This window comes from Salvelinus namaycush, chromosome 12 (genome assembly GCF_016432855.1).
Source record: "Salvelinus namaycush isolate Seneca chromosome 12, SaNama_1.0, whole genome shotgun sequence".
NCBI lineage: Eukaryota > Metazoa > Chordata > Actinopteri > Salmoniformes > Salmonidae > Salvelinus > Salvelinus namaycush.
In genome coordinates this window covers 1,859,506-1,931,594 of record NC_052318.1, presented here as the reverse complement: position 1 = coordinate 1,931,594, position 72,089 = coordinate 1,859,506, and the positions used below count along the sequence as shown (strand labels likewise).

General features: G+C 45.6%; 2 protein-coding genes across 2 annotated transcripts; one reads left to right on the top strand and one right to left on the bottom strand.

Annotated features, from left to right (window-relative positions):
* The first annotated feature begins 41,997 nt into the window (after nucleotides 1–41,997).
* pitx1 (paired-like homeodomain 1) lies at nucleotides 41,998–46,767 on the top strand. The gene is made up of 3 exons (XM_039004939.1): nucleotides 41,998–42,001; nucleotides 43,704–43,906; nucleotides 45,514–46,767. The coding sequence occupies exons 1-3, from the start codon at nucleotides 41,998–42,000 to the stop codon at nucleotides 46,060–46,062; spliced, it is 756 nt and encodes a 251-aa protein (XP_038860867.1). The 3' UTR covers nucleotides 46,063–46,767.
* A 2,189-nt stretch (nucleotides 46,768–48,956) lies between these two features.
* On the bottom strand, nucleotides 48,957–71,880 carry LOC120056732 (cation channel sperm-associated protein 3-like). The gene is made up of 13 exons (XM_039004938.1): nucleotides 71,791–71,880; nucleotides 71,374–71,613; nucleotides 71,027–71,209; nucleotides 70,352–70,492; nucleotides 70,102–70,152; nucleotides 69,362–69,412; nucleotides 69,166–69,216; nucleotides 68,796–68,846; nucleotides 68,600–68,650; nucleotides 68,432–68,512; nucleotides 52,679–52,798; nucleotides 51,325–51,470; nucleotides 48,957–49,071 (listed from the first exon to the last, which is right to left on the bottom strand). The coding sequence occupies exons 1-13, from the start codon at nucleotides 71,878–71,880 to the stop codon at nucleotides 48,957–48,959; spliced, it is 1,371 nt and encodes a 456-aa protein (XP_038860866.1).
* Between the last annotated feature and the right edge of the window lie 209 nt (nucleotides 71,881–72,089).

Genomic DNA, 72,089 nt, shown 5'->3' with positions numbered 1-72,089 from the left:
CCCTGAGCTCCGCCAGAGGAGGGAAACTCTGAGCTCCAGAGGAGGGGAAACTCTGAGCTTCACTAGCAGGAGGGGAAACTCTGAGTTCATGGGCCAGAGGAGGGGAAACTTTAACTGAGCTTCACTAGAGGAGGGAAACTCTGAGCTCCGCCAGAGGAGGGGAAACTTGAGACTTCACTAGAGGAGGGGAAACTCTTGATGCTTCACCTACGAGGAGGGGCGAAACTCTGGAGCTTCACTAGAGGAGGGAAACTCTGAGCTTCACTAGAGGAGGGGAAACTCTGAGCTTCACTAGAGGAGGGAAAACTCTGAGCTTCACTAGAGGAGGGGATAAAGTCTGAGCTCCACTAGAGGAGGGGAAACTCTGATCATCGCTAGAGGGGAAACTCTCTGAGCATCGCTAGAGGAGGGAAACTCTGAGCATCGCTGAGGAGGGAAAACTCTGAGCATCGCTAGAGGGAAACAGATTCACTAGAGGGATCGAGGGAGAGGAAACTCTAGCTCTGCCAGAGGAGGGTAAACTCTGACCCTTCACTAGAGGAGGGTAAACTCTGATCTTCACTAAAGGGAAACTCTGAGCTCACTAGAGGAGGGAAACTTGAGCATCACTAGAGGGAAACGATTCACTAGAAGGAGGGTAAACTCTGAGCTTCACTAGAGAGGGGAAACTGAGTTCACTAGAGAGGGGAAACTCTGAGCTCGCCAGAGGAGGGGAAACTCTGAAGCTCAGCCAGAGGGAGGAAACTTGAGCTCGCCAGAGGAGGAGAAACTTGAGCTCCGCCAGAGGAGGGGAAACTCTGAGCTCGCCAGAGGAGGGAAACTCTTAGCTCCGCAGAGGAGGGAAACTCTGGACTTCGCCAGGGAGGTAAACTTGAGTTCACTAGCGGAGGGAACTCTGAGCTTCACTAGAGGAGGGGAAACTTGAGCTTCACTAGAGAGGGAAACTCTGGCTTCACTGAGGGCGAACGAGTACTAGAGGGAAACTCTGAGCTTCACTAGAGAGGAAACTGGATTACTAGAGGAGGGAAACTCTGAGCATCACTAGGGAGGGGAAACTGAGTTCACTAAGAGGGAACTTGAGCATCATAGAGGGGAAACTCTGAGCTTCACTAGAGGAGGGGAACTCTGAGCTTCACTAGAGAGGGGAAGCTCTGAGCTCCGCCGAGGGGAAACTCTGAGCTCCGCCAGAGGAGGGAGGAAACTCTGAGCTCCGCCAGAGGAGGGAAAACTTGACTTCGCTAGGGAGGGTAAACTCTGAGCTCCGCCAGAGGAGGGTGGTAAAGCTCTGAGCTCCACCAGAGGAGGTAAACTCTGAGCATCTAGAAGGAGGGGAAACTGAGCTCACGAGAGGAGTGAAACTCTGAGCTCACTAGAGGAGGGGAAACTCTGAGCTTCACTAGAGGAGGGGAAACTCTGAGTCACCAGAGGAGGGGAAACTCTGAGCTTCACTAGAGGAGGGGAACTCTGATCTTCACTAGAGGAGGGGAAACTCTGAGCTTCACTAGAGGGGGGGGATCTGAGCTTCACTAGAGGAGGGGAAAACTCTGAGCATCACTAGAGGAGGGAAATCTGAGCTCATAGAGGAGGGGAAACTCTGAGCTTCCATAGAGGAGGGAAACTCTGAGCTTCAATAGAGGAGGGGAAACTCTGAGCTTCACAGAGGGGGAAACTCTGAGCTTCACTAGAGGAAGGGAAACTTGAGCTTCACAGAGGAGGGGAAAACTGACTCAACTAGAGGAGGGGGAACTCTGAGCTTCACTAGAGGAGGGAAACTCTGAGGCTCACTAGAAGGAGGGGAGGAAACTCTGAGCTTCACTCAGAGAGGGGGGAAACTCTAGCATCCTGCAGAGGAGGGTAAACTCGGCTTCACTAGAGGAGGGAAACTCTGATCTTCACTAAAGGGGTGAAACTCTGAGCTTCACTAGAGGAGGGGTAAACTCTGAGATCACTAGAGGGAGATCTGAGCCTCACTAGAGGAGGGGAAACTCTAAGCTCTGCCTAGAGGAGGGTTAAAACTCGACTTCACTAGAGGAGGGAAACTCTGACTTCACTAAGGGTAAACTCTGAGCTTCACTAGAGGAGGGGAAACTCTGAGCATCACTAGAGGGAAAATGAGTCTCACTAGAGGAGGGGTAAACTCTGATCATCACTAGAGGAGGGGAAACTGAGTTCACTAGAGGAGGGAAACTCTGAGCATCACTGAGGAGGGAGGGGAGGGAACTCTGAGCTTCACTAGAGGAGGGTGAAGCTCTGAGCATCACTAAGGAGGGGAAGACTCTGAGCTCCGCCAGAGGGGAAACTCTGAGCTCCGCCAGAGGGGAAACTCTGATCCCCAGGGAGGGACAAAACTCTGAGCTCCGCCAGAGGAGGGGAAACTCTAAGCTCCTCCAGAGGGGGAAACTCTGAGCTCCGCCAGAGGGGAAAACTCTGAGCTCCGCCAGAGGAGGGTGGAAAACTCTGAGCTCCGCCAGAGGAGGGCAAACTCTGAGCTCCGCAGAGGAGGAACCGGGAGGAACTCTAGAGCTCCGCAGAAGGGGAAACTCTGAGCTCGCCAGAGGAGGGGAACTACTGAGCTTCACTAGCGGAGGGGAAACTCTGAGCTTCACTAGAGGAGGGGAAACTCGAGCTTCACTAGAGGAGGGTAACTCTGAGCATCATAGTGGGGAAAACTGAGCTTCACTAGAGGAGGGAAAACTCCTGAGCTTCAATAGAGGAGGGAACTCTGATCATACAGAGTGAGGGGAAACTCTGAGCTCACTAGCGGAAGGGGTAAACTCTGAGCTCACTAGAGGAGGGGAAACTGAGCTCACAGAGGAGGGGAAACTCTGAGCTCGCCAGAGGAGGGGTAAAGTCTGAGCTTCTAGAGGAGGTAAACTCTGAGATCACTAGAGGAGGGGAAACTGAGCTTCACTAGAGGAGTGGAAACTCTGAGCCTCACTAGAGGAGGGGAAACTCTGAGCTTCACTAGAGGAGGGGAAACTGAGCATCACTAGAGGAGGGGAAACTCTGAGCTTCACTAGAGGAGGGGAAACTCTGAGCTTCACTAGAGGAGGGAAAACTCTGAGCATCACTAGAGGAGGGTAAAGTCTGAGCTCCACTAGAGGAGGGGAAACTCTGAGCTTCACTAGGGAGGGGAAAAACTGAGCTTCACTAGAGGAGGGGAAACTCTGAGCTTCACTAGAGGAGGGGAAACTCTGAGCTTCACTAGAGGAGGGGAAACTCTGAGCTTCACTAGAGGAGGGGAAACTCTGAGCTTCACTAGAGGAGGGGGAAACTCTGAGCTTCACTAGAGGAGGGGAAACTCTGAGCTTCACTAGAGGAGGGGAAACTCTGAGCTTCACTAGAGGAGGGGAACCTGAGCTTCATAGAGGGGAAACTCTGAGCTTCACTAGAGGAGGGGAAACTCTGAGCTTCACTAGAGGAGGGGAAACTCTGAGCTTCACTAGAGGAGGGGAAACTCTGAGCTTCACTAGAGGAGGGGAAACTCTGAGCATCGCTAGAGGGGAAACTCTGAGCATCGCTAGAGGAGGGGAAACTCTGAGCATCGCTAGAGGAGGGGAAACTCTGAGCATCGCTAGAGGGGAAACAGATTCACTAGAGGAGGGGAAACTCTAAGCTCTGCCAGAGGAGGGTAAACTCTGACCTTCACTAGAGGAGGGTAAACTCTGATCTTCACTAAAGGGTAAACTCTGAGCTTCACTAGAGGAGGGGTAAACTCTGAGCATCACTAGAGGGGAAACAGATTCACTAGAGGAGGGTAAACTCTGAGCTTCACTAGAGCAGGGGAAACTGAGGTTCACTAGAGAAGGGGAAACTCTGAGCTCCGCCAGAGGAGGGGAAACTCTGAGCTCGGCCAGAGGAGGGGAAACTCTGAGCTCCGCCAGAGGAGGGGAAACTCTGAGCTCCGCCAGAGGGGAAACTCTGAGCTCCGCCAGAGGAGGGAAAACTCTTAGCTCCGCCAGAGGAGGGGAAACTCTGGACTTCGCCAGAGGAGGGTAAACTCTGAGCTTCACTAGCGGAAAGGGAAACTCTGAGCTTCACTAGAGGAGGGGAAACTCTGAGCTTCACTAGAGGAGGGGAAACTCTGAGCTTCACTAGAGGGGAAACTGAGCTTCACTAGAGGGGAAACTCTGAGCTTCACTAGAGGAGGGGAAACTGAGATTCACTAGAGGAGGGGAAACTCTGAGCATCACTAGGGAGGGGGAAACTGAGGTTCACTAGAGGAGGGGAAACTCTGAGCTTCACTAGAGGAGGGAAACTCTGAGCTTCACTAGAGGAGGGGAAGCTCTGAGCATCACTAGAGGAGGGGAAGCTCTGAGCTCCGCCAGAGGGGAAACTCTGAGCTCCGCCAGAGGAGGGGAAACTCTGAGCTCCGCCAGAGGAGGGGAAACTCTGGACTTCGCTAGAGGAGGGTAAACTCTGAGCTCCGCCAGAGGAGGGTAAAGTCTGAGCTCCACTAGAGGAGGGTAAACTCTGAGCATCACTAGAGGAGGGGAAACTGAGCTTCACTAGAGGAGTGGAAACTCTGAGCCTCACTAGAGGAGGGGAAACTCTGAGCTTCACTAGAGAGGGAAAACTGAGCACACTAGAGGAGGGGGAAACTCTGATCTCATGAGGAGGGAAACTCTGAGCTTCACTAGAGGAGGGGAAACTCTGAGCTTCACTAGAGGAGGGGAAAACTCTGAGCTTCCACTAGAGGAGGGAAATTGAGCTCACTAGAGAGAGGGAAACTCTGAGCTCCACTAGAGGAGGGGAAACTCTGAGCTTCACTAGAGGAGGGGAAACTCTGAGCTTCACTAGAGGAGGGGAAACTCTGAGCTTCACTAGAGGAGGGGAAAACTCTGAGCTTCACTAGAGGAGGGGTAAACTCTGAGCATCACTAGAGGGAAAACTGAGCTTCACTAGAGGAGGGGGAACTCTGATCATCACTAGAGGAGGGGAAACTGAGGTTCACTAGAGGAGGGGAAACTCTGAGCATCACTAGAGGAGGGGAAACTCTGAGCTTCACTAGAGGAGGGGAAGCTCTGAGCATCACTAGAGGAGGGGAAGCTCTGAGCTCCGCCAGAGGGGAAACTCTGAGCTCCGCCAGAGGGGAAACTCTGAGCTCCGCCAGAGGAGGGGAAACTCTGAGCTCCGCCAGAGGAGGGGAAACTCTGAGCTCCGCCAGAGGAGGGGAAACTCTGAGCTCCGCCAGAGGAGGGGAAAACTTGAGCTCGCCAGAAGAGGGGAAACTCTGAGCTCCGCCAGAGGAGGGAAAATCTGAGCTCCGCCAGAGGAGGGGAAACTCGAGCTCGCAGGGAGGGAAACTCGGACTCGCCAGAGGAGGGGTAAACTCTGAGCTTCACTAGCGGAGGGGTAAACTCTGAGCTTCACTAGAGGGGAAACTCTGAGCTTCACTAGCGGAGGGTAAACTCTGAGCTTCACTAGAGGAGGGGAAACTCTGAGCTTCACTAGAGGAGGGGTAAACTCTGAGCATCACTAGAGGGGAAACTGAGCTTCACTAGAGGAGGGTAAACTCTGAGCTCCGCCAGAGGAGGGTAAAGTCTGAGCTTCACTAGAGGAGGGTAAAGTCTGAGCTTCACTAGAGGAGGGTAAACTCTGAGCATCACTAGAGGAGGGGAAACTGAGCTTCACTAGAGGAGTGGAAACTCTGAGCCTCACTAGAGGAGGGGAAACTCTGAGCTTCACTAGAGGAGGGGAAACTGAGCATCACTAGAGGGGAAACTCTGAGCTTCACTAGAGGAGGGAAAACTCTGAGCTTCACTAGAGGAGGGTAAAGTCTGAGCTCCACAGAGGAGGGGAAACTCTGAGCTTCACTAGAGGAGGGGGGAAACTCTGAGCTTCACTAGAGGAGGGGAAACTCTGAGCTTCACTAGAGGAGGGGGAAACTCTGAGCTTCACTAGAGGAGGGGAAACTCTGAGCTTCACTAGAGGAGGAGGGGAAACTCTGAGCTCACTAGAGGAGGGAAACTCTGAGCTTCGCTAGAGGAGGGGAAACTCTGAGCATCGCTAGAGGGGAAACTCTGAGCATCGCTAGAGGGGAAACTCTGAGCATCGCTAGAGGGGAAACTCTGAGCTTCACTAGAGGAGGGGAAACTCTGAGCTTCACTAGAGGAGGGGAAACTCTAAGCTCTGCCAGAGGAGGGTAAACTCTGACCTTCACTAGAGGAGGGTAAACTCTGATCTTCACTAAAGGGTAAACTCTGAGCTTCACTAGAGGAGGGGTAAACTCTGAGCATCACTAGAGGGGAAACAGATTCACTAGAGGAGGGTAAACTCTGAGCATCAATAGAGGAGGGGAAACTCTGAGCATCACTAGAGGAGGTGAAACTCTGAGCTCCGCCAGAGGAGGGGAAACTCTGAGCTCCGCCAGAGGGGGAAACTCTGAGCTCCGCCAGAGGAGGGGAAACTCTGAGCTCCGCCAGAGGAGGGGAAACTCTGAGCTCCGCCAGAGGAGGGGAAACTCTGAGCTCCGCCAGAGGAGGGGAAACTCTTAGCTCCGCCAGAGGAGGGGAAACTCTGGACTTCGCCAGAGGAGGGTAAACTCTGAGCTTCACTAGCGGAAAGGGAAACTCTGAGCTTCACTAGAGGAGGGGAAACTCTGAGCTTCACTAGAGGAGGGGAAACTCTGAGCTTCACTAGAGGGGAAACTGAGCTTCACTAGAGGGGAAACTCTGAGCTTCACTAGAGGAGGGGAAACTGAGCATCACTAGAGGAGGGGAAAACTGAGGTTCACTAGAGGAGGGAAACTCTGAGCATCACTAGAGGGGAAACTTGAGCTTCACTAGAGGAGGGGAAGCTCTGAGCATCACTAGAGGAGGGAAGCTCTGAGCTCCGCCAGAGGGGAAACTCTGAGCTCCGCAGAGGGGAAACTCTGAGCTTCCGCCAGGAGGGGAAACTCTGATCAGCAGAGGAGGGGAAACTCTGAGCTCCGCCAGAGGAGGGGAAACTCTGAGCTCCGCCAGAGGAGGGGAAACTCTGAGCTCCGCCAGAGGAGGGGAAACTCTGGACTTCGCCAGAGGAGGGTAAACTCTGAGCTTCCCTAGCGGAGGGGTAAACTCTGAGCTCACTAGAGGAGGGGAAACTCTGAGCTTCACTGAGGAGGGGAAACTCTGAGCTTCACTAGAGGGGAAACTCTGAGCTTCACTAGAGGGGAAAACCTGAGCTCACTAGAGGGGAAACTCTGAGCTGCCAGAGAGGGGAAAACTCTGAGCTCGCCAGAGGAGGGGAAACTTGAGCTCCGCCAGAGGAGGGGAAAACTCTGAGCTCCCGCCAGAGGAGGGGAAACTCTGAGCTCGCAAGAGGAGGGGAAAACTCTGAGATCCGCCAGAGGAGGGGAAAACTCTGAGCTCCGCCAGAGGAGGGAAACTCTGAGCTCCGCCAGAGGAGGGGGAAACTCTGAGCTTCCCTGCAGAGGAGGGGAAATCTGATCGCCAGAGGGGAAAACTCTGAGCTTCCATAGCGAGGGGTAAACTCTGAGCTTCACTAGAGGGAAACTCTGAGCTTCACTAGAGGAGGGGAACTCTTGAGCTCATAGAGGAGGGGTAAACTCTGAGCATCACTAGAGGGGAAACTGAGCTTCACTAGAGGAGGGGAAACTCTGAGCTTCACTAGAGGAGGGGGAACTCTGATCATCACTAGAGGAGGGGAAACTCTGAGCATCACTAGAGGAGGGGAAACTCTGAGCATCACTAGAGGAGGGGAAACTCTGAGCATCACTAGAGGAGGGGAAGCTCTGAGCTCACTAGAGGGAGGGAAGCTCTGAGCTCGCCAGAGGGACTAGATCCGCAGAGGGGAAACTCTGAGCTTCCGCCAGAGGAGGGGAAACTCTGAGCTCCGCCAGAGGAGGGGAAACTCTGAGCTCCGCCAGAGGAGGGGTAAACTCTGAGCTCCGCCAGAGGAGGGAAACTCTGAGCTTCGCCAGAGGAGGGGAAACTCTGAGCTCCGCCAGAGGGGAAACTCTGAGCTCGGCCAGAGGAGGGGAAACTCTGAGCTCCGCCAGAGGAGGGAAACTCTGAGCTCCGCCAGAGGAGGGGAAACTCTGAGCTCCGCCAGGAGGAGGGGAAACTCTGAGCTCCGCAGAGGGGGAAACTCTGAGCTCGCCAGAGGAGGGGAAACTCTGAGCTCCGCCAGAGGAGGGGAAACTCTGAGCTCCGCCAGAGGAGGGGAAACTCTGGACTTCGCCAGAGGAGGGGAAACTCTGGACTTCGCCAGAGGAGGGTAAACTCTGAGCTTCACTAGCGGAGGGGTAAACTCTGAGCTTCACTAGAGGGGAAACTCTGAGCTTCACTAGAGGAGGGGAAACTCTGAGCTTCACTAGAGGAGGGGTAAACTCTGAGCATCACTAGAGGGAAAACTGAGCTTCACTAGAGGAGGGTAAACTCTGATCATCACTAGAGGAGGGGAAACTGAGGTTCACTAGAGGAGGGGAAACTCTGAGCATCACTAGAGGAGGGGAAAAACTCGGAGATCACAGAGGAGGGAAGCTTGAGCCGCCAGAGGGAAACTCTGAGCTCCGCCAGAGGGGAAACTCTGAGCTCCGCCAGAGGAGGGGGAAACTCTGGCTCCGCCAGAGGGGAAACTCTGAGCTTCGCTAGAGGGGAAACTCTGAGCTTCGCTAGCGGAAGGGTAAACTCTGAGCTCCGCCAGAGGAGGGGAAACTCTGAGCTCCGCCAGAGGAGGGGAAACTCTGAGCTCCGCCAGAGGAGGGGAAACTCTGAGCTCCGCCAGAGGAGGGGAAACTCTGAGCTCCGCCGAGGAGGGGAAACTCTGAGCTCCGCCAGAGGAGGGGAAACTCTGAGCTCCGCCAGAGGAGGGGAAACTCTGAGCTTCGCCAGAGGAGGGGAAACTCTGAGCTTCACTAGCGGAGGGGTAAACTCTGAGCTTCACTAGAGGAGGGGTAAACTCTGAGCATCACTAGAGGGGAAACTGAGCTTCACTAGAGGAGGGTAAACTCTGAGCTTCACTAGAGGAGGGGGAACTCTGATCATCACTAGAGGAGGGGAAACTCTGAGCTTCACTAGCGGAGGGGTAAACTCTGAGCTTCACTAGAGGAGGGGAAACTGAGCTTCACTAGAGGAGGGTAAACTCTGAGCTCCGCCAGAGGAGGGTAAAGTCTGAGCTTCACTAGAGGAGGGTAAACTCTGAGCATCACTAGAGGAGGGGAAACTGAGATTCACTAGAGGAGTGGAAACTCTGAGCCTCACTAGAGGAGGGGAAACTCTGAGCTTCACTAGAGGGGAAACTGAGCATCACTAGAGGAGGGGAAACTCTGAGCTTCACTAGAGGAGGGGAAACTCTGAGCATCACTAGAGGAGGGAAAACTCTGAGCATCACTAGAGGAGGGTAAAGTCTGAGCTCCACTAGAGGAGGGGAAACTCTGAGCTTCACTAGAGGAGGGGAAACTCTGAGCTTCACTAGAGGAGGGGAAACTCTGAGCTTCACTAGAGGAGGGGAAACTCTGAGCTTCACTAGAGGAGGGGAAACTCTGAGCTTCACTAGAGGGGAAACTCTGAGCTTCACTAGAGGGGAAACTCTGAGCTTCACTAGAGGAGGGGAAACTCTGAGCTTCACTAGAGGGGAAACTGAGCTTCACTAGAGGGGAAACTCTGAGCTTCACTAGAGGAGGGGAAACTGAGCTTCACTAGAGGAGGGGAAACTCTGAGCATCACTAGAGGAGGGGAAACTGAGCATCACTAGAGGAGGGGAAACTCTGAGCATCACTAGAGGAGGGGAAACTCTGAGCTTCACTAGAGGAGGGGAAGCTCTGAGCATCACTAGAGGAGGGGAAGCTCTGAGCTCCGCCAGAGGGGAAACTCTGAGCTCCGCCAGAGGAGGGGAAACTCTGAGCTCCGCCAGAGGAGGGGAAACTCTGAGCTCCGCCAGAGGAGGGGAAACTCTGAGCTCCGCCAGAGGAGGGGGAAACTCTGAGCTCCGCAGAGGAGGGGAACTCTGAGCTCCGCCAGAGGAGGGGAAACTCTGAGCTCCGCCAGAGGAGGGGAAACTCTGAGCTCCGCCAGAGGAGGGGAAACTCTGGACTTCGCCAGAGGAGGGTAAACTCTGAGCTTCACTAGCGGAGGGGTAAACTCTGAGCTTCACTAGAGGAGGGGAAACTCTGAGCTTCACTAGAGGAGGGGTAAACTCTGAGCATCACTAGAGGGAAAACTGAGCTTCACTAGAGGAGGGTAAACTCTGAGCTTCACTAGAGGAGGGGGAACTCTGATCATCACTAGAGGAGGGGAAACTGAGGTTCACTAGAGGAGGGGAAACTCTGAGCATCACTAGAGGAGGGGAAACTCTGAGCATCACTAGAGGAGTGGAAGCTCTGAGCATCACTAGAGGAGGGGAAGCTCTGAGCTCCGCCAGAGGGGAAGCTCTGAGCTCCGCCAGAGGGGAAACTCTGAGCTCCGCCAGAGGAGGGGAAACTCTGAGCTCCGCCAGAGGGGGGGAAACTCTGAGCTCCGCCAGAGGAGGGGAAACTCTGAGCTCCGCCAGAGGAGGAGGAAACTCTGAGCTCGCCAGAGGAGGGGAAACTTGAGCTCGCCAGGGAGGTAAACTCTGGACTTCGCCAGAGGAGGGTAAAACTCTGGACTTCACTAGCGGAGGGGTAAACTCTGAGCTTCACTAGAGGGGAAACTCTGAGCTTCACTAGCGGAGGGTAAACTCTGAGCTTCACTAGAGGAGGGGAAACTCTGAGCTTCACTAGAGGAGGGGTAAACTCTGAGCATCACTAGAGGGAAAACTGAGCTTCACTAGAGGAGGGTAAACTCTGAGCTTCACTAGAGGAGGGTAAACTCTGAGCTTCACTAGAGGAGGGGGAACTCTGATCATCACTAGAGGAGGGGAAACTGAGGTTCACTAGAGGAGGGGAAACTCTGAGCATCACTAGAGGAGGGGAAACTCTGAGCATCACTAGAGGAGGGGAAACTCTGAGCATCACTAGAGGAGGGGAAACTCTGAGCATCACTAGAGGAGGGGAAACTCTGAGCATCACTAGAGGAGGGGAAGCTCTGAGCTCCGCCAGAGGAGGGGAAACTCTGAGCTCCGCCAGAGGAGGGGAAACTCTGAGCTCCGCCAGAGGAGGGGAAACTCTGAGCTCCGCCAGAGGAGGGGAAACTCTGAGCTCCGCCAGAGGAGGGGAAACTCTGAGCTCCGCCAGAGGAGGGGAAACTCTGAGCTCCGCCAGAGGAGGGGGAAACTCTGGACTTCACTAGAGGAGGGGGAACTCTGATCATCACTAGAGGAGGGGAAACTCTGAGCTTCACTAGCGGAGGGGTAAACTCTGAGCTTCACTAGAGGAGGGGAAACTGAGCTTCACTAGGGAGGGTAAATCTGAGCTCCGCCAGAGGAGGGTAAAGTCTGAGCTTCACTAGAGGAGGGTAAACTCTGAGCATCACTAGAGGAGGGGAAACTGAGATTCACTAGAGGAGTGGAAACTCTGAGCCTCACTAGAGGAGGGGAAACTGAGCTTCACTAGAGGAGGGGAAACTGAGCATCACTAGAGGAGGGGAAACTCTGAGCTTCACTAGAGGAGGGAAAACTCTGAGCTTCACTAGAGGAGGGAAAACTCTGAGCATCACTAGAGGAGGGTAAAGTCTGAGCTCCACTAGAGGAGGGGAAACTCTGAGCTTCACTAGAGGAGGGGAAACTCTGAGCTTCACTAGAGGAGGGGAAACTCTGAGCATCGCTAGAGGAGGGGAAACTCTGAGCATCGCTAGAGGAGGGGAAACTCTGAGCATCGCTAGAGGGGAAACTCTGAGCTTCGCCAGAGGAGGGGAAACTCTAGCTCGCCAGAGGAGGGGAAAACTCTGAGCTCGCCAGAGGAGGGGAAACTCTGAGCTCCGCCAGAGGAGGGGAAACTCTGAGCTCCGCCAGAGGGGAAACTCTGAGCTCCGCCAGAGGAGGGGAAACTCTGAGCTCCGCCAGAGGAGGGGAAACTCTGAGCTCCGCCAGAGGAGGGGAAACTCTGGACTTCACTAGAGGAGGGGAAAACTCTGAGCTTCACTAGCGGAGGGGTAAACTCTGAGCTTCACTAGAGGAGGGGGAAACTCTGAGCTTCACTAGAGGAGGGGAAACTCTGAGCTTCACTAGAGGAGGGGAAACTCTGAGCTTCACTAGAGGAGGGGGTAGACTGAGCTTCACTAGAGGAGGGGAAACTCTGAGCATCACTAGGGGAAACTCTGAGCTTCACTAGAGGAGGGGAAACTCTGAGCTTCACTAGAGGAGGGGAAACTCTGAGCTTCACTAGAGGAGGGGAAACTCTGAGCTTCACTAAAGGAGGGGAAACTCTGAGCTTCACTAGAGGGGAAACTCTGAGCTTCACTAGAGGGGAAACTGAGATTCACTAGAGGGGAAACTCTGAGCTTCACTAGAGGAGGGGAAACTGAGATTCCCTAGAGGAGGGGAAACTCTGAGCATCACTAGAGGAGGGGAAACTGAGGTTCACTAGAGGAGGGGAAACTCTGAGCATCACTAGAGGAGGGGAAACTCTGAGCTTCACTAGAGGAGGGGAAGCTCTGAGCATCACTAGAGGAGGGGAAACTCTAAGCTCTGCCAGAGGAGGGGAAACTCTAAGCTCTGCCAGAGGAGGGTAAACTCTGACCTTCACTAGAGGAGGGTAAACTCTGATCTTCACTAAAGGGTAAACTCTGAGCTTCACTAGAGGAGGGGTAAACTCTGAGCATCACTAGAGGGGAAACAGATTCACTAGAGGAGGGTAAACTCTGAGCTTCACTAGAGCAGGGGAAACTCTGAGCTTCACTACAGGAGGGGAAACTCTGAGCTTCACTAGAGGAGGGGAAACTCTGAGCTTCACTAGAGGAGGGGAAACTCTGAGCATCAATAGAGGAGGGGAAACTCTGAGCATCACTAGAGGAGGTGAAACTCTGAGCATCACTAGAGGAGGTGAAACTCTGAGCTCGGCCAGAGGAGGGGAAACTCTGAGCTCCGCCAGAGGGGGGGAAACTCTGAGCTTCACTAGCGGAGGGGTAAACTCTGAGCTTCACTAGCGGAGGGGTAAACTCTGAGCTTCACTAGCGGAGGGGAAACTCTGAGCTCCTCCAGAGGAGGGGAAACTCTGAGCTCCTCCAGAGGAGGGGAAACTCTGAGCTCGGCCAGAGGAGGGGAAACTCTGAGCTCGGCCAGAGGAGGGGAAACTCTGAGCTCCGCCAGAGGAGGGGAAACTCTGAGCTCCGCAGAGGAGGGGAAACTCTGAGCTCCGCCAGAGGAGGGGGAAACTCTGAGCTCCGCCAGAGGAGGGGAAACTCTGAGCTCCGCCAGAGGAGGGGAAACTCTGAGCTCCGCCAGAGGAGGGGAAACTCTGGACTTCGCCAGAGGAGGGGAAACTCTGAGCTTCACTAGCGGAGGGTAAACTCTGAGCTTCACTAGAGGGGAAACTCTGAGCTTCACTAGAGGAGGGGAAACTCTGAGCTTCACTAGAGGAGGGGTAAACTCTGAGCATCACTAGAGGGGAAACTGAGCTTCACTAGAGGAGGGGGAACTCTGATCATCACTAGAGGAGGGGAAACTCTGAGCTTCACTAGCGGAGGGGTAAACTCTGAGCTTCACTAGAGGAGGGGTAAACTCTGAGCTTCACTAGAGGAGGGGAAACTCTGAGCATCACTAGAGGAGGGGAAACTCTGAGCTCCGCCAGAGGAGGGTAAAGTCTGAGCTTCACTAGAGGAGGGTAAACTCTGAGCTTCACTAGAGGAGGGTAAACTCTGAGCATCACTAGAGGAGGGGAAACTCTGAGCTTCACTAGAGGAGGGGAAACTGAGCTTCACTAGAGGAGTGGAAACTCTGAGCCTCACTAGAGGAGGGGAAACTCTGACCTTCACTAGAGGAGGGGAAACTCTGAGCTCCGCCAGAGGAGGGGAAACTCTGAGCTTCGCTAGAGGAGGGGAAACTCTGAGCTTCGCTAGAGGAGGGGAAACTCTGAGCTTCGCTAGCGGAAGGGTAAACTCTGAGCTTCGCTAGCGGAAGGGTAAACTCTGAGCTTCACTAGAGGAGGGGAAACTCTGAGCTTCACTAGAGGAGGGGAAACTCTGAGCTTCACTAGAGGAGGGGAAACTCTGAGCTTCACTAGAGGAGGGGAAACTCTGAGCATCACTAGAGGAGGGGAAACTCTGAGCTTCACTAGAGGAGGGGAAACTCTGAGCTTCACTAGAGGAGGGGAAACTCTGAGCTTCACTAGAGGAGGGGAAACTCTGAGCTTCACTAGAGGAGGGGAAACTCTGAGCTTCACTAGAGGAGGGGAAACTCTGAGCTTCACTAGAGGAGGGGAAACTCTGAGCTTCACTAGAGGAGGGAAAACTCTGAGCATCACTAGAGGAGGGTAAAGTCTGAGCTCCACTAGAGGAGGGGAAACTCTGAGCTTCACTAGAGGAGGGGAAACTCTGAGCTCCGCCAGAGGAGGGGAAACTCTGAGCTTCGCTAGAGGAGGGGAAACTCTGAGCTTCGCTAGAGGAGGGGAAACTCTGAGCTTCACTAGAGGAGGGGAAACTCTGAGCTTCACTAGAGGAGGGGAAACTCTGAGCTTCATAGAGGAGGGGAAACTCGAGCTCACTAGAGGAGGGGAAACTCTGAGCATCACTAGAGGAGGGGAAACTCTGAGCATCACTAGAGGGGAAACTCTGAGCTCACTAGAGGAGGGGAAACTCTGAGCTTCACTAGAGGAGGGGAAACTCTGAGCTTCACTAGAGGAGGGGAAACTCTGAGCTTCACTAGAGGAGGGGAAACTCTGAGCTTCACTAGAGGGGGGGAAACTCTGAGCTTCACTAGAGGAGGGGAAACTCTGAGCTTCACTAGAGGAGGGAAACTCTGAGCTTCACTAGAGGAGGGGAAACTCTGAGCTTCACTAGAGGAGGGGAAACTCTGAGCTTCACTAGAGGAGGGGAAACTCTGAGCTTCACTAGAGGAGGGGAAACTCTGAGCTTCACTAGAGGAGGGGAAACTCTGAGCTTCACTAGAGGAGGGTATACTGAGCTTCACTAGAGGAGGGGAAACTCTGAGCATCACTAGAGGAGGGGAAACTCTGAGCTTCACTAGAGGGGAAACTCTGAGCTTCACTAGAGGAGGGGAAACTCTGATCTTCACTAGAGGAGGGGAAACTCTGATCTTCACTAGAGGAGGGGAAACTCTGATCTTCACTAGAGGAGGGGAAACTCTGAGCTCCGCTAGAGGGGAAACTCTGAGCTCCGCTAGAGGAGGGGAAACTCTGAGCTCCGCTAGAGGAGGGGAAACTCTGAGCTCCGCTAGAGGAGGGGAAACTCTGAGCTCCGCTAGAGGAGGGGAAACTCTGAGCTCCGCCAGAGGAGGGGAAACTCTGAGCTCCGCCAGAGGAGGGTAAACTCTGAGCTTCACTAGCGGAGGGGTAAACTCTGAGCTTCACTAGAGGAGGGGAAACTCTGAGCTTCACTAGAGGAGGGGAAACTGAGGTTCACTAGAGGAGGGGAAACTGAGCTTCACTAGAGGAGGGGAAACTCTAAACTTCACTAGAGGGGGAACTCTGAGCATCACTAGAGGAGGGGAAACTCTGAGCATCACTAGAGGAGGGGAAACTCTGAGCTTCACTAGAGGAGGGGAAACTCTGAGCTTCACTAGAGGAGGGGAAACTCTGAGCTCCGCCAGAGGAGGGGAAACTCTGAGCTTCACTAGAGGAGGGGAAACTCTGAGCTTCACAAGCGGAGGGGTAAATTCTTAGCTTCACTAGAGGAGGGGAAACTCTGAGCTTCACTAGAGGAGGGGAAACTCTGAGCTCTGCCAGAGGAGGGTAAACTCTGAGCTTCACTAGAGGAGGGTAAACTCTGAGCTTCACTAGAGGAGGGAAAACTCTGAGCTTCACTAGAGGAGAGGAAACTGCAGAGCTCACTAATCCTCCGGACCTGACCTTAAGCAATCAGTCGTGGATCCCCATACAGGCAGAGACACCCTGTGCAGGCTGATCAAAGCCTGTCAGCCTCCACAGCCTCCCACTCGGGCCTGAAATATGGCCTGGTGGTTTTAGCCAAGCCAGGGGACCCTCGACCTGAGCTAAACAACCAGGAGACAGACCCAGCTGCTTCCTTTACGCAGCTCTAACAGAGACAAAGGGAGAGAGAAGGCAGGAATACGGAGCAGGGAGGAAGATGGAGCATGGAGAGAGGCAGGGAGAGAGAGAGAAAGAAAGAGGGTAGGAAGAGAGACGGGAGAGAGCGAAAGAGACAGAGAGGGTAGGAAGAGAGAGGCAGAGAGAAGGGAGAGAGAGAGAGATAGGGTAGGAAGAGAGAGGCAGGGAGAAGGGAAGGAGAGAAAGAGAGCGAGAAAGAGAAAGCGAGAGCAGGGTGAGAAAGGGTAGGAAGAGAGAGGCAGGGAGACGGGAGAGAGAGAGATGGGGTAGGAAGACAAGAGGCAGGGAGAAGGGAGGGAGAGAGAGATGGGGTAGGAAGAGAGAGGCAGGGAGAAGGGAGGGAGAGAGAGATGGGGTAGGAAGAGAGAGGCAGGGAGAAGGGAGGGAGAGAGAGATGGGGTAGGAAGAGAGAAGCAGGGAGAAGGGAGGGAGAGAGGGAGAGAGAGATGGGGTAGGAGGAGAGGCAGGGAGAAGGGAGAGAGAGATGGGGTAGGAAGAGAGAGGCAGGGAGAAGGGAGAGATAGATGGGGTAGGAAGAGAGAGGCAGGGAGAAGGGAGGGAGAGAGAGATGGGGTAGGAAGAGAGAGGCAGGGAGAAGGGAGGGAGAGAGAGATGGGGTAGGAAGAGAGAGGCAGGGAGAAGGGAGGGAGAGAGAGATGGGGTAGGAAGAGAGAGGCAGGGAGAAGGGAGAGAGAGATGGGGTAGGAAGAGAGAGGCAGGGAGAAGGGAGGGAGAGAGAGATGGGGTAGGAAGAGAGAGGCAGGGAGAAGGGAGGGAGAGAGAGATGGGGTAGGAAGAGAGAGGCAGGGAGAAGGGAGGGAGAGAGATGGGGTAGGAAGAGAGAGGCAGGGAGAAGGGAGGGAGAGAGAGATGGGGTAGGAAGAGAGAGGCAGGGAGAAGGGAGAGATAGAGATGGGGTAGGAAGAGAGAGGCAGGGAGAAGGGGGAAAGAGATGGGGTAGGAAGAGAGAGGCAGGGAGAAGGGAGGGAGAGAGAAGGGGTAGGAAGAGAGAGGCAGGGAGAAGGGAGGGAGAGAGAGATGGGGTAGGAAGAGAGAAGCAGGGAGAAGGGAGGGAGAGAGAGATGGGGTAGGAAGAGAGAAGCAGGGAGAAGGGAGGGAGAGAGGGAGAGAGAGATGGGGTAGGAGGAGAGGCAGGGAGAAGGGAGAGAGAGATGGGGTAGGAAGAGAGAGGCAGGGAGTAGGGAGAGAGAGGTGGGGTAGGAAGAGAGAGGCAGGGAGAAGGGAGGGAGAGAGAGATGGGGTAGGAAGAGAGAGGCAGGGAGAAGGGAGGGAGAGAGAGATGGGGTAGGAAGAGAGAGGCAGGGAGAAGGGAGGGAGAGAGAGATGGGGTAGGAAGAGAGAGGCAGGGAGAAGGGAGGGAGAGAGATGGGGTAGGAAGAGAGAGGCAGGGAGAAGGGAGGGAGAGAGAGATGGGGTAGGAAGAGAGAGGCAGGGAGAAGGGAGAGATAGAGATGGGGTAGGAAGAGAGAGGCAGGGAGAAGGGGGAAAGAGATGGGGTAGGAAGAGAGAGGCAGGGAGGAGGGAGAGAGAGATGGGGTAGGAAGAGAGAGGCAGGGAAAAGGGAGGGAGAGAGAGATGGGGTAGGAAGAGAGAGGCAGGGAGAAGGGAGGGAGAGAGAGATGGGGTAGGAAGAGAGAGGCAGGGAGAAGGGAGGGAGAGAGAGATGGGGTAGGAAGAGAGAGGCAGGGAGAAGGGAGAGATAGAGATGGGGTAGGAAGAGAGAGGCAGGGAGAAGGGGGAAAGAGATGGGGTAGGAAGAGAGAGGCAGGGAGGAGGGAGAGAGAGATGGGGTAGGAAGACAGAGGCAGGGAGAAGGGAGGGAGAGAGAGATGGGGTAGGAAAACAGAGGCAAGGAGAAGGGGGTGAGAGAGAAGGCAGGAATGAGGACCAACGAGGAAAATGGAGCATGGAGAGAGGCAGGGAGAGCAGTGGTGACCATTAGGGTGGGGACCATTAGGATGGGGACAATTAGGGTGTAGTGGGGTGGGGACCATTGGGGTGTAGTGGGGTGGGGACCATTGGGGTGTAGTGGGGTGGGGACCATTGGGGTGGGGAACAATGCGGTGAAGTGGGGTGGGGACCATTTGGGTGAGGAACATTAGGGTGTAGTGGGGTGGGGACCATTGGGGTGAGGAACATTGGGGTGTAGTGGGGTGGGGACCATTGGGGTGGGGGCCATTGGTGTGTAGTGGGGTGGGGACCATTAGGGTGTAGTGGGGTGGGGACCATTAGGGTGTAGTGGGGTGGGGACCATTGGGTTGGGACCATTGGGGTGGGAACCATTGGGGTGTATTGGGGTGGGGACCATTGGGGTGGGGACCATTGGGGTGGGGACAATTGGGGTGTAGTGGGGTGGGGACCATTGGGGTGTAGTGGGGACCATTGGGGTGTAGTGGGGTGGGGACCATTGGGGTGGGGACCATTGGGTTGTAGTGGGGTGGGGACCATTGGGGTGGGGACCATTGGCGTGGGGACCATTGGAGTGTAGTGGGGTGGGGACCATTAGGGTGGGGACCATTGGGGTGTAGTGGGGTGGGGACCATTAGGGTGTAGTGGGGTGGGGACCATTGGGGTGTAGTGGGGTGGGGACCATTGGGGTGTAGTGGCGTGGGGACCATTGGCGTAGGGACCATTGGAGTGTAGTGGGGTAGGGACCATTGGGTGAGGAACATTGGGGTGTAGTGGGGTGGGGACCATTAGAGTGGGGACCATTGGGGTGGGGACCATTGAGGTGAAGTGCAAGAATTTTGCAAGAATTTTGGAGCGTTGTTAATTAAGGGATTTATCAATATGAAATAATGAAAATAACAAACATTGACAATGTAATAAGTTAAAGAGAATAGAGCTGTGTATTCACTAGTAGATATAGAGCTGTGTATTCACTAGTAGATATAGAGCTGTGTCATCTCTAGTAGATATAGAGCTGTGTGTTCTCTAGCAGATAGAGCTGTGTGTTCTCTAGCAAACAGAGCTGTGAATTCTCTAGTAGATATAGTGCTGTGTGTTCTCTAGCAGATAGAGCTGTGTATACCCCCAGGGGTACGCAAAATAAAAATATATAGATTTTAAGTTTTTTCACATTTTCAAACATTCCATTTATATTTTCCAATGGGGCTATACATTTGGGTGAGTTTTTATTCTCTCACCTGAGGAGCCTCGTTTCACTGCCAAAAATAAAAGTAAACCATCTAGTGTTCTGCAAAATAACAACACAATGTCAAATACAGGTAGCCTAGTCAAATAATTAACATCCAATCACACTAAACGTTACTCTCTCGCTGGAAACCTTTACTTTAGTGCAGATATTTAGAAACAAAACATGACAATTTGAAAAATAAGCCACCGGAGTTTTTTTGAGCGAGAATAAAGACGACTTTCGAGTAGTGAGACATGTATAAAAGCAACAGATACCATTAATAAGACGGGGCTAGAAGCGTCTTCTATGGTGAGCTACCGAGTGGCTAGGACAGGCAAGCCCCATACTATTGTCGAGGACTTAATTCTTCCTGCTGCCGAGGATATTGCTGGGACAATGCTGGGGGAAAAGGCCAAAAGAAACTTTACAGACAATGCCTTCATCAAACCACACTGTTTCACGACGCATCAGTGACATGGCAGATGTTAATTACTGCTTTGCATACAAGCCAGTGAATTATATGCGTTACAGCTGGATGAGTCAACAGGTGTGGCGGGTCTGGCACAGCTCCTGGTATATGTCCGTTATTTATATGTTAACCACTGGAAACCAGGACAACATGAGAGGATATTTTTAAAGTACTGGACAGCTTTGTGACATCAAATGGACTTCGGTGGTCAAGATGTGTTGGTATCTATACCGATGGCGCAAAAGCCATGACAGGGAGACATAGTGGAGTGGTAACGCGTGCAAGCAGTTGCTCCCGACGCCACTTGGGTACACTGCAGCATCCACCGAGAGGCTCTTGCTGCCAAGGGAATGCCTGACAGCTTGAAAGACGTTTTGGACAGTGCAGTGAAAATGGTTAACTTCGTTAACCTGTTTGGGCTGAAGGGGCAGTATTGAGTAGCCAGATAAAAGGTGCCCATTTCAAACGCCCTCGTACTCAATTCTTGCTCGTACAATATGCATATTTTTATTACTATTGGATAGAAAACACTCTCTAGTTTCTAAAACCGTTTGAATTATATCTGTGAGTCAAACAGAACTCATTTGGCACAAACTTCCTGACCAGGAAGTGGAAAGTCTGAAATCGAGGCTCTGTTCTACTTCCTGCCTATAAATGGGCATGATACGTATTAGTATACATGCACTTCATATACCTTCCCCTGGATGTCAAGAGGCGGTGAGAGAAGAAATTGAGTGATTATCTTGGTCTGAAGTGGAATACAAGCTCTTTGTATGACGTGTCCCCCATTTCCGGTTTTCTGGAGAGCGCGAACAGGGACCTGGATTTGCCTTCTGTTTAGCTGCCGTTATAGGCGACTACTATCTCCGGCTTTGATTTTATTTGATACATTTGACCATATCATCGTAAAGTATGTTTTTTCAATATAGTTTAATCAGAGTATTGAAATTTTTTCGGGAGTTTTGCCGTGTTCCGTTCTCTGACTTTGTTTACGATGGAGAGATTCGCGCCACTTGGCTAGTGCGCTTGCTAATTCAAGAGGGAAAATGGACGTTCTAAATCCAAACAACGACTGTTCTGGACAAAGGACCCCTTGTCCAACATTCTGATGAAAGATCAGCAAAAGTAAGAAACATTTTATGATGCTATTTCATATATCTGTCGTACATGTGAACTAGTCGTGGGCGCCCAACTTTTGGGTACTCTAGCTATACCGAAGCTGGATGTCGTAATGAAGTTATTTTTTAGAATTCTAACACTGCGATTTCATTAAGAACTAATGGATCTATCATTTCCTATACAACATGTATGTTTTAGTTATGTTTATGAATAGCTATTTGGTCAGAATATGTGTCAGAAAAAGTGTCCGAAAAAAATCCGGTCGTTGTGGGAAAAAGTAGCTAAGTTAGCAGAATGTATAACCATTGATTTCAGCTCTAAATATGCACATTTTCGAACAAAACATAAGTGTATGTATAACCTGATGTTATAGGACTGTCATCTGATGAAGAAAATCAAGGTTAGTCAAAAATTATATATCTTTTGCTTGTTTGTTACGATCGCTAACTTTTGCTACTGGGAAATTGCTTGTGTTTTTGGCTATTGTGGTAAGCTAATATAACGCTATATTGTGTTTTCGCTGTAAAACACTTGATAAATCGGAAATATTGGCTGGAATCACAAGATGCCTGTCTTTCATTTGCTGTACACTATGTATTTTTCAGAAATGTTTTATGATGAGTATTTAGTTATTTGGCGTTGGTGTCTGTAATTATTCTGTCTGCTTTCGGTGCAATTTCTGATATATGCACATTTTTCGAACAAAACATAGATTTATTGAATAACATGTTATAAGACTGTCATCTGATGAAGTTGTTTGTTGGTTAGTTTGGTTGGTTCTTGGTTAGTTAGGTTGGCTTTGTGCATGCTACCTGTGCTGTGAAAAATGTCTGTCCTTTTTTGTATTTGGTGGTGAGCTAACATAAATATACGTGGTGTTTTCGCTGTAAAACATTTTAAAAATCGGACATGTTGGCTGGATTCACAAGATGTGTACTTTTCATATGTTGTATTGGACTTGGTAATGTGTGAAAGTTAAATATTTAAAAAAAAAAAAAAAAAATTGAATTTCGCGCCCTGCACTTGAGCTGGCTGTTGTCATAAGTGTACCGACGTCGGGCTTGCAGCCAGAAGAAGTTAAAGCAAGGCCGCTGAACTCTCATGTATTTATGTCTGACCGCTTGCATGATGACAAGTTTCTCACAAGACTGGCCTATCTGGGTGATGTTTTTTCTCACCTGAATGATCTGAATCTAGGATTGCAGGGACTCTCTGCAACTATATTCAATGTGCGGGACAAAATTGAGGCTATGATTAAGAAGTTGTAGCTCTTCTCTGTCTGCATTAACAAGGACAACACAGGTTTTTCTTTGTATGATTTTTTGTGTGCAAATGAACTCAAGATTACGGACAATGTCAAATGTAATATAGCAAAGCACCTGAGTGAGCTGGGTGCGCAATTATGCAGGTACTTTCCCAAAACGGATGACACAAACAACTGGATTCGTTATCCCTTTCATGCCCTGCCTCCAGTCCACTTACTGATATCTGAACAAGAGAGCCTCATCAAAATTGCAACAAGCGGATCTGTGAAAATTTTATTTAATCAGAAGCCACTGACAGATTTCTGGATAGGGCTGCGGTCAGAGTATCCTGCCTTGGCAAATCGCGCTGTTAAGACACTGATGCCCTTTGCAACCATGTCCTATGTGAGAGTGGATTCTCGGCCCTCACTAGCATGAAAACTAAATACAGGCACAGACTGTGTGGAAAGTTATTTAATACAGAGACTCACTCCAACATTGCAGAGTTAAGTGCATCATTTCAAGCACACCCTTCTCATTAACCTGTGGTGAGTTATTCACCATTTTTGATGAACAAATAAGGTTTTATATGTAAGATGGTTAAATAAAGAGCAAAGTTATTGATTATTATTATATTATTATTTGTGCCCTGGTCCTATACGAGCTCTTTGTCACTTCCCAAAAGCCGGGTTGTGACAAAAACTCACACTCATTCTTATATGTAATAAATGTATCGTATAGTGTGGGTGTGGGAGGCTTACAATGTCTCCTTACTGATTAAATTAAAACCCAGATTGACTGACATTCATCATACAGTAGCCACACTGATATATATACTAATACACAAAAACAAATATAGCATTAAAATGTATATACCAAAAACATACAAATGTTATCGATACTAATTGGTTATTTGAAAGGATTACATTTTGCAGGTATGGGCATAATAAAGTAAAAAAGTATCTGGTGATTTTAGCATGATAGAAAACAACAATCCATTATAGGTATGAGGCAACGAGGCATCCGTTATAGATACGAGACAACGATACATCCATTATGGGTACGAGACAACGAGACATCCGTTATAGGTACGAGACAACAAGACATCCGTTATGGGTATGAGACAACGATACATCCGTTATGGGTACGAGACAACGAGACATCCGTTATAGGTACGAGACAACGAGACATCCGTTATGGGTACGAGACAACGAGACATCCGTTATGGGTACGAGACAACGAGACATCCGTTATGGGTACGAGGCAACGAGACAACGAGACATCCGTTATGGGTACGAGGCAACGAGACATCCGTTATGGGTACGAGGCAACGAGACATCCGTTATGGGTACGAGGCAACGAGACATCCGTTATGGGTACGAGGCAACGAGACATCCGTTATGGGTACGAGGCAACGAGACATCCGTTATGGGTACGAGGCAACGAGACATCCGTTATGGGTACGAGACAACGAGACATCCGTTATGGGTACGAGACAACGAGACATCCGTTATGGGTACGAGGCAAAGAGACATCCGTTATGGGTACGAGGCAACGAGACATCCGTTATGGGTATACAATTACATCCGTTATAGGTACGAGACACCCATTATAGGTACGAGGCAACGAGACGCCCATTATAGGTACGGGGCAACAACATGTCCATTATAGGTACGAGGCAACAAAACGTCCATTATAAATTAGGCAACAACACATCCAGTAGTTGTATTCTGACTGTGACAGTGGGAGATTAGTACCTCTATACCACACAGACAGACAGACAGACAGACAGACAGACAGACAGACAGACAGACAGACAGACAGACAGACAGACAGACATGTTTTTTCTTCAATATTGAAAACTATTGAAAAATATTAAATACAATTTAAATATAATTGTGATGTTATACTGACTATAAACAAAGATCAAATTGTGGGATGTGTAATAATTTGAAACACAAATTCCTTTTTACACATGACTCTTTGAAAGGCAGTTTTTGTGGCTATTTTCTCTGCTGGAACGACGGTTGCTCACATACCATCAAACCCCTGTGTCCACATTAACTTAGCATGACTCTGCATACTGTTAAGCAACTCAAAGGGATCGCTCATCACAACGTGTTGTTTAAATGACACCACTCAAATTACAACACTACACACACACACCAGCCTCCACCCTGATCCATTCATCTGCTGTGTGCATTGTCTGCAAATCCAGAAAATGAATTAGTCACACACATGTTTACATGTGTACACAAACACGCCCAGCTATAAATACACTGACACACACACACACAAAGACACACACACACGTAGTCTACACTGGTGGTCCTGCACGGGGGGGGGGGCTAATGTTCTCTCTCTTAAGTCGCTCGCGGGCGGGCGAGACAAAAGAGACATTTCTGCAAGTAAACAAGACGTCGTGTTTGGGCACCGTACCTGAGAAAGCATCGCCCCCCCCCCCCCCCCCCCCAGCCCACTACTGCATTCACACACACACACACACACACACACACACACACACACACACACACACACACACACACACACACACACACACACCAGAGCAAAGCCAACTACGGTCTTTCAGAACATCTCAGAAACACTAGATCAGCTTCACAACATAAGACCCGATCTAACAATAGCCATCCGCACCTGCTTTATCACTGTGGTAGAGTTACAATGTTTTCATTTTAACTAAATATTTTGAATCTTTTTCGTTCATAATTTTTTTTTTTTTTTTGAAAAGGGGGCAACATGAAGCAGATGTCAATGTGGAACTCTCTGACCACATTGGGGAAGGATCTGAACCTGCCATGGGTCATATGTGGATCTCTGCTGTGGAGTTGCCTGTCTCCCTGTGCGTGTGTTGTGGTGGGAAATATCTCCGACCTTTCCCCAGTGAGTCTAACCAGAGTTCCAGAGGTCCTCCTCCCCCTCCCTCCCAGGCCCTCTCCCTTTGGCCTGGCTTGCTAGGTGTGTGCCTGACCTGCCTGGTCTGGCTGCTTCGGTGCCCTGAGAAAGAGAGCGGAGAGAGAACAACAAGAGGTACGGAAGATCATTTTTTTTAAAGAGGGAAGGGAAGAAGAGAACGGCTCATTCCCAGGCACCGTGTCTTCTGTGTGCTTTTATTGGCCTCCTTAATGACGTTGTGTCTGGAGGGATTTTTTATCAGAGGCCAGAAAGCAAAATGAGCTAAAGACTCATATGAACAGCTTTATGGGTACAGATAGTGTTTTATCTTAAAATCAAGATGAAAATGTCACGGTTGTTCATTGCTCCGGCTTTTCCACTCCCATTCCCAGTTCTGGAACATGTGGAATTCCCAGGCCAGGCTGTAAATTGTCTTCTGGGCCCGACATCTTTTCCTGAATACCTTTTCACTTGGGAAAAGGGCAGGAATGTGAGTTTTTACCTATGTCCTTTTGAAAAACACATAGGTTGCATCCCAAATGACACCCTATTCCCTATTTAGTGCACTACTTTTACCAAGGGCCCATAGGGCTATAGAATGGGAATAGGTTGCCATAAAGGGCACAGCCCTTGTTTTCAGTCCTTGGATACAATACATAACTTCTGGCTTTAACTAACATGATTCCGGACACAATGAGAAGCAGTGTTGTGGGAACATTAAATATCCCGTTGACTTACTGTAAGTGGACAAACATTAGCTGGTGTCATTAATCAAATACATTGAGGTTTCATTCAGGTCTGAAGGTTTACTGTAAAATTAACACGATTCTCTTACTAATGATTTATGTTATGAGGACGTGTTAAATAAGCCAACAATATGCCACTTCCGTTGGGTAACCTACGTACATTTCACTTGTGTTGATGAATGGAATTAATTGACAAACTAAGTTTGGGTGGTTTCAACTCCGTGACCTGGAGATCCAGGTTATTACAACCGCAACTTCTGGGGGGTAGCTAGCTAGCTTTAGCTTGGTACCTAGCTGGCACCAATACAACCACAACTTCTGGGGGGTAGCTAGCTAGCTTTAGCTTGGTACCTAGCTGGCACCAATACAACCAGCAGGTTATTACAACCACAACTTCTGGGGGGTAGCTAGCTAGCTTTAGCTTGGTACCTAGCTGGCACCAATACAACCAGCAGGTTATTACAACCACAACTTCTGGGGGGTAGCTAGCTAGCTTTAGCTTGGTACCTAGCTGGCACCAATACAACCACAACTTCTGGGGGGTAGCTAGCTAGCTTTAGCTTGGTACCTAGCTGGCACCAATACAACCACAACTTCTGGGGGGTAGCTAGCTAGCTTTAGCTTGGTACCTAGCTGGCACCAATACAACCACAACTTCTGGGGGGTAGCTAGCTAGCTTTAGCTTGGTACCTAGCTGGCACCAATACAACCACAACTTCTGGGGGGTAGCTAGCTAGCTTTAGCTTGGTACCTAGCTGGCACCAATACAACCACAACTTCTGGGGGGTAGCTAGCTAGCTTTAGCTTGGTACCTAGCTGGCACCAATACAACCAGCAGGTTATTACAACCACAACTTCTGGGGGGTAGCTAGCTAGCTAGCTTTAGCTTGGTACCTAGCTGGCACCAATACAACCAGCATGTTATTACAACCACAACTTCTGGGGGGTAGCTAGCTAGCTTTAGCTTGGTACCTAGCTGGCACCAATACAACCACAACTTCTGGGGGGTAGCTAGTTAGCTTTAGCTTGGTACCTAGCTGGCACCAATACAACCACAACTTCTGGGGGGTAGCTAGCTAGCTTTAGCTTGGTACCTAGCTGGCACCAATACAACCACAACTTCTGGGGGGTAGCTAGCTAGCTTTAGCTTGGTACCTAGCTGGCACCAATACAACCACAACTTCTGGGGGGTAGCTAGCTAGCTTTAGCTTGGTACCTAGCTGGCACCAATACAACCACAACTTCTGGGGGGTAGCTAGCTAGCTTTAGCTTGGTACCTAGCTGGCACCAATACAACCACAACTTCTGGGGGGTAGCTAGCTAGCTTTAGCTTGGTACCTAGCTGGCACCAATACAACCACAACTTCTGGGGGGTAGCTAGCTAGCTTTAGCTTGGTACCTAGCTGGCACCAATACAACCAGCAGGTTATTACAACCACAACTTCTGGGGGGTAGCTAGCTAGCTAGCTTTAGCTTGGTACCTAGCTGGCACCAATACAACCAGCATGTTATTACAACCACAACTTCTGGGGGGTAGCTAGCTAGCTTTAGCTTGGTACCTAGCTTGGTACCTAGCTGGCACCAATACAACCAGCATGTTATTACAACCACAACTTCTGGGGGGTAGCTAGCTAGCTTTAGCTTGGTACCTAGCTGGCACCAATACAACCACAACTTCTGGGGGGTAGCTAGTTAGCTTTAGCTTGGTACCTAGCTGGCACCAATACAACCACAACTTCTGGGGGGTAGCTAGCTAGCTTTAGCTTGGTACCTAGCTGGCACCAATACAACCACAACTTCTGGGGGGGGGTAGCTAGCTAGCTTTAGCTTGGTACCTAGCTGGCACCAATACAACCAGCAGGTTATTACAATAGGCTGTTGTAACATAGAACGTGCGTTCTTATGTAAATCATGAACATAAAAATGGGTTAAATTTCACTTCTACACATGGGATAGGATTTACAGCTGTACTGTTCATACATCATGTAATGTCTTGAATGACGTAAACTGCCCTGAGCATTAGGTCCACAGAGCAAAATACATTTGAGGTGTTTTACATTTCTTCTGCCAAAAAAAAAAAAGCCTTTTATGAAGGAATACTGGGTAAAGTCCAAACGTGAAATATTGGGTAACGTCCAAACGTGTGACCCCCTTTTCGAAAGAGTGACTAACGAAGTAAATGTTGACCAGCTGCCTTCATTGACTAAAAACAGAAATGTTTGTTTTCACTGTGAGAGGAGACTTGCCAACCTCTGTCCACACGGCCTTTTGAATGGATCCACCTGTGTCTCTTTTTGATTGTCCTCCCCCCCCCGATTGTTTGCTCTCTGTGATGGCATGCCTTAATTTCACTGAGCAGGCTCTGGCAGCTTTTTTTAATCATTTCTCCCCCCTTTTTGTTTCACTTTTGACAGTCCCTCAGTCTTGTGTAAAGGCACACAATGCGGCCCCAGCCTGCTCACCTTTTCAGGGCTCCTGAAGCGAAACTACTAATGCACTGGCGGCTCCCTCGCGGCCACGCCTTCCTGCCTAAAGCTGCATGGTCCCGTGACAGCACAGGCCCCTTCACTTTGTCTCTGTGTTTGTCCAAATAATTGTTTCAATATGTATTTTTCAGAACGGTAATGTTGACATAATAAATCTTGGTGTCAGGGAACACAGAGCCAAGGGCGAGGCCTAGAGATGGACCTCCCTACGGGTTTGTTTTTCTCTGACTAACTGGATGTCTCCATCTCATTCGCAAAGCTCCTGTCAATGGTCCTGAGACACGTAGCAGACTCCCAGTACAACACCAGAGTATCAGACTCCCAGTACCAGACTCCCAGTACAACACCAGAGTATCAGACTCCCAGTACAACACCAGAGTATCAGACTCCCAGTACAACACCAGAGTATCAGACTCCCAGTACAACACCAGAGTATCAGACTCCCAGTACAACACCAGAGTATCAGACTCCCAGTACAACATCAGAGCCTCTCTGCCCTCCTTTAAGCCTCTGCTCCCACTGACAGTTATCAGGACTGAGTTGTTGCCCTCCCATGTTCAGACAGGGTGTAAGTCTGCCCACAAAGAAAACAACATTACAAACATCTGCATAGCTAGCTACATACAGAGATACTGGGATCTTGTTTTCTCCACATTCACTCACTGCAGCAGGCACTGAAAACAGAGAGGTGGAGGAGAGAGGGAAGGGAGGAGGAAAGTGGTGGGTAGACTAAGAAATGTGTGTGTGTGTGGGGGGGGGGGGGTTTAGTGAGAGAGGGGAGAGGGGGTAAGAGACACAGGAACAGTATCAATTTTTGTCATTTTCAACAAGAGGCCAAATGACGAGTAAAGAAAGTAGTCTCCCACTTCAGTGACAGAGCCAGAGATGGAAAGAGAAAGGGGGGAACGAGAAAGGGGGAGTAGTAGTGATCTTAGTAGGATGGAGTTGGGCAATGTTATCTCAAACAAAGCCGAGTGCTATAAGCCTCCACCATAAATCTCAGAGCACACGGAGCCACGGCCAAGCCCGGTGCACTGTGTGCCGCGCGAGAAGTTACAAACCAGATGTTGGCGCAAGGGTAAATAAAAAACAATCTATCAACAGTGTGCTATAGCCATCAGTCTGTCTAGATGAAAAAATATACCTTGTTTTTTTGTACAACCGATATCAGCAGAAATGTCCTGTAGCCAATAGCTGACCATGGATGAGATGTCCCCGTTCTGTATCACCCTCCCCGTATACCAAACACAAATCATGCCTACTGAACACTTGATGCCTACTGGACACTTCATGCCACTCTGTTGGTGAAATCATTGTTTTTAAATCCTCTGTGGAAATATAACAGTACATTGTACTGTTGCTCTACGTGTACCTGAATAGGCCTACAAAACTGACCTGTCTCCCATTCGCTTGATATTCCCATAGTTACAGTTGATATTCCCATAGTTGCAGCTGACATTCCCATCGTTGCAGCTGACATTCCCATCGTTGCAGCTGACATTCCCATCGTTGCAGCTGACATTCCCATCGTTGCAGCTGACATTCCCATCGTTGCAGCTGACATTCCCATCGTTGCAGCTGACATTCCCATCGTTGCAGCTGACATTCCCATCGTTGCAGCTGACATTCCCATCGTTGCAGCTGACATTCCCATCGTTGCAGCTGACATTCCCATCGTTGCAGCTGACATTCCCATCGTTGCAGTTGATATTCCCATCGTTGCAGCTGATATTCCCATCGTTGCAGCTGATATTCCCATCGTTGCAGCTGATATTCCCATAGTTACAGCTGACATTCCCATAGTTACAGCTGACATTTTCATCGTTGCAGCTGATATTCCCATAGTTGCAGCTGATATTCCCATAGTTGCAGCTGACATTTCCATCGTTGCAGTTGATATTCCCATAGTTGCAGCTGATATTCCCATAGTTGCAGCTGATATTCCCATAGTTGCAGCTGATATTCCCATAGTTGCAGCTGATATTCCCATAGTTGCAGCTGATATTCCCATAGTTGCAGCTGCTATTCCCATAGTTGCAGCTGCTATTCCCATAGTTGCAGCTGCTATTCCCATAGTTGCAGCTGCTATTCCCATAGTTACAGCTGACATTCCCATAGTTACAGCTGACATTCCCATAGTTGCAGTTGATATTCCCATCGTTGCAGCTGATATTCCCATCGTTGCAGCTGATATTCCCATCGTTACAGCTGACATTCCCATAGTTACAGCTGACATTTCCATAGTTACAGCTGACATTTCCATAGTTGCAGTTGATATTCACATAGTTGCAGTTGATATTCCCATCGTTGCAGCTGATATTCCCATAGTTGCAGCTGATATTCCCATAGTTGCAGCTGATATTCCCATAGTTGCAGCTGGCTTGTAGAGCTGCTGATACCCAGAGCTGGGGGGGGGGGTGTATGGAATATGGGGTGGTAACTGTTAGTGCTAGTTTGCTAGTTTGCCTCTGGGCTGCATTGGGGTTATGTTCTGATAGAAAAATGCTACAAGTCCAATTTGGATGGTAGTTAATCCAGGGAGGGCAAAGGAAGTTTGGAAAAAGTGAAAAAAAGGATGCTTTCCTTTTCTTGAGATGATCTACTTACCAGACCAGTTTCCGTTGCTAATCTCCAAGCCCTGCGTAATCAAAACAACACTAATTTCAGAGACGATTGGGAATTGTGACATGGTCCGTTCTCGACACACTTCAAGGGACTCCAGGGACGAGTAACAGAGAGGCAGCCATAGCAAACTGGTGAATGACATCATTCTGCCCTAGCATCATTTTGAAGTGGATATCCATAAAGGAACCCTGTGAAGTAAATATACTTGTCTGTCTTCCTTTGAATGACTCTAGTTTTGTTTTGAGTTAGCTTTAGGCCAGCTAACACCAGTGATGTCACAGTAGTGAGCTTTCCTGCGGAGCTTCCCAGTGTCAAGAGCAGTTACATGATTGATTTTACAGAATCTGGACCATGTACGTCCTCTGTTCCTCACTGAGCAGAAAGAGAATGTAAAACTAATGCATGACCACAGGGCAATATTTTCAGACACACACATGCACACACACACACCTCTTATCTAGCCTACTTCTGGAGTGTGTATGACGAACTCTTGTCATTTTACTCCACGGGGTCACCACGGGGTCACCAGCACCTGAAGGCAGGCAACAGCAGGGTTGTTTCCAACCACCACACCCAATGGGCTAAATCCTCCATCTATTTACACAGGAAAAGACACTAGCTCTGTCCCAAGGGGGACCCCCGTAGGCCTCTGGTCTAAAGTAGTGCACTATATAGGGAATAGGGTGCCATAGGGCTCTGGTCAAAAGTAGTGCACTATGTAGGGAATAGGGTGCCATAGGGCTCTGGTCAAAAGTAGTGCACTATATAGGGAATAGGGTGCCATTTGGGACGCAAATAAAGTTACTCACCTCCAGAGTAGCACTTACCTCCCAGTCGCTGCGTAATTACAGCATTTAGTATCTAATTATAGCTATGTGTCGCAGGACTCATCATTTTGCATGTCTGACAGGTAGCAATTATACTCACCCCATTGGCTGGCAGACAACAGTTGCATACAAACTGCACAGGGTCCCAAACTGTTGGGTCGTGGTTATTAGTTCATGTTTCCACAGGGACAGTATATCACAAAGTATTCTAGGTTCATTTTACAATTGATTGTCAGGTGCTAGGAAAATATAATAACAGGCTTAGAATTATTTTTATTATTACTATTTTGTATTAGTAGTAGTAGTAGTAGTAGTAATAGTAGTAGTAGCAGTAATAGTAGTAGTAGCAGTAGTAGTAGTAGTAGTAGTAGTAGTAGTAGCAGCAGTAGTAGTAGTATAGCAGTAGTATAGCAGTGGTAGTAGTAGTAGTAGTAGTAGTAGTAGTAGCAGTAGTAGTAGTAGTATAGCAGTAGTAGCAGTAGTATTAGTAGTAGTAGTAGAAGTAGTAGTAGTAGCAGTAGTAATAGTAGTATAGCAGTAGTAGTAGAAGTAGTAGTAGTAATAGCATAGCAGTAGTAGTAGTAGTAGTAGAAGTAGTAGTAGTAATAGTAGTAGTAGTAGCAGTAGTAGTAGTATAGCAGCAGTAGTAGTAGTAGTATATCAGTAGCAGTAGTAGTAGTAGTAGTATAGCAGTAGTATAGCAGTGGTAATAGTATAGTATTAGTAGTAATAGTAGTAGTAGTAATAGTAGTAGTATAATAGTATTAGTAGTAATAGTAGCAGTAGTAGTAGTAATAGTAGCAGTAGTAGCAGTAGTAGTAATAGTAGTATATCAGTAGTAGTAGTAGTAGTAGTAGTAATAGTAGCAGTAGAAGTAGTAGTAAAAGTAGTAGTATAGCAGTAGTAGTTGTATAATAGTAGTAGTAGTAGTAGTAGTAATAGTAGTAGTAATGGTAGCAGTAGTAGTAGTAGTAGTATAGAAGTAGTAGTAGTATAGTAATAGTAGTAGTAGTATAGCAGTAGTAATAGTAGTAGTAGCAATAGTAGTAATAGTAGTAGTAGCAGTAGTAGTAGTACTAGTAGCAGTCGTATAGTAGTAGTAGTATAGTAGTAGTAGTAGTAGTAGTATAGTAGTAGTATCAAGATAGGCAAAACTAAATATCAAATAAAAGCAAACCTTATCTGATATGCTTTGATATGTTGTTGACACATTATCATTGTGAAAATCAATGCCAAGCATAGAAATAGGAAGTTGAAGGATTATCTGCATGGTGACAATGTGCAGTGTAAAGGTAAGCACTTGAGTTGTGTGATGATAAAGTCAAGTGCTGCTACAGTCGACAACTCAAGGACCGATGTAATTATCTATGGATTAGACTACGTCATCGGGGGCTCCCGAGTGGCGCAGCGGTCTAAGGCACTGCATCTCGAGTACTGGACCTTGGTTCGAATCCAGCACTGGCCGTGATCGGGAGTCCCATAGGCGCACAATTGTCCCAGCGTCGTCCGGGTTTGGTCGGTTTAGGCCGTAATTGTAATTAAGAATTTGTTCTTAACTGATTTGTCTAAGTTAAAAAAAGGTAAATTGTAAAGGGCACAGAGTTGGAACATCCATTTTGCAACGCTCCTGAAAAACTCCGTCGCTCATGCAGACGTAATAATATAGGTGAGTGAAAAGACGAGGAGGTCTACTATTGAAACGGAATTAACCTCTCTAGAGGAACCATGGGAAATGGCTTTGCTGCTCTAGTCCTCTCCTGTCCCGGAGGGACTCCCTCGGCCCTAGAGCTCTCTCCTAATCTCTCTGGAAGCCCTCTCACAGACCCGCGCTTTGGTTCATGCATAGCTGTTGGCCGAGTTAAAAGGGAATATAGAGCCAAATGTCAAACTTTCTGCTGTTGTATTAAACAACACCAGGATAGAAGCACAAAGTTAGCTGCAGTGGGATTGGAAATGTGTTTAGCCTCACAGGCCGAAGGCCTCTACAGAGCTAGATGCGGCATGGTTAGGCCATGCAGTGTGTCATACTGGACATACAGAATACAACAACAGAGCTAGATGCGGCATGGTTAGGCCATGCAGTGTGTCATACTGGACATGCAGAATACAACAACAAAGTAACAGTAACAAAATATATAGGCCCTAGTGCAAGAAGGCGTGGTTATCCATGTCGTTTGTTTTAACACTGACAGGTATGCGGTTTACCACGGTTTCGACAACAATTGCACCAAAATTGCATGGCAAAGCCGACCGACGACGTTTCCACCAAACAAATGTTATTTAGCGAGGCTAAATAAATGTAGGCCTAATTATTTGTATTTGATTACAGATCCGTCCGTATAGGCCGATGGTCTTGAGCTATAAAGAATGATTTCAATTAATACCTACATGCCTTCACTATTCAAATCCAGCAGCCCAGGTTCTCGTTGGTATAAATGTACAAATTTGAGTTTGGATTGCTCCAATATATTTTCGATTTCCGAATGAGGTAGCGTAAAATACAATCTTGATAAGTGGCTCATAGACCTAGTTGTTTTTTTCTTTCTCATAGTTTTTCTCGTATTTGTAGGCTTGCTCCACTTAGGCATTCTTATTAGGCTTAATAGGTGCCGCAGGTAGCCTAGTGGTTAGCGCGTTGGACCGAAAGGTTTCAAGATCGAATCCCCGAGCTGACAAGGTAAAAATCTGTCGTTCTGCCCCTGAACAAGGCAGTTAACCCACTGTTCCTAGGCCGTCTTTGAAAATAAGAATTTGTTCTTAACTGACTTGCCTAGTTAAATTTAAAAAATAGGCTACTATATTGTGCTCTTGTTTATTTAGGCCTATTAATAAATAGGACAAAATACAACAAAATAACCACATTACAGGGAAATCCTATTCGGAGTAACAAAGTCTACTGAACTATATACGCGACAGTAAAATGACTGAAGTCATGTTTATACCTATTCAATGATCAACATTCCTTAGAAACTGTTTGTTCGATATTCTTTCGGTTTTGATTATTAGTCTCAACAGGAGACACTGGCGGATGTGTCCAATTAGCAATCAGTAGGAATCATGAAGTACTGTACTGTATGCATACGTCACTGTATATTTTTCTCACGCGTCTGTATATCGAATGTTTATTTACAACAGGCTACAATCATTTGAATACGAATAGCTAAATTGGGAAAGCATAGGAAATACAATTCAAAATATAAAATGTTAAAGAAATGTTCCTGCTGTTTATGCCTAATAAATAAACTAGTTAGGCTACATTTCATTAATCTGTTTTTTGTTTTTTTAAATACTTTGAAAATGTATAGTAACAAACAGAATTATGTATTTAAATGTTTCTTGTAGAAAAATTTGATGCAGAAAGTGAATATGTTTAAGTAGCTAGACAGTAGGCCGCTGACAATAGCCAAGCCGAGCTTCGTGTAATCACTTCATTAAGGCTATAGGATATTTAAAGTATTAATAATGCTCAGCAAACGTTTATTTTCTAGGCTAGACCTATTACTTTTTTATCGAGCTAAAACAAGAACGGGCTGCAACTAAAGCAATGTTGAGCGTAAAATCGCATAAACGCAAATACCATTGGCTAATTTTAGATTAAGGCCTATAAAAACTGAGCTGCTAGCATAAATTATGACATTTTGCGTTTTGAACAAGTTTAATCAAATTAAATAACGTATTTATCAGCGGTATATAGTGTATGGTTTGAAACGGAGGGTAAATATTGTCTAATAGCGTTTTGTTTCAATATATGCAACTGAAAAATGTAGCTATAAAAGCAATATGCGTATCTGCTCCAAGCGTAATCGCTTTTAGGTGAGATGTGTGCTTTATTGAGGAATTCTAATGAGAGCTATATGCCTACCCAAACCAAAAGACCTAAAACACATTTAAAAAAATATATATTATTATATCTTTCCAAAATTAATTGTAACTGCTTGCATAGGTTATATTGTTAGTGTCGCATACTATTTTGTCCGACATGTAGAGTAGACGACTATATAAAATAGAATGTAAAACACCCTAAATATTTTCCCCACGCCGAAATTTCTAGCCTATATCTTCTTAACCATAAATTTAATTTAAAAAATGTAATCATATATTCCACTAAACATATTAATATTCAGAACCATTTGTTCAGCCTTCCAAAAGACCGGTTTGCTTGTACCCCCCCCCCCCCCCCCCCCGCCATGGCATATGCGCATCCTGTATCGAGTTGCTGTCGAGGATTCGCTGGCGTGACGTCACCGAGACACGCGAAAGGTCTCCTGAAGAAAACCCGGAGCAACGCAGAGAAGCTATCAAAGCGCATATTTGGACACAGCATATGCCAGCACTTAAGTGGATATGTTTCACACCTGCATGTGGACATATTAACGACTCATTTTTTCTGTCTTTGCTGGGAATTAACTGGTGAGTAGGCTATTCGAGTTGTGTGGAAAATATATGCCTTTCAATGTGTTTACTCTAAGAACGAACGATCAGGCTGTGAGCGTCTGGAGCGATATGCATGAGAGCGTTTGTGTTTGCGCGGCAGTTCTGTAGAGTAGACAGTTGTGTTTTACAAATGGCATTAGATAGTCTGCGAGATCGCTGAACATAACCATCCAAACGGTCTAGCAATAACGCAGTCTAAACACATTGGTGGACATGTGTAGCCTCTCCTGTCCGTGTCAAGTGGATACATCGATGCTTCGAGTACTACGCATTGTCATGACATCGCTTGCAGGGTGGTTACCTGACTGCAGAAGAACAACCTTGTCAGGGTATATAGGGTGTTGTTGGATATTGAAATAAAAATGTTAAATTTTATGATCTTTTCATAAGTGCATGGATGAGAAGACTTTAGGCTATGACTGTGTTTAGGCTATGACCGTCTGAAAAATAACAATATCGCATGAGAGGTACAACGATAGAATAAATGCGCCCTCATATCATTATATGTAATACACATTTGTACTTCTCAAAAGCCTCTTAATGAATATATTTTGTGTATGTGCTCTTGAATATGTTACTAATCTGACATATCACAACTGTGAGTGTGTGTGTGTGTGAGTGACATCGGTGTGAAGAATGGGAACCATGTATTACGTCACGATTTATTATGGACATAAAGCGAGCAAAGGGATTCCTGAAGATAAGAGAGGTTGTGTGTATACATCACGATAAAGACTTTTCGGCAACGGTATCTCTGAACTAAAGGTCAACATAATTCCCATTGGTTAATAAGTGCAGCCAAAAAGGACTCTATTATTGAACGTTAAGTTGTGCACCCATTTCTTTCGTTATATTTTCATGTAGCCTAAGCAAAGGGGCAAGTGCGTGCACGCTATTTACTTGGGCCAATATAGGCCTGTTTTATGCCTGCTTTATGTCTGTTTTATGCCTGCTTTAAAATGATTTATCAATAGAGGTAAGAAGGTTACAATGACGAACCTGTATAAAAGTGTATGATGTTGAATGCACCGTTGTTATTTTTTTTTCAGGCATCTGGAATGGAACTTAATTTGTCAAAGAATGTAATCTCCTGCGGAGATCCAGGTACGCCATGCTTCACTACTTCCTTCAGACTTTGGTAACAATTTACTGGTGAAACGTGGTTTACTATGCATTCATAAAGACTTGGGTTAAAGGCTAAATTAATGCATTGTCAGTACACAAGCAGATTATAAACGAACACGGTGTTGAGAACGTATGCCTAGTTGGTTTTTTTTAATGCACCATTGACAGCTTATAAATGCATAATAAAGCCTGTATTATGCCCGTAGGCTACATATTATATTTGCGTAAGCTTCTTGCATCTAAATAGTTCATGCTTGGTTATGAAGGATTTGTTATTTGCTTTGTTATACCTTATTACGCAAAAATATAGGCTACTTTTATTGTTTGCCTAACCGTAGCCTAAATAAACTTGTTGAAACCATGTTGGGATAACAACCTAAAAAGAAAAACACAACAATAACGTTTAGAGATCTAGGATCTGTAATTGGTTTCTGTCGTGTATGTGTAATAAGGCGGTGAATGTGAAAAACGAATAGCCTTTAACGGATAGCCTTAACTGATATTCCATATAAAAGGCTATTTGACACAGACCTTTAATCTGTAGGCTATGCAAACCACACGAATAAATTCAAACAGGCATTTTTGCTAATTTATAATCATTATATCCAATACTTAGGTCTATCCAATCTATAAGGTAACGCTGACCCTGGAATTTAATTAACGATGTAATTTGCATTTACGCAATCAACGTGTTAGGCTATATTTTCTAAAGAAATGTATCTTGTAGCCTATACTGATGAGAACTTAACTTTTTAATTGGCCTATGAACTGTTGATGAGAACATGAGGCAATAGTGATTTAACCTATTATGAACCAATATGGTACAAAGTAGCCTAGTATCCATTCATTCTAATATCCATTCAGTCTAATATCCATTCATTCTAATATCCATTCATTCTAATAGTCATTCATTCATTCTAATATCCATTTATTCATTCATTCTAATATCCATTCATTCTAATATCCATTCATTCATTCTAATATCCATTCATTCTAATATCCATTCATTCATTCTAATATCCATTAATTATAATATCCATTCATTCTGAGTGAAATGATGGAGACATTTCGACTGAAACCCTTGTTCAGATGTCAGGGTGGTTATCGGGAACTGGTCACGCAGGCCTTTGACCAAGTTTCCACTGTAGATGGCCAAGATATGACGATCACTAAAGTAATAACGTCATTATATCCATACCTTTTCCAATGACGCAGCCTGTCCAATTACATTCAAACCCCATTTATTTATTCCCTTTGAAACTAAGGCAACGTTTCATTTTCTGTTTTCGTTTCCCCTTCGGTAGTTTGTTTTGGGTACGACAAATAGAAGACGATAAAAACAACAAAAAAACACTAGGCCTTGCTTGAATTCCAGTTTTTATTTTTTGTTTTGTTTGTGATGATTAACGACGGTCGTTGAGTTTTTTCTCAGTCCTCCGAGAAAATATGACTGTTTATCTTGCCTCTGCCCTGTAACCCGTCTTGGTGAAGGAAAAAAAAAAAAAACTTCTGTAAACCATCCGTTACGCATGTGCCTCATATTTGAAAACGCATTATCAGACCAGGCCGAGCCAACAATGCCGCAGTCCAATATGAACGTTGAAGGACAAACTTGACATGATTGTCCCTCTTTCACCGTATATGCATGAGATCAACAGATTAGGCCTATGACATAGATTGTCAAGGAGGTAACAGCACCAGTCCAGTCTCGCCTCTAACACACGAGCCAAAGCCCAACGGGATGCTGACTACATCTCTGGTTGGTCATTCACTATGACGGAGCATCTTCATTTGGTTGTGCGTAATTGCGCGTACTGTAGGCCAATTATGTCACCCCACGGGCACTCTAATTGGGTTTTTTAGGTGCCTTCAAAACTATTAGATAGTAGGAACCTACTACTTTAAGTAGTAGAGATTAGTTTGTCATTAGCTTACATGTATGTCTTCATTCGCTGAGACGTTTGTGTGGCAATGGTGTTTGCCCTTGATTTTTATGTTCCTATCTCAGTTCTTCACTATTACCAGGATCGAATCCTTTCCATCAACGTTCCAGTCAACTCGGAAGAGTTAAAACGCAATAGCAACATTCATTTAAAACGTTTGGTTTGTATCTGGATTAGTTTGAATGCAGTTGACCAAGACACACAGCTAAGAGTGCATGAACCAATAAGGAAAGCAAATGCCAAACCACTTTGTTGGTTTATATTATTCTAGTTTTTATATAAGGAATGGGTAGGCCTGTAGGCGTTATTTCGTGTGACAGCATGGCGTGCATTCAACTGCTCCAGAAAACTCATTTTACAAAGCGGTTCAATAACATAAAAACAATATTACATTACTTTGGCGAGGAAACAGAACAAATGAATGAAAAAAAGAAAGTGATTATTGAGGTTGCACAATTGCCTTCTGAAAGGCCCCTGAAGGAAAGCTTTACAGTTCGACGGGGTTCTCATGTCAAAAGTTAATGTCATACAATGACCTAAAGCGCTTAGCATTGGCGCCGGCGACATGGCCAAAGTCATTATAATACTGCATTGTTATTGGGACCATTTGGAAGCATGGCGAATCAAATAGGCCTATCATCAGTTACTCATTATTATTATTTTTGAAATTTACGATGATAAAACGTTGAATTCATAAAATCATTCACAAAAGACATAATGAATGCAGATATAGGCCTATGTTTTACGCCAATCCAGGTTGACACAGTGCGGCGCGCCTTGCCTCGTCTTCATTCCTTTACATTTACTCGACTATCAACTTAAAAACGAGTTTGCATTGTTATTTCATATTGTATTGTATTGATACAGTGACAGGTGATTGATAATGGTGTTAATTTCCCAGTATTGTTTACTATTTTCTATTTATTATAACGCTGCAGCAGTGACAGACATTTCGCTTAAAGGACAGATGCTGTTTATAGGCCTAGGCCAGGGATCATCAGCTAGATTCAGCCGCGGGACGATGTTTTCTTGAGCGGATGGTCAGGTGACCGGAACATAATTACTAATAATTTGTAAACTGCAAATTGACCGCAAGAAGCCAAAACGGATATAATATTTAACTAAAACAGAATCATGTCAAACATTGCTTACATTTTTATATGATCACAAACTGTATATCTCTCAATTGTGCGTTGTAATACTTTGGAAACAGACTTCCAGAATTTAAATAACTTGGAGCTGTTTTGCTGGTGTTTTTAGAGTCTTTTATGGCTTTAAAATAAATAAAAAATACTTTGGGGGTCAAATAAGGGCCGTCAGTTGGGGAACCCTGGCCTAGTCTATATAAAGCCTTTCTTTAAAAAAAGGTTATTTTTTATTTAAAATATATTGAAATGATTCACAGAAAATCAATTAAAGTGACCGGGCTCATAACTGTGTGATGTGACGTTTCATCTCAGTCATGTCTTACCAGCAGGCGCCGCTGATTAACAGTAGGCCTGTATGATTGTCCACAATAGTCTCTAAACTCAAGCAACTCAACTCGATGCCATTATTTAGGCAATGTGTTTTTTTTTTATATCAAGTGACATAAGGCTAGCCTATCTGAATGCAAAATATCAATCGTTAGTTCTAACAAATATAATAAAGTTAGAAACTGTCACGAGACGAATTTATGTGTAGAGGCCTATGGCCTAGTGTATCTGTATGCCATAGACTACCGTTACTGTTGTAAGTAGCAAAAATCAGTCGAGTAAACGAGAATATTTCCAGTAAAAAAGTTTATGCAAATATTTTAGTATATTTGTATGTAAAAAGATTATAATTTCAGTTTTTGGGGGGGCTTTAATCCGCTGAGAAATGGCATGTTTGGTCATTCAGTATTGTATTTAGAAGGACCAACTAAAAGATTGATAGTGCTGCCATTTTTTCTTCCATTAACATCTAAAAACAAATAATTGCTTAAGACATAGCTGTGTAGTTAGTATATGCAAGTTGTTATAAAACTATAAATAATAGTTAAATCAAAGTGTACAAAATTAAAGCCTCAAATAAATAGAAAGGTCCTACACGCATCATCATCATCATCATCATCATTTGTAGCCTACTTTATGCAGTCATTTCTCATGAGGTTGTAATTTTCATAGTTCAGATTACTTGTCTTATCTTTGACAGTTACAAGTAGCGAGAGATATGACTGTAAAGGCTACACGTGAAGAAGCCTGAATCAGTGCAGTGACACGCGCGCACACACACACACACACACGCACACGCACACACACAAACACACCACTTCATTCTTTTGACACAAGGTCCACCTCACTTGCTTTTAATCCGTGATTGTTTAGAAGACCTGGAAAAAAAGAGGTCATTAAAAGGGCACTATCCATTAATTTATCGACTATTACGGTACATAGTACACTACTGTTGCATTAAGCTTCTTTCATATACATACTTAAGTATAAATTAGGTACTTTCCATATATATTTGGCCTTGAAAATAACATGGGCAGGTCTATATGCAATGTTTATTCAGCACCGTTCATATCCTAGACATACATTGTGTGCGTGTGTATATAAACGCACCCAGCTGTCGGGCCGTTCCATTGCGCTGGAGCATATTTCAAACATGTCTGAATAAAGGGCCCATTTTCTTCCAAACTTTCCAATGCAACGCAACTCGCCGTTGCCTCATGCACTCCCCTGAGATAAATCCCCACCAAAAATCCTCTCCTGCAGAGTCAGATTGAATGCTCTTTGTGGGTGGGAGGGACTCCTTATTTCGGGGAGGTTTTAACGCAGAAGATGGGTGGGTCACATCCCTTGGTTCTGCTGCGAGCGCTTCCATTCGGTCACACCGGGCATATCCGCACCAGCGGAAACTGAAAGCATAACGCACTGTCACTGCTGCGACGAAAAGTGGGTTTGTTTTTCCGGAGAATAAATTCGTGGAAATCTGTTGGTTTTTTTTGCAATGGCAAGTGTTTTGCTACGGATGGAAATCTAAGCATTCGTGTTGAAGATTGAGAAAGCTCGAATATACAGGATTGAATATTTATTTTTAATACGGCATCATTCTTTTCAAGGTGGAATGAATTTGGACAGAATTGCAGAGACCGTGAGACCCCCACCGACGCGCGACATGCAGGCTTCTACGCTTCACTTGCCGAGAACTTCGAACAACACTCGAGAAACGTTAGAGAACTCAAGCAGCGAGTCATCCGATACTGAAATAGCAGGTACATTTACGGTGCAATAACATTGCATTAGGCCTACCTACTATCATTATCGCTAGGTATAATTAAAACACGGCTTTTCTTGTTAAACATTCTACTTATGTGCGTAAGGTTTTCGATAAAAGAAACGTAGATATGTAGCATGCAACGTGCCCAATGCGTTGAGTTTTGGACTAAAATACACATAGACCATAGGCTATGTGAAAGAGAAGTGTCCCACTGTTAAAACACACTACGTTTTTATTTGTAAAAACGTGCAGGGAAAAGTTCAGATAGAATGTGCATTTTACCCAATATGAATGAATGGGAATTCTTCAGCGTCATATTATTAATTTCAGTATTCATTTCCGTAGACTAAATGTCGTGTCTAAAACGCTTTGCTCAAGTGTTTGCCTATATCACCGCCATGCTATTAAAACATTATCGAGCATATTCTCAAATAAATACTTTTGGTGTTTTAACACTTAGGATAACAAGAAATAGCCTACGGGTTGATGAGTTTTCAAATCGTATTCTTCCTGCTGCAGGATGGTGTGTGTCTTTATCCCACCTCTTCATCAGTTGTAAACTACATCAATATATATAAGCATACTAAAGAGATCATGAGACGTAGGCCTAAGGAGAATAGCGCTAGCCAATACAGTCAGCTATTAAAACACGGCGAGTTCTGTTTTGAGCTGACTTCTCTTCTTAAAGTATTGCCCTTCTTACATCTAGCTATTTTCAAGGTATAAAAACAAAGGCGCTAACGTGTAAAGACAAGCATTGGCAAGATAATGGACGTTGGATAAGACTGGACAAACGTTGCAACAAAAGGGAATGTTGGTTTATGCAGGTAGAGGCCGATAAATGTTTAATAGAGCTTCTAAAAAATAATCAATATTGAACCAGGAGCAAATCCGTAAATGTTTTAACGACCACGAGCACGTGATACATCTTGTGGTCTTTTTTAATAGGCTTTTGAAACTGGTCATTTACTTTAGTGATTTATAGACACTTCAAACACTGCTAGGATTATCCTGCAAGGTATGTCCTGTTATGCGTTTGTGCTGCAGAACTAAACAATTTTGTAGTTTGTACAAAATTGTACATGCGTTGTTTTTGGGGGGGGGCTATCTAAACTAATGAGTTGAGTTGGACTTAGATTGTACAGAACCACATGGACGGGGGGGGGGGGGGGCACCCCTCTATGTAAAAATGTAAGAAAGTCTGGCTCAGTATACGCTACATTACAATAACCATAATTTATATTGTTTTTGGGGGGGGGTCTCGCAGAAAAAGAGAGGATCATAGAACACAGAAGTGACGATGGCAACGCAGACGACCCGAAAAAGAAGAAAGCGAGGCGGCAGAGGACTCATTTCACCAGCCAGCAGCTGCAAGAGCTCGAGGCCACCTTTCAGAGGAATCGCTACCCGGACATGAGCACAAGAGAGGAGATAGCCGTGTGGACCAACCTCACCGAGGCCAGAGTCAGGGTAAGTCTCGAGACGCGGTTTTTTTTTGGGGGGGGGGGCGTAAAAAGTGCGTAAAGTCTATTCAGAGGGAAACCATAAAGATGTGAATGAACGGATTCTACAGTAAAAACTTTTCCGTTGAAACTTGTTCGGGGTTTATTACTTTACTTCAAGCCTACACTCGAATATCACTTGGATGATTTCGTCGCAATAATTACCAGTGATTACTAACGTTATGACGTGGAACTGACACCATAATTCTCCTCCCCCAAGCGTTTTAAAGTTGCTCATTGTAATCCCCACTCAAACTAACTGGTTCTCCCACCAATTACATTTTCGATAACATCTTTCGGGGGTGACAAATGAACACAAATGTATCCACTTTTGGTGACTTTGCATCTCCTATGTTTTAAGTATAGCCTGTAGCCTGCACCCTATACTGCGCCAATCCATTTATAAATATTTATTTCGCTAACAGTTTACTTACAGGTATTATTAGTGCTGTAATGTGTATTGTTCGACTACACTCCAATGTAAACGTGTTACTCTAGAAACCTTTTACAGCAAAAAAATGTTTAGTGAAGTGCAATGAGTAATTTCCATACTTACTATACATATACACTGTTCTTTCGAGTATAATTGCACAGTAGGTCTATTGGAAACCCTTTTTGCAAAATTCAACCCAAACCCCCATAAACAAATCGGGTGTTTTAATTGCAATATAGGCAAGAAACAAGTTAAGCTTGAGTTTGTGTCCTAGGCTTACAATTAGGCGTATGTCCATGTGTACATGTATCAATATTTTCAAGCCTACATAACCAAACAACAATGCACCCCAGTTAGCAAAAAGTCGACATTATTTCAAAACCCAATAAGCCTACGTCTGTATAATAGTTTTAAACATTTTTGAAGAGGATCACAAACTCTTATTGACCCCCCAATTGCAGTCGATTATCATACTGTATCGTTGACTTTATTAGCCAACTGTACGGATTTACTCACACACTCAATAGACGCATAACATCATATTTTTTTCATTCAGTGGTCTCGCGAAGGGGCCGTGCAAAAAATAACGTATTGGTGATACAACTGTTGATAATAATGAATGTGATAATTCGACTAGTAGCCTTAGTTAATATGCCTAAAATCTGATTTATTTTGAGATATAGGCCTACAGCTAAAAGACAATGACGAGAATACGTTTCTAATTGTATACCCACCGATGTGTTCTAAACCTATGCCATCAAAAACGTTCATGTCTTTGTAGACAATGTACCATTAGCCTACAACCGTGTACCCCGGAACATAGCCGCGGCACCCCCAGAAAAACCGAAAAAAAAAAATCTATAAATAATTTTTTAAATATATAATACACCGGATGTTTCCATAGTAAAGTAATTACGAGGTGTCTCTTATTAGACAAACAGAGCCAATTTGGTCAATATTGATATTCTAGGTTTTCCATCATTCATAGGCTCGTTAGGCCTAGCTATACATTTTTAAATCGGACTGTTATGGATTGTATTGTGCAAGTGGCAAATAATAATACAACTACTATTATCATTATATTAAATTATTGTTATAGATATGTTGAATACATTTCCCCCCCCCCCCCCTTTGATATTTAGGTGTGGTTCAAAAATCGCAGGGCCAAATGGAGGAAACGTGAACGCAACCAGCAAATGGACCTGTGTAAGAACAGTTACCTGCCCCAGTTCAGTGGCCTCATGCAGCCCTACGACGACATGTATCCCGCCTACACCTACAACAACTGGACTAACAAAGGACTGACCCCGGCCCCTCTGTCCACAAAGAACTTCACCTTTTTCAACTCAATGAGCCCACTCACATCTCAGTCAATGTTCTCGGCTCCTAACTCCATCTCTTCTATGACTATGGCCGGAGGTATGGGCCACTCCGCTGTACCGGGGATGCCGACTGCGGGCCTGAACAACATCAGCAATCTTAACGGCATCGGCACCTCTACAATGAACTCAGCCATGTCCTCCTCCGCCTGTCCATATGGACCTCCCGGTTCCCCTTACAGCGTATACAGAGACACATGTAACTCTAGTCTGGCGACTCTGAGACTGAAATCGAAACAGCACCCAACCTTTGGATACAGCGGGTTGCAAAGTCCTGGGTCTAGCCTTAACGCCTGCCAATACAACAGTTGACCTATCAGCCGCGCTGAAAATAATTTGCCGACAGCTGTGGGCCTAGTAGGCCGACCTGCGAATGGGGCGAAAGACAACTAAACTGGATTAGTTGCAATCATTTTTTTTCAAATGGATTATGCGGGTTGTATGTGTTTACCATTGAACTTGCACAACAATTTAAATGGGGGTTTTTTCGATTTAAAAAGTGATGAAGACGTGTTACATTGCAACATTGAACATAAGAAACAGACAAAGGAACATCTGTGTATTTTCGTTTGCTTGTTTTGAGGACTCAAACCAATTTAAACGTGGCTTGTATAGACCTATGTACTCCTGGTCTTGGATTAGGAACAAAAAGTGCAACAAAAAAGGCGTATCCAGACTCGGTAGAAAAATAATTGTATTGTACATAGCTTATATTGCTCATGTGTGCTTTGCCGTCTTTGCAGGGGGTGCCACGGGCCCGGTTAAATGTGCCAATTTTTTTTTTAAGCGTGAGTTTCATTTTATAGCCTGCTTTGTCTGGAGTATTTTCTCATTTTTTATGTGCTGAAAATAGAAATCCCGCATGCTTTAACTTCAGTGCAACGTGTTTTGTACAAGTTGATAATTATGTAAGATAAAGCAAAGTCCATTATACTGTATACAAAAGGTGATTGAAAAGTAACTTCATGTGTTTATGATCTGTTTGAATACAATAAAGCAGATAGTAGTTTATTTCAGGTATCTATTTAATAAAGGGAAAAGGTATAAACGAACACAAACATTTTCCAAGTTTATGGAATATAATGGGAGTTCGTAGTATTTTTTTTAAATTTAACCTTTATTTTGTCAGGGAGTCATGACTCATGCTAGTAATTAGCCTATACCGGCTTAGAATACATTATTTAACTGATGACAACTCAGACCAATCTTGACCTGTTTAACACAGTTAACATCCATATTCTGCCAGTCAATGAGCATTCCGACGATTGCTGTCTGTGCTTTTCATTCGACTGGATATTTCACATTACAGATCTTATTCTGTTGACAACGCGTTGTGGTTTGAATGATGTGGGTTCAACCACAGATGAGAAGCAGGCTACTGCAAGAGCATTTAGACCAGGCAACTCCTTTAAGTAATCAAACTCGCTATGATGAAAAGCTGAGACTTGCTACTGGCGAGCGACTTGGCATTTTCCCTCCCATTCCAGCTTGGTTTCTTCATCACTTATTTTTGAGCCTAGGCTATTCGTTTTTAGACTATTTTCTTTTTTACTGTCAAGAAAATGCTTCAGCGCGGATATACACTCATACTGTTAGGCTTACGAGCTGGAATTGGATATTGTGAGGCCAAATTCTCACAATATCCAATTCCAGCTGGTAAGCCTAACACACCTTAAATACAAGCCCCTATCAATATAGCCAATTTAAACCGCATCACCGAATAACTGTGATAACGCTAATAATCAGCGACATTTTACAACGACTATGAGTGTTTGAAGTTGTCAAGCGTGATGGTTTTTCTCTTTACAGTCATTAAGAGAGGGATCAATAAGATATCTCCAGGGTCATACCTTCAGCCATTCCCATATCCATAGTACTGATCCATTAGGAAGATATTCACGCCAAACGATGCTGTAACTACAATGTTTATGTACTTTAAAATGATTGATAATATGCATTTTACAGCGGTCATTACGTTTTAGTCTTTCTTCATTTAAAAAATAACTATATTATTATTATACTTGTGTCACTGGTCACATAAATATCAATGCATTATTTTGAATGCAATAGGCTATATATAAAGAATCAAATAACTTATGTAAAATATTATACAAATAAATCAAGAGATACCATAAATTACATATTAGCAGAGTTTGCTAAGGGCTGATCAAGTGTTTGACGAGCAGATAACACCCATGGGCCTAACCATTGACAAACGTTTTCCTAACTCAAAGCTGTAAACCCAAGCATTGATGTCAATGGGAGTTTCATACACCCGTTGTTTTTTTGGCTGGCTCTATCTTCATATGGTTACGTTGTTCATGACATCATAATAAAATCAAAAGACTGTCAAAAACAATCATATATTAGCCAATTAGCCACAACCCCAGTCTTTGTATATCATTGAAGAGCAGATGCTAAGGTTTCATTTTATAGCCTGTAAATATTCAAACAGGTATTTCTATGCATACAGGTAAGCCATTACTGGTGCGTCTACTTCCCTACGAACATAGCTTATAACAATAGTGTCTTACTACTCCAAACAGCGCGAAATGCAATGACAGCCTATACTTGTACCAAACAGCTTTGCAACTAGTGAGAAGATAGTTCATGACCCATGTATTGACTTGGGAGAATGAATCATCCAGAACCCCATATAAAGTCCCTGTGTAACAGATGACGTGTTGTGCCTGTCTGTGGCTGTTCACCAGCAGACAAGAGGGGTTTACGTGGGCCTCCGGATTCTACAGATAGTAGCGTACCTCACAGTGGCCCCAAACCTGAGTACAGACATCACTATGTGGGCCATCTGGACTGGACTCTCCCTGCCTGGCTGGCTGACAGCCTGGTCTGGGGTGCATCCCAAATGGCACCCATTCCCTACTTAGTGCACTTATTTAAAACACGGTCCTTGGGGCTCTGGTCAAAAAGTAGCGCACTTATTTAAAACAGGGTCCTTGGGGCTCTGGTCAAAAAGTAGCGCACTATCTAGGGAATAGAATTCCATTTGGGATGGATCCTGGAGACATTTTGAAGACCATTCTCTGCCAACTCTAGGCTAATGGACTGGACATCACCATAGCCAACCCACAACGAAGACAAAAACCTTGCCAACATATGTCCTCTTTTTAATTTGAATACCAGTATGCAAATGAACAAGGATTTCAGCTCTCAGTAGCTCTGTCGGATCCCTGTTCCTGTACCTGTTACGCCCTCATTTTGATTTTCCTCTCTCTCAGCGCTTTCTGTTCCATTTCAATCAAGTCTTCTTCCAGTAAGTCACTCAGAATCAGAATGGCCTCGGAGTACAGCTGCTGCAGCCTGCAAGGGGACGATCTTTTTATTGCATATCCCTTCATCACACTTTAGTTACCTTACTTTTCATAACTATAGCCTCTAGAATTAAACGTAACTTAAAGTCATTACAGTAGCTAGATATCAGCACACACACACACACACACACACACACACACACACACACACACACACACACACACACACACACACACACACACACACACACACACACACACACACACACACACACACACACACACACGTGAGACATCACCCTTTCATTTTAGAGTACATAAGGCAGTATTATCAATGCCTTATATCAACTGAAAGTGTTTTTGCTATAAAAAAATACATAAACCGTGTGTACAGATTTATGGTCTATAGTATAATCATTTAGTTGTAGATTTCTTAGGATGTGGTTTCATGATTTGAACCTGAAACAAAATGACAACTGAAACTGTTGGTTGTTTGGATGGTAAAAAAGGTGTAGAAGACTGGATGACGATGGTGCATGTTGTTACAAGCCCTACACAGACAGAACTACTATAATCACGCAGGTCCAGGGGGAAAAAAATGTAGTAATTACCCAAATCATCATCTTTGCGTCAAACATAATATTTGACGAAGTTGACACGTGACATTCATTTAAGGATTATATATTATGGTACCGAGTCTACTATCGTTAGGTTAAAAATATGAGACTTCATTATGCAAAATTCACATCATTAGATGTATCCATTTCTAAACGGGATATTCATAGAAAAACAGCTTAGAAATGTTTCCATAACATCCAGGTTTCTAGCATAAGACAAAAAAACATAGTTCTGATTTGAAAAGGGCCTGCGGTCCATGTATTGAAAAAGAAAGTCAACAACAGCAATTCAAATAGAGAGTTTTTAATGCACATGTAGAATGTTATTTCCGATCCCTCTATCTCCACTTCATGGCTGTCATAAAGCTCTCTCTCTCAAACCCTATTCTCCTCCTACTTTGCACAAACACTCAATTGAGTAAAAAAAAAAAAAAAAAAAAAAAAAAAAAACAAACCTATCTGTCTTTATAACTCTCGTTTACTGTCTGTTTGCCCCTCACAGAAGAATCATTAACCCTTTATAGGAGAGAGTCTGTTTGGCTGTGACCCAGATAGGACTCTGATTGTGTGTGTGTGTGTGTGTGTGTGTGTGTGTGTGTGTGTGTGTGTGTGTGTGTGTGTGTGTGTGTGTGTGTGTGTGTGTGCGCGCGCGCCTACATAAAAGGTCTCGGAGACGTTTGGTGGTAAGCTAGCTCAGTTAACAATACATTTAGTGCTTGGTGTACTCTGTCCCAAATTGCATCATGCACTATGTAGGGAATAGGGTGCCATAGGGCTCTGGTCTATAGTAGTGCAATATATAGGGAATAGGGTGCCTACTTGTTCAGACTGTAGGGTGCTGTGGGGTGCCTACTTGTTCAGACTGTAGGGTGCTGTGGGGTGCCTACTTGTTCAGACTGTAGGGTGCTGTGGGATGCCTACTTGTTCAGACTGTAGGGTGCTGTGGGGTGCCTACTTGTTCAGACTGTAGGGTGCTGTGGGGTGCCTACTTGTTCAGACTGTAGGGTGCTGTAGGGTGCCTACTTGTTCAGACTGTAGGGTGCTGTGGGGTGCCTACTTGTTCAGACTGTAGGGTGCTGCGGAGTGCTGTAGGGTGCCTACTTGTTCAGACTGTAGGGTGCTGTGGGGTGCCTACTTGTTCAGACTGTAGGGTGCTGTGGGATGCCTACTTGTTCAGACTGTAGGGTGCTGCGGGGTGCTGTAGGGTGCCTACTTGTTCAGACTGTAGGGTGCTGTGGGATGCCTACTTGTTCAGACTGTAGGGTGCTGTGGGATGCCTACTTGTTCAGACTGTAGGGTGCTGCGGAGTGCTGTAGGGTGCCTACTTGTTCAGACTGTAGGGTGCTATGGGGTGCCTACTTGTTCAGACTGTAGGGTGCTGTAGGGTGCCTACTTGTTCAGACTGTAGGGTGCTGTGGGGTGCCTACTTGTTCAGACTGTAGGGTGCTGTGGGGTACTGTAGGGTGCCTACTTGTTCAGACTGTAGGGTGCTGTGGGGTGCCTACTTGTTCAGACTGTAGGGTGCTGTGGGATGCCTACTTGTTCAGACTGTAGGGTGCTGCGGAGTGCTGTAGGGTGCCTACTTGTTCAGACTGTAGGGTGCTATGGGGTGCCTACTTGTTCAGACTGTAGGGTGCTGTAGGGTGCCTACTTGTTCAGACTGTAAGGTGCTGTAGGGTTCCTACTTGTTGGTAGTGGTGTCCTGGTGATCCAGGGTGGTCAGGTAGATGTCTATGAAGGACATGCTGGTAGACAGGTCCTCCATCACAGTGTAATCAGTGTGACGCAGAGACTTGTTGAACTGTTCCACTAGCTTGGTGAAGTTGCCTGTCTGTATGGAGGAGAGCACACCGGGGTTCAAACGCTATTCGAAATCTTTAAAATAGCTTTAGCATTTCCTTTAGCCTGTGACTAATTATATTGGTTCCATTGCGCCAGGCATGCTCAATCAAGCCTAGATTAAGTATTTGAAATTATTTCAAATACATTTTGAACCTAGGCCTGGAGAAGAGCGTGTTAAGTAGGTCATGTTCGGATGTCTGTCGCAAGTGTCATTCACAAAATGGCTAGTGGTGTCAATCATCACAAAATGGCTAGTGGTGTCAATCATCACAAAATGGCTAGTGGTGTCAATCGTCACAAAATGGCTAGCGGTGTCAATCGTCACAAAATGGCTAGCGGTGTCAATCGCCACAAAATGGCTAGCGGTGTCAATCGTCACAAAATGGCTAGCGGTGTCAATCGTCACAAAATGGCTAGCGGTGTCAATCGTCACAAAATGGCTAGCGGTGTCAATCGTCACAAAATGGCTAGCGGTGTCAATCGTCACAAAATGGCTAGCGGTGTCAATCGTCACAAAATGGCTAGCGATGTCAATCGTCACAAAATGGCTAGTGGTGTCAATCACCACAAAATGGCTAGTGGTGTCAATTACCACAAAATGGCTAGCGGTGTCAATCACCACAAAATGGCTAGCGGTGTCAATCACCACAAAATGGCTAGCGGCGTCAATCACCACAAAATGGCTAGCGGTGTCAATCACCACAAAATGGCTAGTGGTGTCAATCGTCACAAAATGGCTAGTACTCCAGGAGGTGGGCACACAGGGTGAAAAAGTCAAGAATCAAGGCAACACCTGTTTGTGCATCGGTATCCCACAACGTAAACCAACCGTAGTCCTAACTAACATTAGGGGCTCCCGAGTGGCGCAGCGGTCTAAGGCACTGCATCTCAGTGCTAGGACATTGTCACTACAGACCCTGGTTCGATTCCAGGCTGTATCACAACCGGCTGTGATTGGGAGTCCCATGGGGGCGGCGCACAATTGGCCCATCGTTGTCCGGGTTAAGGTTTGGCCGGGGTAGGCCGTCATTGTAAATAAGAATTTGTTCGTAACTGACTTGCCTAGTTAAAAAAAAAATGTTATAGTCTAAACCTAAACCACATGTCCTAAATACCATCCTATTCCCTTTATAGTGCACTCCTTTTGACCAAATTCCTATAGTACACAGTATAGCGAGGGGACAGAGTGAGTGTCACCTGGCTCTGGATCAGATTCCTGATCTCATTCTTCTGTCTCTGGATGATGGCGTGTTTCTTCTGGGTCAGCGAAGCCTCCCGTTCACTTTGTACCTCATTCTCAAAACGCTTCGTTGCATGCTGGAGAAAACACATGAAAATTGGATTGGATTCCTAGCTACGATTTTTGAAACTGGTTTTCAAATCTGCAAATGCATAATTCCTAGTGCACTGTATATTAACCCCTAAAAAGCCGATTGAAACACCTGTGCATCAAAAGTGAATAGTTCATATTAAGACCAATACGTACATGAATTACAACATTATTTGAAATACAAAATTGTCATTTTTTTTTTTTGCACTTTAAGAACTTTTTCCTGTATAAAAACGGGTAGCTTTTTCCTTAAACCAGTTGCTAAAAGCCGTCCACAGATCTTAGGAGCAGAGGCTAAGATCCGTGTTTATTTTCTATTACCTTGTTATGTTTATTCAGAGATCCATTACTACCCACGCCACATGGTGGAGGATGGAAATAACACTTCACACACTAGCTAAGAAATAGGTTACATTATCACGCTATAGCAGCTACCGAAAGGAAACCCAGAGGGCCTCCCTATTCATCCATCCCCTCACTCTGGATGTGTCCCAAACGGCACCCTATTACACACACACACACACACACACACACACACACACACACACACACACACACACACACACACACACACACACACACACACACACACACACACACACAATGGTTTCTTTATTTTTACTATTTTCTAATGGTGAAGACATCAAAACTATGAAATAACACATATGGAATCAGGTAGTAACCCCCCAAAAAAAGTGTTAAACAAATCAAAACATTTTATATATTGAGATTCTTCAAAGTAGCCACCCTTTGTCTTGATAGCTTTGCACACTCTTGGCATTCTCTCAACCAGCTTCATGAGGTAGTCAACTGGAATGCATTTCAATTAACAGGTGTCCCTTGTAAAACGGGAAGGAAATATTCCACAGATTAATGCATTTGAGCCAATCAGTTGTGTTGTGACAAGGTAGGGGTGGTATACAGAAGATTATGGCAAGAACTGCTCAAATAAACAAAGAGAAATGACAGTCCATTATTACTTTAAGACATGAAGGTCAGTCAATGCAGAAAATTCCAAGAATTTTCAAAGTTTCTTCAAGTGCAGTCACAAAAACATCAAGCGCAATGATGAAACTGGCTCTCATGAGGACCGCCACAGGAAAGGAAGACCCAGAGTTACCTCTGCTGCAGAAGATAAGTTCATTAGAGATACCAGCCTCAGATTGCAGCACAAATAAACACTTCAGAGTTCAAGTAACAGACACATCTCAACACCAACTGTTCAGAGACTGCGTGAATCAGGCCTTCATGGTCAAATTGTTGCAAAGAAACGACTACTAAAGGACACCAATAAGAAGAAGAGACTTGCTTGGGCAAAGAAACACGAGCAATTTACATTAGACCGGTGGAAATCTGTCCACTGGTCTGATGAGTCCAAATTTGAGATTTTTGGTTCCAACTGGTGTGTCTTTGTGAGACACAGCGTAGGTGAACAGATGATCTCTGCATGTGTGGTTCCCACCATGAAGCATGGAGGAAGAGGTGTGATGGTGCTTTGCTGGTCACACTTCATTTAGAATTCAAGGCACACTTAACCAGCATGGCTACCATAGGATCCTGCAGCGATACGCCATTCCATCATTTGTTTTTCCAACAGGACAATGACCCAACACACCTCCAGGCTCTGTAAGGGCTATTTGACCAAGAAGGAGAGTGATGGAGTGCTGCATCAGATGACCTGGCCCCCACAATCACCCGACCTCATCCCAATTGAGATGGTTTGGGATGAGTTGGACCACAGAGTGAAGGAAAAGCAGCCAACAAGTACTCAGCATATGTGGGAACTCCTTCAAGACTGTTGGAAAAGCATTCCATCTGAAGCTGGTTGAGAGAATGCCAAGAGTGTGCAAAGCTGTCATCAAGGCAAAGGGTGGCTACTTTGAAGAATCTCAAATATATTTTTGATTTGTTTAACACTTTTTTGGCTACTACATGATTCCATATGTGTTATTTTATAGTTTTGATGTCTTCACTATTATTCTACAATGTAGAAAATAGTAAAAATAAAGAAAAACCCTAGACTGAGTAGGTGTGTCCAAACTTGACTGGTACTGTAGGTATATATGTACACAGTGCATTCGGAAAGTATTCAGACCCCTTCCCATTTTTCCCATTTTTTCACAGCCTTATTCTAAAATGGACTAAATAACAATTTTTCCTCATCAATCTAGACATATTTTTGCAAATGTATTAAAATAAACAGAAATACCATATTTACATAAGTATTCAGACCTTTTGCTATGAGACTCGAAAATTGAGCTCAGGTGGATCCTGTTTCCATTGATCATCCTTGAGATGTTTCTACAACTTGATTGGAGTCCACCTGTGGTAAATTCAATTGAATTGACATGATTTGGAAAGGCACACACCTGTCTATATAAAAGGTTCCACAGATGACAGTGCATGTCAGAGCAAAAACCAAGCTGTGAGGTCGATGGAAATGTCCGTAGAGCTCCGAGACAGGATTGGTTCAAGGCACAGATCTGGGGAAGGGTACCAAAAATATTCTACAGCATTGAAGGTCCCCAAGAACACAGTAGCCTCCATCATTGTTAAAAGGAAGAAGTTTGGAACCACCAAGACTCTTCCTAGAGCTGGCTGACCTGCCAAACTGAGCAATCGGGGGAGAAGGACCTTGTTTAGGGAGGTGACCAAGAACCCGATGGTCACTGACAGAGCTCCTCTGTGGAGATGTGAGAAACTTCCAGAAGGAAAACCATCTCCGCAGTACTCCACCAATCAGGCCTTTATGGTAGAGTGGCAAGACGGAAGCCACTCCTCAGTAAAAGGCACATGACAGCCCGCTTGGAGTTTGCCAAAAGGCACCTAAATGTCTCTCAAACCATAAGAAACAAGATTCTCTGGTCTGATGCCAAGCTTCACATCTGGAGGAAACCTGGCACCATCCCTATGGTGAAGCATGGTGGTGGCAGCATCATGCTGTGGTGATGTTTTTCAGCAGGAAGGACTGGGAGACTAGTCAGGATCAAGGGAAAGATGAACAGAGCAAAGTACAGAGAGATCCTTGATGAAAGCCTGCTCCAGATCTCAGACTGGGGCGAAGGTTCACCTTCCAACAGGACAACGACTATAAGCACGCAGCAGAGACAACACAGGAGTGGCTTCGGGACAAGACTAAGAATTTTCTTGAGTGGCCCAGCCAGAGCCCTGACTTGAACCCGATTGAACATCTCTGGAGACCTGAAAATAGCTGTGCAGCGACGCTCCCCATCCAACCTGACAAAGCTTGAGAGGATCTTCAGAGAAGAATGGGAGAAACTCCCTAAATACAGGGGCGCCAAGCTTGTAGCGTCAAACCCAAGAAGACTCGAGGCTGTAATCACTGCCAAAGGTGCTTCAACAAAGTACTGAGGAAAGGGTATGAATACTTACGTAAATATTTTCAATACATTTGCAAAAATGTCTGAAAACCTGTTTTGGCTTTGTCATTTTGGGGTATTGTGTGTAGATTGATGAAGAGGGAAAAAATGCTTTTTAATCCATTTTAGAATAAGGCCGTAACGTAACAAAATGTGGAAAAAGTCCAGGGGTCTGAATACTTCCCGAAAGCACTGTGTTTTTTTATTTTTATTTAACAAGGAAAGTCAGGTAAGAACAAATTCTTATTTACAATGACGGCCTACACCGGCCAAACCCAGACGACGCTGGGCCAATTGTGCGCCGCCCTATGGGACTCCCAATCACAGCCGGTTGTGATACAGCCTGGATGTGTGTGTGATATATATATATATATGGGCCCTGGTTGAAAAGTGGTGCACTATAAAGGGAATAGGGGGCTATTTAAGATGCAACCAGCCAGCCATGTCTCACAACCAGGAAGTTTACTGGACATTTTATGCTTGAGATAATTATAATTTTTCTCTGTAGAGGAATAAAAGAAGGTGTACAATGTTATTAACTCCCCTGCCACTGCCGTCCTCTACCTCTCCTCTCCTTCTTCTCATTCACACACACTCTCTGGGGTATTTGGATTGCAGAGTGCTGGCGGTGCAGTGCTATGTGAAACTGAAGTTGTAGGGAGTGAACAAATTATATCCCGAGGCCGCATTCATTGTAACTGGGGACTTTCCAAATTTCCTCCTGAAATTCTATCAACACATCTCCTGTCCTACACGCGGAGAGCATACGCTTGACAATTGTTACTCTCCCCTCCGGGACGGCTACAAGGCCCTCCCCCGCACTCCCTCTGGCAAATCAGATCACGGCTCCATCTTGCTCCTCCCCTCCTACAGGCAGAAACTTAAGCAGGAAGCACCAGTGGTAAGGACTGTTCAACGTTGATCTGACCAATCAGAATCTATGCTTCAAGACGGTTTTGATCACGAGGACTGGGAAATGTTCCGGGTCGCCTCTGAGAATAGTATAGTAGGACTCGGTTCATCAAGAAGTGCATAGAGGACGTTGTTCCCCCTGATGGTTAGAACTTATCCAAACCAAAAACCCGTGGATAGATGGCAGCATTCGCACAAAACTTAAAGCGCAAACCACCACATTTAAACACGCAAGGTGACTGAGAACATGGACAAACAGACCAGCTATGACCTCCGTAAGGCAATCAAAGAGGCAAAACGACAGTACAGAGATGATTTGAGTCGCAATTCAACAGCTCAGACACGAGACCCATGTGCCAGGGACTCCAGACAATCATAGATTATAAAGGGATAGCAAGCCAAGTCGCAGACACTGACGCCTTTCTCCTGGACAAGTTTAACACCTTCTCCCACTTCGAGGAAAACAACACAGAGCCGCCGACGTGTGCCCCCATCGCTCACGAGGAATGTGTGCTCCCGATCTCCGTGGTTGACGTAAGACATTCAAGCTTGTTAACCCTCGCAAGCCTGCCAACCCAGATGGCATCCCAAGTCACTCAGAGCATGTACAGACCAGCTGGCTGGAGTGTTTACGGACATATTCAATCTCTACCTATACCAGTCTGTTGTCCCCAATTGCTTCAAGATGCCCACCATTGTTCATGTACCCAAGAAAGCAAAATGTAACTGAACTAAATGACTATCCCCTAGTATTACTCACTTCTGTCATCATGAAGTGCTTTGAGAGACTAGTTAAGGTTCATATCACCTCCACCTTACCTGACAACCTAGACCCAATACAATTTGCATACCGCCCCAACAGATCCACGGACAACGTAATCTCCATTGCACTGCACACTGCCCTATCCCACCTGGACAAGAGGAATACCTATGTAAGAATTATGTTCATAGACTACAGCTCAGCCCTCAACACCATAGTGCTCTCCAAGATCATCACTAAGCTCTGAACCCCTCCCTTTGCAACTGGGTCCTGGACTTCCTGACGGACCGACCTCAGGTGGTGAAGGTAGGCAACAACACCTCCGCCACACTGATCCTCAACATGGGGGCCCCACAAGGGTGTGTTCTCAGCTCCCTCCTGTACTCCCTGTTCATCCATGACTGTGTGGCCACGCACGTCTCCAACTCAATCATCACGTTTGCTGACGGCAACAGTGGTACACCTGATTACCAACAACGATGAGATTCCAGGAAAATAACCTCTCCCTCAGACAACAGCGTGGTGAAGAAGGCGCAACAGCACCTCTTCAACCTCAGGAGGCTGAAGAAATTTGGCTTGGCCCCTAAGACCCTCACAAACTTCTACAGATGCACCATCCTGTCGGGCTGTACCACCGCCTGATACAACTGCACCACAGGGCTCTCCAGAGGGTGGTGCGGTCAGCCCAACACATCATCCAGTGCACACTGCCTGCCATTCAGGACATCTACAGCACCCGGTGTCACAGGAAGGTCAAGAAGATCATCAAGGACCTCCGCCACCCGAGCCATGACCTGTTCACACTGTTCATACCATCTAGAAGGTGGAGACAGTACAGGTGCATCAAAGCTGGGACCAGACTGATAGAATCTGTTTATCTCCAGGTCATCAGATTGTTAAACAGTCATCACTAGCTGGCCTCCGCCCAGTATCCTTTCCTGAACCTTAGACATTGTCACTAGTCAGATACCAGCCAGTAATCTACCCTGCAACTTAGAGACTGCTGCCCAATGTACATACAAGTCATTAAACACGGGTCACTTTAACAATGTTTACATACTGTTCACTGAGTACTGCCCCTATATATAGGAACATCCACCCTTACCTGGGATATGGATGCATGAAGACCTAAGGGTGGCAACGTTGTAACAATAAATAAATAAATCACCTGGGAGCATGAATGCAACTGAATGCATTCAACTGAAATGTGTCTTCCACATTTAACCCAACCCCTCTGAATCAGAGAGGTTTACATACTGAATCAGAGAGGTTTACATACTGAATCAGAGAGGTTTACATACTGAATCAGAGAGGTTTACATACTGAATCAGAGAGGTTTACATACTGAATCGGAGAGGTGCGGGGGGCTGCCATAATCGACATCAACGTCTTCGGCGCCCGGGGATCAGTGGGTGGGGATCCTAATAAAATACCAAGTGGGGACAGCCGAAGTATGTGAATGGTGTGTATGCACAGTATGTGAATAGAAAATGTGTTTACTGCAGTAGTTATATAGGATGAACCATGACTAGAAAACAGTATATGCATACAGTATAAAGTGGGTAAAACAGTATGTAAAATTAAATAGCTGCCTTGTTGACGACAGATTTTTCATCTGGTCAGCTCGGGGATTTGATCCAGCAACCTTTCGGTTACTGGCCCAACGCTCTAACCACTAAGCTACCTACTGCCTCTACACTCCAACCACCAGGCTACCTACCGCCCCTTCACTCTAACCACTAGGCTACAACAGTGTTCAGCATTTTCTATTTAATTTTACATACTGTTTTACCCACTTTATACTGTATGCATATACTGTTTTCTAGTCATGGCTCATCCTATATAACTACTGCAGTAAACACATTTTTTATTCACATATTGTGCATACACACCATTCACATACATCGGCTGTCCCCAATTGGTATTTTTTATTTATTTTTTGGTATTTTATTAGGATCCCCATTAGCTGTTGCAAAAGCAACAGCTACTCTTCCTGGGATCCACACAAAACATGAAACATAATACAGAAGGACGTAATACAGAACATCAATAGACAAGAACAGCTCAAGGACAGAATTAGATTTTTTTTCAATTTAAAGGCACACGTAGCCTACATATCAATGCACACAAACTATCCAGGTCAAATAGGGGAGAGGCGTTGTGCCGCGATGTGTTGCTTTATCCGTTATTTGAAACCAGGTTTGCTATTTATTTGAGATATATGAGATGGAAGGAAGTTCCACGCAATAAGGGCTCTATATAACATGGAACGCTTTCTTGAATTTGTTCTGAATTTGGGGACTGCGAAAAGACCCCTGTTGGCATGTCTGGTGGGATAAGTGTGTCAGAGCTGTGTGTAAGTTGACTATGCAAACAATTTGTGATTTCCAACAATGTTTCTTACAAAAAGAAGTGATGCAGTCAGTCTCTCCTCAACTCTTAGCCAAGAGAGACTGGCATGCATAGTATTTATATCAGCCCTCTGATTATAATTAAGAGCAAAACGTGTCGCTCTGTTCTGGGCCAGCTGCAGCGTAATTAGGTATTTCCTTGCAGCACTGGACCACATGACTGGACAATAATCAAGATTAGACAAAACTAGAGCCTGCAGAACTTGCTTTTTGGAGTGTGGTGTCAAAAAAGCAGAGCATCTATTTATTTTACGGACAGACCTCTCCATCTTTACAACCATTGAATCTATATGTTTTGACCATGACAGTTTACAATCTAAAGTAACACCAAGTAATTTAGTCTCCTCAACTTGTTCAACAGCCACACCATTCACTACCAGATTCAGCTGGGGTCTAGAACTTAGGGAATGATTTGTACCAAATATAATGCTCTTAGTTTTAGAGATGTTCAGGAACAGTTAATTACTGGCCACCCATTCCAAAACTGCAACTCTTTGTTAAGGGTTTCAGTGACTTCATTAGCTGTGGTTGCTGATGCGTATATGGTTGAATCATCAGCATACATGGACACGCAGGCTTTGTTTAATGCCAGTGGCAGGTCGTTGGTAAAAATAGAAAAGAGCAGAGAGTCTAGAGAGCTGCTGTGTGTTACACGACACTTTACATGTTTGACATTAGAGAAGCTTCCATTAAAAGAAAGCCCTCAGTTCTATTAGATGGATTGCCATATTGTGGATTCAGAGCTGAGGTTGAAAAGCCATAACAAGTTTTTTCAACAAGTTATGGATAATACAATCAAAGGCTGCACTGAAATCTAGCAGTACAGCTACCACAGTCTTCTTATTATCAATTTATTTCAATCAATCATCAGTCATTTGTGTCAGTGCAGTACACGTTGAGTGCCCTTCTCTATAAGCATGATGAAAGTCTGTTGTTAATTCGTTTACAGAGAAATAGCATTGTATTTGGTCAAACACAATTTTTTCCAGTTTGCTAAGAGCTGGCAGCAAGCTTATGAACTCAGCAAAAAAAGAAACGTCCTCTTCACCGTCAACTGCATTTATTTTCACCAAACTTAACATGTGTAAATATTTGCATGGACATAACAAGATTCAACAATTGAGACAAACTGAACAAGTTCCACAGACATGTGACTAACAGAAATGGAATAACGTGTCCCTGGGTCAAAATCTAAATTAACAGTCAGTATCTGGTGTGGCCACCAGCTGCATTAAGTACTGCAGTGCATCTCCTCCTCATGGACTGCATCAGATTTGCCAGTTATTGCTGTGAGACGTTACCCCAGTCTTCCACCAAGCCACCTGCAAGTTCCCTGACATTTCTGGGGGGGGAATGGCCCTAGCCCTCAACCTCCGATCCAACAGGTCCCAGACATGCTCAAAGGGATTGAGATCCAGGCTCTTCGCTGGCCATGGTAGCTCCAGAGTACAGGCCTATGTGTAATGCTCATTCCTTCCTTATTTGGATTTTTACAAATTATCTTTGAACGACAGGGTCCTGAAAAAGGGACATTTCTTTTTTTGCTGAGTTTAGGTCTGCTGTTAGAACCAGTAAAGGCCACTTTAACACTCTTGGGTTGTGGAAATTCCTTTGGCTTCCCTCCAGGCCTGAGGACAAAGACTTTCCTCTAGGCTCAGATTAAAGATATGACAGATAGGAGTGGCTAGAGTCAGCTACCCTCCTCAGTAGCTTTCCATCTAGTTGTCAATGCCAAGAGGTTTGTCATTATTGATCAAAAACAATTTTTCCACCTCTCCCACACTAACTTTACAAAATTATAACTTGCAATGCTTTTCTTTCATTATTTGTTTTTTTATGCATGAATATAATTGCTCACTGTTCGTTGTTGGCATTTCCTGCCTCAGTTTGCCCACCTTGAAATAAATCATTAAAATAATTGGCAACATCAAATAGTTTTGTGATGAATAAGCCATCTGATTCAATGAAAATGGAGTTGAATTTGTCTTTCTGCCCATAATTTCATTTAAAGTACTCCAAAGCTTTTTTCCATCATTCTTTATATAATTGATCTTGGCTTCATAATACAGTTTCTTCTACTTTTTGTTGAGTTTAGTCACATCATTTCTCAATTTGCAGTAAGTCAGCCAGTCAGATGTGCAGCCAGACTTATTAGCCACTCCTTTTGCCCCATCTCTTTCAACCATACAGTTTTTCAATTCCTCATCAATCCATGGAGCCTTAACAGTTCTAACAGTCAGTCTCTTAACAGGTGCATGTTTATCAATAATTGGAAGAAGAAATTTCATAAATTCATCAAGTGCAGCGTCTGGATGCTCCTCATAAATCACATCAAACCAACACATATTTTTAACATCAACCACATAAGAGCCACAGCAAAATCTTTTGTGTGATCTCTTATACACTATTTTAGGCCCATTTGTTGGAACTTTGGCTTTCCTGGATATAGCCACTATAATGTGATCACTGCAGCCAATGGGTACGGATACAGCTTTACAACAAAGTTCTACAGTATTAGTACAAATGTGATCAATACATGTGGATGATCTTGTTCCTTTAGTGTTTGTAAACACCCTGGTAGGTTGATTAATAAACTGAACCAGATTACAGGCACTGGTTACAGTGAGAAGCTTCCTCTTGAGTGGACAGCTTGATGAAAACCAGTCAATATTCAGGTCCCCAAGAAAGTAGACCTCTCTGTTTACATCACACACACTATCAAGCATTTCACACATATTATTTAGATACTGACTGTTAGCACTTGGTGGCCTATAGCAACACCCCAAAAGAAAAGGCTTTAGATGTGCCAAGTGAACCTGCAACCACAACACTTCAATAACACTTGACATGAGATCTTCTCTAAGCATTAGAGGGATATGGCTCTGAATATATACAGCAACACCTCCCCAATAAGCATTCCTGTCTCTTCTATAGATGTTATATCCTTGTATTGCTACTGCTGTATCAAATGAATTATCTAAGTGACTCTCAGAAATGGCTAGTATATGAATATTATCTGACGTTAGCAAGTTATTGATTTCATTAACCTTATTTCTAAGGCTACATATATTAATATGGGCTGTTTTCAACCCTTTCCTGGGTAGCTTATCAGAGATAGACTTAATATGGAAAAGAGCAAACAAAGCAAGAGAAAAATAAATAAAAATAAATCAGCCGTCAATTAATCAATTGGTGTGTGTGTGTGTGTGTGTGTGTGTGTGTGTGTGCGTGCTGCGGGGTTGAAGCTATGAACCCATAGGCCTGGTTCTCTCATCCCTTCCAGGCTTCTGGGAGGGTGAACAATGAGTCTGTCATAGCAGATGTAAGCAATGTCCCCACGCGCTCTGGCAGCTTTCATGGCTGGGATCAGTTCTTTCCTCTTCTGGCGCACAGCTTCAGGATAGTCCTCATTGAGGAAGATATACGTTCCTCTCAAGTTCCTGGCTCTTTCCAGAACAGCTACCTTGTCCTTGAACCTCAGGAACTTGACCACTATTGGCCTGGGCCTGTCACCTGGACCGGTGGTGGGTTTTCCAGTCCTGTGGGTGACCTCCACCTCAATCTTCCTGTGGTCCATCTTCAGTTTCTCAGAGATCCTTTCTCTCACTTTGTCCTCAGAATCCGTACTGGTCTCATGTGGAGATTCTGCAATTCCATCCACAACCATGTTGTTCCGCCTTGATTGTCCCTCGAGATAGTCTGATTTATCTGTCATTGTTATCATGGATTCACCCACAGAACTGATGTCCTCTCTCAATGACTTACAGATTGCTGTCATCTTGCACTTCTTCTGTTGACCCTGGGAGAACTGCAAACTGTTCTTCAGGTTCTGGGCCTCTCTGGTCAGGTCGTCCATTCTTTTATTAGTAGAATCCACAAGTGTTTGGACAAAACACTTGTAGCTATTTTGTTGTTGTTGTAACAACTGCTTCTAGGTCTCTTTTTGTTCATTTAAAAGATCCTTTACGTGTGATAGAGAGACACCACTGGCACTGTCCTCAACGGTACTCCCGCCGGCTTTGGTCTTTGTCATGGTAGCTAGCAACGTTGGTTACCCTGTTACTCCTCACAGTTCCAGACAGGGCAGGTCACGGGGAAGATTGAAAACAACAAACAGCAGGGATCTAGACAGCCACAAACCCGGAACAATCCGCGGTCCCAGCCACAATTGTTAACCACATCGCGGGCTGCGTTCAAGAAAACCCAGCTAGCTTGATATACAGCTAGCTAGCAGCTAGGCTAGCTGCGACGCCAAATAGCTCCTCAGACCCGTCCTTGGTCGGCAGGATCACTGGAAAGAGACAATCATTCCCAGCAACTGATGACAACTGCGTCGCGGATTCCAAACTAAGAACATAGCTAGCTACCAAGAACCTTCCAATACACTTTCAAACAACACACTTTTCAAACAAACAAAACCGAGCTCTTCGGTTAAAGAAGGATTTTAAGCCTAAAACAATTGAGAGATGGATTGTGTATGTGTGCCATTCAGAGGGTGAATGGGCAAGACAAAATATGTAAGTGCCTTTTATAATGGGGTATGATAGTAGGTGCCAGGCGCACCAGTTTGAGTGTGTTGCTTCAAGATGTCCACCATTGTTCCTGTACCCAAGAAAGAAAAGGTAACTGAACTCAATGACTATCGCCACGTAGCACTCACTTCTGTCATCATGTAGTGCTTTGAGAGGCTAGTTAAGGATCATGTCACCTCTACCTTACCTGACACCCTAGACCCACTTCAATTTGCATATCGCCCCAATAGATCCACAGACAATGCAATCGCACTGCACTATCCCATCTGGACAAGAGGAATACATATGTAAGAATGCTGTTCATTGACTATAGGTCAGCCTTCAACACTGTAGTACCCTCCAAGCTCATCATTACGCTCGGGGCCCAACAAGGGTGCGTGCTCAGCCCGAGCCACTGCCTGTTCACCCCGCTACCATCCAGAAGGCGAGGTCAGTGCAGGTGCATAAAAGCTGGGACCGAGAGACTGAAAAACACCTTCTATCTCAAGGCCGTCAGACTGTTAAATAGCCATCACTTGCCGGCTGCCACCCAGTTACTCAACACTGCACCTTTAGAGGCTGTTGCCCCATGTACATAGAATCACTGGTCACATTAAAAAATGGAACACTAGTCACTTTAATAATGTTTACATACTGCGTTACTCATCTCATATGTATATACTGTATTCTATTCTACTGTATTTTAGTCATTGCCACTCCAACATTGCTCAATCTAATATTTATAAATTTCTTAATTCCATTCTTTAACTTTTAGAGTTGTGTGTATTGTGAATTGTTAGTTGGGAACACAAGCATTTCATTACACTAGCAATAACATCTGCTAAATGTGTGTATTTGGCCAATAAAATTTGATTTGGTTTAAAGACTTATATATTCTGGACTCTGGTCCGGAAGCTAATTTCCAGCAATTCTATCCATTTTGCTATGGGATTGTGTATTTAAAATATTCTAATATTTCTACTATTGTGCATTACATTTTAGTTACACTGTTTATACACACAGCTTATATATTTATATACTGGATCCTTGACATAATAAATGTGTATGTATATATATATATATATATATATACACACACACATTTAGATATATATATATACACACACTTGTAGTCAGAAGTTTACATACACCTTACCCAAATACATTTAAACTCAGTTTTTCACAATTCCTGGGATTTAATCCTAGTAAAAATTCCCTGTTTTAGGTCAGATAGGATCACCACTTTAATTTAAAAAATGTGAAATGTCAGAATAATAGTAGAGAGAATGATTTATTTCAGCTTTTATTTATTTTATCACATTCCCAGTGGGTCAGAAGTTTACATACACTCAATTAGTATTTTGTAGCATTGCCTTTAAATTGTTTAACTTGGGTCAAATGTTTTGGGTAGCCTTCCACAAGCTTCCCACAATAAGTTGGGTGAATTTTGTCCCATTCCTCCTGACAGAGCTCGTGTAACTGAGTCAGGTTTGTAGGCCTCTTTGGTCGCACACGCTTTTTCAGTTCTGCTTACAAATTTTCTATAGGATTGAGGTCAGGGCTTTGTGATGGCCACTCCAATACCTTGACTTTGTTGTTCTTAAGCCATTTTGCCACATCTTTGGAAGTATGCTTGGGGTCATTGTCCCTTTGGAAGACCCATTTGTGACCAAGCTTTAACTTCCTGACTGATGTCTTGAGATGTTGCTTCAATATATCCACATAATTTTCCTGCCTCATGATGCCATCTATTTTGTGAAGTGCACCAGTCCCTCCTGCAGCAAAGCACCCCCACAACATGATGCTGCCACCCCCATGCTTCACAGTTGGGATGGTGTTCTTCGGCTTGCAAGCCTCCCCCTTTTTCCTCCAAATATAACGATGGTCATTATGGCCAAACAGTTCTATTTTTGTTTCATCAGACCAGAGGACATTTCTCCAAAAAGTACGATCTTTGTCCCCATGTGCAGTTTCAAACCGTAGTCTGGCTTTTTTTTAATGGCGTTTTTGGAGCAGTAGCTTCTTCCTTGCTGAGCGGCCTTTCAGGTTATGTCAATATAGGACTCGTTTTACTGTGGATATAGATACTTTGGTACCTGTTTCTTCCAGCATCTTCACAAGGCCCTTTGCTGTTGTTCAGGGATTGATTTATACTTTTCGCACCAAAGTACGTTCATCTCAAGGAGACAGAATATGTCTCCTTCCTGAGTGGTATGACAGCTGTGTGATCCCATGGTGTTTATACTTGCATACTATTGTTTGTACAGATGAACGTGGTACCTTCAGGCATTTGGAAATTGCTCCCAAGGATGAACCAGACTTGTGGAGGCCTACAATTCTTTTTTTTCGCAGGTCTTGGCTGATTTCTTTTGATTTTCCCATGATGTCAAGCAAAGAGGCACTGAGTTTGAAGGTAGGCCTTGAAATACATTCACAGGTACACCTCGAATTGACTCAAATTATGTCAATTAGCCTATCAGAAGCTTCTAAAGCCATGACATAATTTTCTGGAATTTTCCAAGTTGTTTAAAAGGCACAGTCAACTTAGTGTGTGTAAATTTCTGACCCACTGGAATTGTGATACAGTGAGTTATATGTGAAATAATCTGTCTGTAAACAAATGTTGGAAAAATTACTTGTGTCATGCACAAAGTAGATGTCCTAACCGACTTGCCAAAACTATAGTTTGTTAACAAGAAATTTGTGGAGTGGTTGAAAAACGAGGTTTAATGATTCCAACCTAAGTGTGTGTAAACTTCCGACCTCAACTGTATATGGCTGTTCATATCCTTATTAAATCTATGGCTGTACATATAATTCTTAGTATATCTTCTGTAAATTCACCCGGTGTAGATACTGTACATATAGGCTGTATTTGGATTAAAGTTACAGTGCTATTTGGGTTGTTAACCTTTTACTGTAGTGGGCTAATCAGAGTCATACAGAGTGTTGCTTGGTAGTCTTAAACAAATCTACTTTGAAACTAAATGTATACATCTCATACACGGTTATGGGCTTAACAAAAATAAGACACCTGTACCATGTCAGATATAGAGTGGAAATGTATTACATTGAGTTTGTATCCCAATATTACATTTTATATACACATCACAGAAGACTGAAATATATAACAAAACCATTTGACATAGAAACACTGGATTTCCGGCTGTTTAAAAAAATATGTTTAATAATTATGAAATTATGAAGAATATTAATAACATTCCACCCATGAAGCCACTAGGCCACTTGACTGCAGGAAAGGGCTACTTGGATTCGTTCCGACATTTCTTGATTTCGTATATTTCATTTAGTGATTATTTTGTGTACTTCTTTGACATTTTACTCCATTGTTAGGAGCTAGTAACATAAGCATTTCGCTGACCCCGCTATAACATCTGCTAAACTGTGTAAACGTTGATTTGATTTTAAAGAGGTGGCCTGGTCACTTGCTCTCTCCAGGGCGTCAGCTGTGCATAATTATATTGAAGGGTCACACTGCCTGAGGGCCGCCGTCTGGACATCACATCTGACTAAACCCCACAGAGACAGCACAGCACTGAGCTAAGCTGGCTTGGGCCCAGGAAGACAGGATGCATACAGAATGGAACCCTATTGCCAATACAGGGCACTACTTTTAACCAGGCACCGTACACGATGTATGGGAATAGGGTCCGATGCCATTTGGGACTCCCATGAGGACAGGGGGCAGAGGGCAGAGGGGTTCAACCTGGAGGACAGGGGGCAGAGGGGTTCAACCTGATGGACAGGGGCCAGAGGGGTTCAACCTGATGGACAGGGGCCAGAGGGGTTCAACCTGGAGGACAGGGGAGTTCAACCTGGAGGACAGGGGCCAGAGGGGTTCAACCTGGAGGACAGGGGGCAGAGGGGTTCAACCTGGAGGACAGGGGGCAGAGGGGTTCAACCTGATGGACAGGGGCCAGAGGGGTTCAACCTGAAGGACAGGGGGCAGAGGGGTTCAACCTGAAGGACAGGGGGCAGAGGGGTTCAACCTGGAGGACAGGGGGGTTCAACCTGGAGGACAGGGGCCAGAGGGGTTCAACCTGAAGGACAGGGGCCAGAGGGGTTCAACCTGAAGGACAGGGGCCAGAGGGGTTCAACCTGGAGGACAGGGGCCAGAGGGGTTCAACCTGGAGGACAGGGGCCAGAGGGGTTCAACCTGAAGGACAGGGGGCAGAGGGGTTCAACCTGGAGGACAGGGGGCAGAGGGGTTCAACCTGAAGGACAGGGGGCAGAGGGGTTCAACCTGGAGGACAGGGGGCAGAGGGGTTCAACCTGGAGGACAGGGGCCAGAGGGGTTCAACCTGAAGGACAGGGGCCAGAGGGGTTCAACCTGAAGGACAGGGGCCAGAGGGGTTCAACCTGAAGGACAGGGGAGTTCAACCTGGAGGACAGGGGCCAGAGGGGTTCAACCTGGAGGACAGGGGGCAGAGGGGTTCAACCTGGAGGACAGGGGCCAGAGGGGTTCAACCTGAAGGACAGGGGCCAGAGGGGTTCAACCTGAAGGACAGGGGCCAGAGGGGTTCAACCTGAAGGACAGGGGGCAGAGGGGTTCAACCTGGAGGACAGGGGGGTTCAACCTGGAGGACAGGGGCCAGAGGGGTTCAACCTGAAGGACAGGGGCCAGAGGGGTTCAACCTGAAGGACAGGGGCCAGAGGGGTTCAACCTGAAGGACAGGGGGCAGAGGGGTTCAACCTGGAGGACAGGGGGCAGAGGGGTTCAACCTGGAGGACAGGGGGCAGAGGGGTTCAACCTGATGGACAGGGGCCAGAGGGGTTCAACCTGAAGGACAGGGGGCAGAGGGGTTCAACCTGGAGGACAGGGGGGTTCAACCTGGAGGACAGGGGCCAGAGGGGTTCAACCTGAAGGACAGGGGCCAGAGGGGTTCAACCTGAAGGACAGGGGCCAGAGGGGTTCAACCTGGAGGACAGGGGCCAGAGGGGTTCAACCTGGAGGACAGGGGCCAGAGGGGTTCAACCTGGAGGACAGGGGCCAGAGGGGTTCAACCTGGAGGACAGGGGCCAGAGGGGTTCAACCTGAAGGACAGGGGGCAGAGGGGTTCAACCTGGAGGACAGGGGGCAGAGGGGTTCAACCTGAAGGACAGGGGGCAGAGGGGTTCAACCTGGAGGACAGGGGCCAGAGGGGTTCAACCTGAAGGACAGGGGCCAGAGGGGTTCAACCTGAAGGACAGGGGCCAGAGGGGTTCAACCTGAAGGACAGGGGCCAGAGGGGTTCAACCTGGAGGACAGGGGGCAGAGGGGTTCAACCTGGAGGACAGGGGCCAGAGGGGTTCAACCTGGAGGACAGGGGAGTTCAACCTGGAGGACAGGGGCCAGAGGGGTTCAACCTGGAGGACAGGGGCCAGAGGGGTTCAACCTGAAGGACAGGGGGGTTCAACCTGGAGGACAGGGGCCAGAGGGCTTCAACCTGAAGGACAGGGGGGTTCAACCTGGAGGACAGGGGGGTTCAACCTGGAGGACAGGGGACAGTGGGGTTCAACCTCAGTAGTAGTAACAACAACGGTGGTAGTCCAGCACAGTACGTACCTGGATCTCCATGATGACCACGCCGATGAACATGTTGAAAAAGATGAAGTAGCCGATGAGGATGAAGACGATGGTGAAGATGCGGCTGGAGTTCATCCCCAGGTCATCAAGGTTCTGCTGCAGATCAGTCCAACCATCCACCTATGGAGGGCAGAGACAATGGGATAAGAGTTGAGAAACTCCAGTAGTTTTCCCAAAATGCCAAGTTTTCCAGAAATCACAGTTTAGGGAATATGGAAAACCTGGAAATTTGGGGGAAATGACCAGAATTTTGTAACCCTAGATGTTAATTATGCATGTTTCCTCAACATGTGCACAAAACAGACCACAATAGACAGCATGTTGGGAATATTGCGATGAAAGATACTTTTGTAGGAACATAACGTTGACATATTTCATACATGGCAGCACAACAAAATGGCACTGAAAAACAAATGTAAATGTTTAGGTCTACCGGTGGACAGACAGAGGACATTTGGTTCTGCCTACGCCAGACTGAACTGACTGTCTACAGCAGGGGTTCTTTTACAGTCTGGGACCCAAATGAGAAATTCACTGTTTTCCTGGGACCCAAGCTCATGAAAACACCCCCCCCCCCCCCCCCCCCCCCCCTTTTTGGGGTACCCTAAGCAAGATTTCCACCAGGATAGGTAGGCTATTCTAATTCATACTCACTGTCACTAAACTGAAAAGTGTGAAGAGTGCACAGCCCAGGTCTCCCCAGTTATCAGGGTCTCCAGTGTTAGGGTCTCCAAAGTAGTAATATCCAATGATGGCAAAGATGAACATCAGGAGAAACATCAGGCCCAGGACATAGACCACACTCTTCATGGTCTTGAATAGCGCTACAACCAAGGCCTGTCAATCAAACAAAAACACAACAAACCTGACACCTGAGTGACCCCAAGAGATAACTGATTAACATTTATTATCCACCATCAACTCTAAAAAGGTATCCAAAGACCAACGTAACAGACACATGTGTATGTATTGAGTATTGTAGGCCTAATGGCGTCACTCACCTGCAGGCCCCGAATGAACGACACAGTCTTCAGCACGCGCAAAGAGCGAAAAGCGCGGACGATGCGCATGGTCCCCATTGCACTGGAGTCCCCTCCATCAGCGAACATGGGAACGAATGAAATGACCAAAATAATAGCATCGAAAACATTGTAGCCATTTTTCCAGTAAAGCCCTGGGTTAACGTACACCTTCATCAAGAACTCCATGGTGTAAATGGCCATGAAGAATTCGTCTGCAATCTGTTTGATGAAAATAGAGTGAAGGGAGGACTGGATTTGAGTAGAGGACATATTTGCATACAACAACTGTTACAAAGCTTAGGCTTATGGAACTGTTACATTTTCCCTAAACGTAATTGTGTATGCTTCTATGTCAATGTTCGCAGTTTTGCTAATTGCAATCAGCAAATTACCCACCTCAAAGAATCCAAAAAGTTTGTATTTCAAATCATAGTCCGTCTCCAAAGCCATGAACAGAGCGTTGAGGATAATCGTGACCATAATCATACCATCGAACAGTGTTTTTTCAGTAATGTTGGCAATGTAATCGTAGAATTCGGTATCTTTTCTCCTGAATAAAAAAAATCAAAAAAAAATCACAGTAGCCTAGCTAATAACAACTCCACATTTCAAATGAATTAGTCAGAAACATCTGCAAAAAAACATGTTTTAAGTGGGCCAGCTGCATTGACGGGTAAACAGGCCTCAGAGTCAGA

Bases quoted from the DNA above. Each gene is read 5' to 3' on its own strand.
- LOC120056732 (XM_039004938.1), bottom strand. From the start codon at position 71,880: ATGATTATGGTCACGATTATCCTCAACGCTCTGTTCATGGCTTTGGAG. The intron at 70,493-71,026 runs GTGAGTATGAAT...TGCCCTCCATAG, and splicing joins CACTTTTCAGTTTAGTGACA to GTGGATGGTTGGACTGATCT. The intron at 68,847-69,165 runs GTTGAACCCCTC...CCTGTCCTTCAG, and splicing joins TGAACTCCCCTGTCCTTCAG to GTTGAACCCCTCTGGCCCCT.
- pitx1 (XM_039004939.1), top strand. The intron at 43,907-45,513 runs GTAAGTCTCGAG...TTTGATATTTAG, and splicing joins TCACCGAGGCCAGAGTCAGG to GTGTGGTTCAAAAATCGCAG.